The sequence below is a fragment of the Hevea brasiliensis genome, chromosome 7 (assembly GCF_030052815.1).
Source record: "Hevea brasiliensis isolate MT/VB/25A 57/8 chromosome 7, ASM3005281v1, whole genome shotgun sequence".
NCBI lineage: Eukaryota > Viridiplantae > Streptophyta > Magnoliopsida > Malpighiales > Euphorbiaceae > Hevea > Hevea brasiliensis.
Genome location: NC_079499.1, coordinates 98,942,389 through 99,014,477, shown reverse-complemented (window position 1 = coordinate 99,014,477; position 72,089 = coordinate 98,942,389). Strand labels below are relative to the sequence as shown.

At 29.8% G+C, this 72,089-nt stretch overlaps 4 protein-coding genes across 8 annotated transcripts; all 4 read right to left on the bottom strand.

The window, feature by feature from the left end:
- Positions 1-27,695: 27,695 nt before the first annotated feature.
- LOC110664408 (probable mannitol dehydrogenase) lies at positions 27,696-29,380 on the bottom strand. The gene is made up of 5 exons (XM_021824081.2): positions 29,182-29,380; positions 28,950-29,063; positions 28,347-28,860; positions 28,104-28,257; positions 27,696-28,011 (listed from the first exon to the last, which is right to left on the bottom strand). Exons 1-5 carry the CDS (start codon positions 29,280-29,282, stop codon positions 27,815-27,817), a joined length of 1,080 nt encoding a protein of 359 aa, XP_021679773.2. The 5' UTR covers positions 29,283-29,380; the 3' UTR covers positions 27,696-27,814.
- A 3,926-nt stretch (positions 29,381-33,306) lies between these two features.
- Positions 33,307-36,948, bottom strand: LOC110664407 (probable mannitol dehydrogenase). The gene is made up of 5 exons (XM_021824079.2): positions 36,667-36,948; positions 36,417-36,530; positions 34,245-34,758; positions 33,902-34,055; positions 33,307-33,692 (listed from the first exon to the last, which is right to left on the bottom strand). Exons 1-5 carry the CDS (start codon positions 36,765-36,767, stop codon positions 33,484-33,486), a joined length of 1,092 nt encoding a protein of 363 aa, XP_021679771.2. The 5' UTR covers positions 36,768-36,948; the 3' UTR covers positions 33,307-33,483.
- A 6,860-nt stretch (positions 36,949-43,808) lies between these two features.
- On the bottom strand, positions 43,809-46,442 carry LOC110658829 (probable mannitol dehydrogenase). The gene is made up of 5 exons (XM_021816584.2): positions 46,031-46,442; positions 45,778-45,891; positions 44,457-44,970; positions 44,224-44,377; positions 43,809-44,138 (listed from the first exon to the last, which is right to left on the bottom strand). The coding sequence occupies exons 1-5, from the start codon at positions 46,129-46,131 to the stop codon at positions 43,933-43,935; spliced, it is 1,089 nt and encodes a 362-aa protein (XP_021672276.2). The 5' UTR covers positions 46,132-46,442; the 3' UTR covers positions 43,809-43,932.
- Positions 46,443-53,122: 6,680 nt separating this feature from the next.
- LOC110658828 (rhamnogalacturonate lyase B) lies at positions 53,123-59,187 on the bottom strand. Of its 5 annotated transcripts, XM_021816582.2 has the most exons (16): positions 58,596-59,187; positions 58,354-58,462; positions 57,304-57,362; positions 56,470-56,658; positions 56,252-56,302; positions 56,053-56,166; positions 55,822-55,941; positions 55,580-55,715; positions 55,130-55,300; positions 54,816-54,971; positions 54,534-54,731; positions 54,292-54,433; positions 54,025-54,184; positions 53,801-53,917; positions 53,584-53,710; positions 53,123-53,448 (listed from the first exon to the last, which is right to left on the bottom strand). In XM_021816582.2, the coding sequence occupies exons 2-16, from the start codon at positions 58,444-58,446 to the stop codon at positions 53,209-53,211; spliced, it is 2,073 nt and encodes a 690-aa protein (XP_021672274.2). In that variant the 5' UTR covers positions 58,447-58,462; positions 58,596-59,187; the 3' UTR covers positions 53,123-53,208. The 5 variants fall into 5 exon arrangements, with proteins under 5 accessions (XP_021672274.2, XP_058006244.1, XP_058006245.1 ...); XM_058150261.1 differs by lacking the exon at positions 57,304-57,362 and having other exon boundaries at positions 58,349-58,462; XM_058150262.1 differs by lacking the exon at positions 58,596-59,187 and having other exon boundaries at positions 57,315-57,362; positions 58,349-58,462.
- Between the last annotated feature and the right edge of the window lie 12,902 nt (positions 59,188-72,089).

Here is a 72,089-nt window from a genome sequence, read left to right as displayed (position 1 = left end):
ATAATCAAATCACACAATTAAATCATATAATCAACAATCTAAATGGCAAATATAGTGGCTCTGATACCAATTGAAGGAGCGGAAGCATGAAAAACACAAGTTTATACCATTGAATTCAAAAATTTTCACCTAGGGTCACATGCATCATGCAAGATTTATTTTTATCTATTTGATTTCAATGATAAACAACATATTAAAACTCTTTTAATATGTTTTTAGATCTATATTTGCCATTTAAGATTTTAAAATTAATCAAATTAATTTTAAAACCCTAGATTAAATCAAGAACAAACACACTAACCTCTTGATGCACTCCAATGTATTTGCGCCTTTGAGATTCATCTTCAGGACACCAGATATTGTCCTTCTAGCTTGTTCACACTAAGAACACCTATGGCAGCCCTTGAACAGCTTCTAAAGCTTTTTCTATTAATTAGAAATTCAAGTTCTGCCTTTTAAGAGATTAGAGATGTAAACAAGATACTATAAATAATTTCTAGTATTTTTAATTCAAGAGATTGATGGCTAATCTCTTTGAATTGATGAGAGATAAAGAGGAAGAGAGGGAGAGCTTCAAAATGGCGTGACAAAGGAGTGTGGCTGCTGGTTGTCTTATTTTTAATTCATAACAACACTTATATAGCTAGGTTAACACATTAAACCCTTGTCACATGTCACCCTTTGATTAGCTCTAGGTTTAAGTGACCCAATCATATTGTGCCAAGTGTCAAACCTATATTTAATCTTAATTTTAATCATCTTATATGATTAAAAGACATTTGGAAAGCTTATGTGTAATGCCATGTGTCAACATCTCATGGTACCACGTGTCACACTATGAAATGACAAAAATGCCCCTGTGTCTTAATTTTGAGTTCTTAACCCAAAATAATTATTTCTCTTCTTCTAATTAATTTATATTAAATATAAATTAATTAATTAATCTCTATTAATTAATTTCTCATTAATTAAATTCATATTTAAACACTTTAAATATAAATTTAACTTATACTATACATCCAATAATCTAGATTTGGTTTCAAGTCATGCTAGGGACTTTGCAATCTAATTGCAAACCAAACCTATTTAATTAATCAATTAAACTCTTTAATTAATTAATTAAATCATATTTAATCAGGTGACTACTTGTGTATGTGTGTGACTTACTAGGTTCATCACTAATTGGCAATGAGACATGATATCAACTCTTAATATCATCAGAACTCTTTCTTACCATAAATGATTTCTCTAAATCATTTTATGCACCTCATAGACCATGATTAACACCTAGCATAGCATGCTATAGACACCCAATTAGTAATAAGGTTTACCTTAAATGAACCTATAATCATATGTTATCATGCACTAGAATCTCTCTGTTACAAAATCCTAACTCAAGCTGGAGTCATGGTTTATGTCAAACTCCATTTGCTATGAATATTATGTTCTCTTTTAATTCCAGTTCTTAATTAAAAAGATTTTCTCATCAGAAACTCTTTTCTGATTAAATCTATCTGTCCTGGCCAGGAACTTGAAATATCAAGAACAATTAAATGAACATAAGATTTTATCTCTATTTACTTAGAGGAACAGATTCCATCTTGATCAACACCTACCTCCATATATAACTAGTAGGAGCCAACATATGCCCATATACCCATACACAGTACAAGTATGAAAGCAGTATCAAACTCAAACTATCTATATACAAGATAACTGTGCTATCTCAGGTCTAAAGATCATATGCACTGATATGATTTATGACAAAACATTGACAAGAGTAAACTCCATGTGCTTGTCATAAGTGTCACTGGTTCGGCCTACTTATCATTTATAAGTACCTATCATGTTTGTCATATGGCATGAGACTCACCATTCCATCTTATTTATATCTCATATAAATAACTTGGGAACAAACATGAATACAATCTTTCTGGATAAGTCATGTCCTTATTATGAAGTATCCTCGATTGTGAACCTATTTATGATACTTTGTGCTAGAAATAATGTCACTCATATTCTTAACAACTTAAGAATAATATTTCTAACAAAATATCAATGGACCTTTTCTATTACACATAAATATATTATGTAAACAGAAAAGTGGAAAAGCCTTTTATTAATAAAATTATGTACAAGATACATACTAAATGATATGCTCTAGGGCATACTACTAACTGTAAGAGGGAATATGTCTACTTTATGCAGAGATATACAAAGATTGGCTAGCTTAAAGGTGAATAACTTCATAATCTGGGATAATTTATGCTATTCAATTGGTAATGGGGAAGCAACTCTATTTTGGCATGATATTTGGGTATTTAATAGGTCGCTAAAAGACAAATTTCCAATATTGTTTGTATTATCATCCAAGTGTGATGCTTGCATAGCAGATGTGGGATTCTAGGTTGATGTTAAATGGGAATGGAATTTAGAGTGGATAAGAGATTTATTTCAGTGGAAAAAGGAATCATTGGACCGATTATTTACACCATTACTTCCCATTAAGCTTTGCAGAGAAAGGGCAGATGATTAGTTTGGAAGCTAGCTACTAATGGAATTTTTTCAATTTCTTCATTATACAAGTCAATGTCTTCTGTAATGGTTCATGATGGTTCAAATGTGCCCCCTATATGGATGGGTTATGCTCCATCGAAAGTTGACTTACTCCTTTGGCTTGAATGTGGAAACAGGTTGTGTTGCAAAGACTGGTTGTGTAATTTGGGTGTTATTTCTCAGTCACAAAACTTGTGTCCATTTTGTTTATTGTTTGAAAAAATAATACCACACTTGTTTCTTCGATGTTCCTTTTCTTGGAGAGTTTGGTGCTAGTTTCTTCGATGGTGAGAATTTTATTTATGCATGTTTGCTGGTTTACAACCCTGCAAGTGTATGGATCGCGAACAAGTAATACAATAATGAGTAAAGTATCATTCCCACGAGAAATTTATAGGTGTAAGTACTAAGCTAAACAGTAATTTTAACTGTTTAAACTACCAAAGTTATAGAGAGATTAAATCAAAACCACTGCTGAGAGTATTGAGAAACAAAAAAGAATAAAGCTGAGATTTTAATTTAAAAGAATCTATGAGGGAAGCAATTCCAAAATTAAGATTTTACACTTTAATCCTATTATGATTTTAACCTTGTTTATTTAATGGATTGAGGATTGTTACTTTGATGAAAATTAATCCTAAGGTATCCTAGGTTATCTATCAAGGCACCTAAGGTGTATTTTAATTAATCTAAACCCTACTTTCATGATGATCAATCTTAATTAAAACCTTTTAAGATCTTTTATTAATTGTGAAATTTCACAAAGAATGTTAGTCTATCTCTAAGTCAGATTTTCTAAGTTCAAAATCCTGATTTCCAATACTAATCTCCACCTTTCAGTTTTTCAATTAGTATCTTATATCATGACTAAATGGGTACCAACACATAGTGTAACATCCTCCCTGTAGCAATTCCGCACATTCTATTGTTCCGGTGACCGGTGTCGGTCCGAACAGCTAGAACGTCTGGAAAAATATTTAAACTAAAGTGAGGAACCATAATTAACTCAAATATTAATAAGAAAAATTTAAGAAAAATTTTAGAAATAAAATATAACCAAGTTAAATGAGTCGGTGTCCTAGCGATGGGTAACCCAGTAGGAAGTTGCGGTCTTCACAACTAAAGGTCCTAAACCCGGGAGAAAATTCATAAAATAATTTTTGGGACTCCAGAGAAGAGTTATTGAGGGTTCTATGGCATTAGAATGCCAAGAAAAGGTTTAGAAAAAAATTTTAATCGATACAGACAATTTTAGTCTGTTAAGCCAAACGGAGGGCATTTTGGTCATTTCGTCTTCAGAGATGATTTTTGACCGACTTGTCTAGTTAAGTAAATAATTATTATGACATAAAATATGAATAAATAGTGCTAAAAATTGAATTGAAAATGAGTAAAAAAGAAAAGAAAAGAAAATGAAATAAAACTCAAATTATGACATCACATGATATCATTAGTTAACTCTCCACCAATTACAATTAAGCAAACTCATTAAAAAGGGATAAAATGAGTTAAAATTGAAAACACAATCTGCTATCCATCACCTTCTTCCCGTTAAAACACACCTCCCTCTCTCTTCCTCCATTAAAGCATCACCTAAGCTCCATTTCTCACTTAACTACACCATAAAACCTCATAACCTCTTCATGAAAAATTGATCTTACACCTTGGGCAAGTTAGAGGCAGCAATTGGAAGAGGAAAAAGTGAAGGAAAAATTGAAGTTAGCTAAGAAAAAATTCTGCTCAAAGAGGTTAGTGCCATATTCTTTGCTTTTACATCTTTCTAAACATGAATTTGAGCTAAGTTAAGTTGAAAATTTGATAAAAATTGAATTAATGAGGCATGATTATGTTCCATGAAATTTTGGTAACCTTGACATGAGTTAGGGTTAGGAGAATTCTTTGATTTAAAGTGACATATTAGCTGCCCCTAGTATAAATTATATGATTAGTATAGCAAATTAGGAGTAAGATGCATGAATTAGAGGCTTGGTCAATTAGGGTTAGGGTTTTGAAATTTAATTTTGGTGGTAGATGAAAATGGACATAAACTAAAGTTTTAATGGTCAATTAGTGACCATTTGGCTATGTTTGATTAGGAAATGAAGTGATTTGTGCCATGGGAATTGAGGTTATGTATGCTGTCCAGTGTGCACTGCAGGTCTAGATGTGAGTCCAGCATGCTTGGGCAACCATAAATGGAGTTGTATAGGTTCAATTAGTGCAAGGCCAATTGGACATGAAACTAGACACATAATGGCATAACTTCGGTGAAGAAACCATACCCAAAAAACCAAACCAAGTTGACCTAAAAATTGCCCTAATCCGAGTGACTTGCATTCTGCCTGGGCAAAATGACCAAATAAACTGTATTTATTCATTTGGTCATAACTCAGTGTAGAAAGGTCCAATTGACCTGAAATTTTACCAGACGAAATCTGAGCTACAACTTTCATGAAGAATACAAATCCAAATTCTGACCATAACTTAGTCAAATTGCCAACCAAACTTAGGTCACCAAATCTAGTAGAACCAAATTGCCCAGAAAATCTGGGTACAGGTCAATCCGGCCAGTTATGGTAAAATGACCATAACTTAAGCTACAAAACTCCAAATGGAGTGATTCAAGAAGAAAATTAAATAAGACACATAAAGAAACAACTTTGATGAAGAAAAGTTTGCCAAAATTCCACTGTAACAATGACCCATAGAACAGTAAACTTAAGGTATAAAATCTGAAAATTTTGAATAACATGAAATAAGCTTTGAAATGGTATTGGCAACCAATATCAACAACTTTAGAATGCAAAATGTGGTATCTTGGTGAACTTAGGTTCAATAATTTATTATGTATTAAAAAGTCAATAATTTGAGTGAATAGTAATGTGAATAGTAATACAAAGACACAAAGTGTAAGAACTATATTGTTAAAGGGAAATTAAGGCCATAAATTTGAAATCTATGAAATGTTCATGGATTTTTGAAACATGAAAAGCAAACCACCTAATTGATGTGAATAGGTAGTTAGGGCTTATATGCCCATCACAAATAGAATTCATAAAATAAATAAATAAGAAAGGAAAAAATATTTTGAATACAAAGGTACATGTGAACCATTGTTTTAAATTGTGATTAATATGAATGACATAATGAATAAATAAATGAATCATATTAATGTATGAATGAGACATTAGTTCTCATTATTGTAGAAAGAAAAAGTACTTTGAGTACAATGGTATAAAAGGATAATTGATGTAAATTGTGATCATATAAATGATCAAATGAATGTATGAATTATAATTGAAATTTATTATGAAATAATGAAGTCATAAAACACAATATATTAATATTTAATGATATTATGTGCCCTTGTATTGCCTAGACATGTGTGTCAGATTGGATAGTTTAGCATGCCAATAGGGTATTATTTTAGCAGTACTGCGAAAGGCTTTATGCCTGTATTCATGGCTTTATGCTTGTATTCATGGTTTTATACCCACATTCATGGCTTTATGCCCAAACTCATGGCTTAATGCCTGATTATGTGTTATCATGGCTTTTTAGCCATACTAACTGTATACGTGGTTGATGTTATGCGTCCCATGGTATGACAGCCCGAGGCACCGTGGTGTCCAGTGCCAACGACCCGTTATTCAGTTTAGTCAGTCTGTCATAGGTTACTTGGACAGTCTAATTTATTAAAATAAGTTACGAATATTAACAATTAAAAATGCTAGAAAGCAAATAAATGAGTAAGAAGTTCTGAAATAAATTAGTTTAGCTCAAAAAAATTTGTTTCTTAGAATGGTCTAAAGTAAGTGAAATTAGTATTAAAAATTTTAAATATTACGAAATGATTGTAAACAACTTAGGAAGTATTAAGGAAGTGATAAAAAAACTAGTAGAAGAATTATAACTTAAATAACATTACAAATGTGACTTTCATAAGAATATAAGTATAAGTATAAATTTTAGATTTAATCGTACATTATATAAATGATTATTGTAAACTTATGACAAAAGAAATTCTAGAGAGCAATATAAATGATGAAAGATATAATGTATGGCAAATTTCATATGAACCCAATAAAATTCTTGAGTATAGAAAATATACTCCAATTATTTTTATTTTTATACATTATTTCTTGTTATATTATTGCACCACTAAGCAGCAATGCTTAGCGGGATGAATTTGTTTCGTCGCGCAGGTACTGAAGTTAAAGCCCAGCGAATACTACACAGAGATTTTGGAGTTCTGATCTGCAGAGTGTTCAAGGTTGTCACCTCCTCAGCAATGCATGTAGATAGGGCCCATATAGATCATATTATGTATTTTGTACATTATAATTAGTTATTATTTGTAATGTAAACTATGAATTGTATGTTGAAATATAGATTATGGAACTGTAATTAATTTGTAAACATGTAAATTAATGAAACTTGATAATTTATATATATAAATTGTGCATGAATGGAAATGAATATAAAATTGAGATATATGATGAGATGTGAATTACAAGAATTGAAAGTGAGATGAATATGATGAGCACGAATGATATTTTTATTGTAAAATATTATTGAAAATTTCAAGCTGGTAAATAGTGAAATACGTCAACTGATAATAAAATAGGGGAAATTCTGCTAGTTTTTCCATCTAAAAATAATCGATATTAAATATAATGAGAACAAAATTTTTAAAAAAAATAAAGTAAGATAAATTATGGTGCTCCGACACCGAATGTAGCACGCCTTGCTCGGCTACATTGTAGTCGGGTGAGGGGTGTTACACATAGTATTCATTAAGAACATAAAATATTGAATCAAAGCACAAGGCTCAATTCCATTAAATAAATTTAGTATGTATCCATAACAAAAATTAAAAGTGTTACTCTCCTAATTCTAGAATTAAAGAAACTATTCATTCATGGTGAGTGTAATAAACATATTGTATCTAAAGTAAAAAAACATAAAAGCAATCTGAAGAATTAAATCAAAAGAACCTAGAAAAAGATTCTGCAGTTTTGGACTTATGAAACTTCAGCTGAGAGATCTCCTTCTTAATTGCTGTTGCAGTTTCTCTTCAGACGGCTTAGAAGACTAGGGTTTGCTAGGCTAAAACTAAAGGGCTTCTCTCAAAGGTGTGTCTCCTCCTGTTTTCGGTCTTCTGGTATTTATATTAGGTGTCTTAGGGTTATGTTTCAGAGTCCCAATAGTATTAGAAGTCTATTAGGCATGCAAAAAGAGCAGTTAGAGTCACATGAGAATCCTGACTGTTGCATAGTACACGGCCCATGTGGCATTACACGGCCCAAGAGCGTGTAAGTTTCTAGACTACACTTGGCTTCTTTCAGATGAGAGACAACAAGTTACACGGGGGTCTTAGGGTTTATACGAGTTGAGGTACATGGGCCGTGTACTATCTTTCTTCATTTGGTTCTTTAACTTTTGGTGTCCAGTGAGTTACATGGGGCTTTAAAGGGTACACGAGGTCATTTACACTACCTATATACTGTGGCTTCTTCAAGTTCTCTCCAATTTTCTCCTGCCAGAGGGTTAAACGGGTCTGGCTTACTTTGTACATGACCTGTGTACTTTGGTGCAGTAGTTTGCCCTACTTTTCCTTCTCCCAAAGTCTATCTATTTGACTCCTATGCCTTGGTCCGCTCTTAGAACACCTGAAAAGATACAAAAAAAAAATATGAAATTTAGTGGAGATTAGCTACTTTAACAAAAACTGATAAAACTAACTAAAATGTATGCAATTAACTATCTATATGCTATGAAATACAATACAATTATGCCTTAAAATACCTATATGATACAATTGTATCAATGCATTCTAAGCTCAATATCAGATTTTTTTGTATAGTGGAAAGAATTATGTATGAGTAAGTTCCAAAAGGTGTTCTAGGTAAATCTTTTTTATGCCATTGTTTGGTATTTATGGCTGGCTAGAAATGATAAAGTTTTTAATAGTAAAGAATTCTCTATTTTGGGCCTCTGCTTTTTGATATTGCATCGTGTGTCTGTTTAGTTGAAAGCAACTATTGAGGATTTGCCTTTCTCAGGTTTGGATTTGCTATTAATCTCTAAATGTGTTAGAAGCTAGTCGAATATGGTTAAACATCAGGGGTGGTGTGGTCTCCTTCTCATCCATTTTTGTTGAAATGGAATGTTGATAGCTCTTCAAATGGAAAATCAGGTGCTAGTAATGAGGGTAGTGTGTTAAGAAATTCTAAAGGGTTGTTTCTTTATTTGTTTTCCCATAACATAGGGATAGTTGGCTCCAATATAGCTGAAATTTTAGCTATTGCCAAAGGTTTAGAGCTGAGTGTTAATGTGCTAGATCATGTTAATGGTTTTAAGGAAATTATAATTGAACTGGATTCTATGTACACTATTACTTGGGTGTCTAATCCGGATGAAGCTCCTTGGAGGTTGTCTTCCATGTTTAATTCCATTGTTAATTGTGTCAATCAGTTAGGTAAAGTGGTTTTTGTTCACACTGCTCGAAGCAAATAATGTAGCTGATACTCTTGCAAGCCAAGGAGTGGATCGTGTTTCTGATTTTTTTGCTTTTCTGTGATTGTTGTTTCTTTTGCATAGCTATTATTGCAAGTTTATTTTGTGGGAGCTTTTGTAGCTTGGTGAGGTTTGGTATTGATTCTTGTTAAGCTGCCCATTTTGTTACGGATGATGGCCAAGTATTATTGTTCCTTCTTCTGGTGTGCTTCTTAATGTACTGTTGTTACTGTTTCTTCTTTCATTGTGCTTCTTGATGTATTTTATTGTAGTATGCTTCTTGCTGTACTCTCTCAAAAATGTAATTTATATCATGTTTTCAATGCTGTTGTTATTGTGGAATCATTAGCGAAGCAGATTGCCCAATGTTGTTATCCTCCTCGTTTCGTTCTCTATGGTGTTCTCCAGTTGGTCTTCTACTTTGTTGCTTTTGTTATTGTCTGTGGTCTCCTTGCTTTTGTTTTTTAGGTTGTTTATAGTCATTTATTGTGTTGTCAATTTTTGTGTTGTGACTATGTGGATTTGTGTCCAGTCTAACTTCTATTGGCATTGGCTTATCCTCTTTTGGGTTGTTCCTTAGTTTGTTTTGTTTTATCGATTTGTACCTTGGTGGTTGGTGCTTTGTTTTCTGTGTTTTGAACCATTTTGTATCCTTCTTTCAGAGTTTTTCACATAGCTTGTATCGTTCTAGGTTAGATGTATCAGGGAGTCTGATGACTGAGTTAGTTGGATGATACAATTTTTTTATGGATTTCATATTGAATAAAAGGTTTTGCTTACAAAAAAAAAAAAAAGCATAATTATGTGAGTTTTTTTTTTTTTAGTAAGAAGATAAACACACATGTAACCCAGGAAATTGGCACATCCTTGATAAAATCATGACAATTTTATCAAGGCGTGCTAACCCTTATAAGCCAACACGGTATACATCCATAATCAATGTGTGATCTCGAAGGATCAACTCATTTCTCGACAATATATTTTAGCGGACACACACATTGGCAAGTGACAACGATGTAAAAAATTTAATTGAATTTTTATTTATTTGAAACTTAGCATAAGCAACAACTTTATTGGGAATTTTAAAAAGTGAGAGAGGGGAATAATTGCTAGTGTATATATATAATACTAATCAAAACTACTTCCCGCGGCACAAATCAACTTCAATTAGTGTTTTTGGCTACCAAGCTAATGAAATGGAAGACTACATAAGCAGAAGTGATTATTAATTATTACCAGGGAATAGAAAATTTATCAAGTTATACGATACTGTTTATTGAATAAAATTGAAAGCATGCAACCAATATAACTGTCTTCTCTGGATGATCTTATTGTACGAAAACTGAAGATCTTCAAAATTTTGTTAACAAAACAAGTAGCCAAATGTGTTCTTTACAGCTAGTGAGATTTCTAATTAATGGGATGCAACCGTGATTAGTTAATTGAAATTAAGCGTGGATGTGAGCTAGTGATTAGATAGAATATAGGCTATAATTGAAATCAGAGCAGCAAAGGGTCGGCAGAGAGTATTAGGGTGGTGAACACTATGCATTAAGCAGCAACAGCAGCAGTGGGGCTCTTCTGCTACAACTCACGCCTGCAGCCTTGTCTATTGCTTCCCATGTAATGTCCCTTTTAACCCCTCACTTTACAGTCTCAGTCTACATATACGTACAAACCTCTCGCGTTTGAAATTCCCCTATTAATCTCTTAGCCTTTACTAGCTTCTCTACCCTTTATTAATTGAAGTGAATGCTCATTGCATTGCCCCAACAAAAATAATACAATTATTATATAAATATTGCCCCTTTTTCTTTGAAATATCCATTGTTAAAGTACGTACTTTGGGATGCAATTATGGGTCTAGATGATGAAAACTCCTTGAAGAAGGAAAATAATTGCTTTACTTAATATTTTCTTTGGATATTCCTAGCTTATTAAAAATTATGATATATTTGAAATATTTTCTTTTTAAGAATAAAACTAGGGCTTGCCCAAAAAACAAAGAAAGAAAATAAAGTAGGGCTTGGACGTGATGATATGATATATAAGTCGGCATAGAAGCAATGAAAGTACATAATTGAAGAGGCTTAATGCTGCAAAGATACCAATGGCTAGTGGGCAGTTCTCATCACCAGTGCTATATGTTGTGGCAATGGGTGTAGAATAGGCTTTGAGGCGTGATGAATCACTATCTTTAAGGTATTAATTGCCCCCACTAGATTGCTGCAAGGTTATGGCAATATACCTCCAGGATACAACAAAGCCTGAAATCTGCAGACAGCAACTCCTGAAGATTTCCCTTAAGAACTCTTTATATGAACTGAATTTAGAGAGACTAGAAGAAAAGAAGAAGAAGTAGAAGTAGTATTTATCTGGATTGAAAAAACTCATCCATATTTATAATGAATGAAAAGTCATGGCACCTTTACTAGATAGACACATCTGTCTATCTCCAATAGATACAACTGTTTATGTAATAGACATGTCTGTTTATTAAAAGATACCTATACAAATAGTTGTGACTATTTGTATAGACATATCTGTTTATTAACAGACACCTATATAAATAGTTATGACTTTTTGTATAGAATAGACATGTCTGTTTATTAACAGACACCTATACAAACGACTGCTTGTACAGCACTGACATGTCTGTCATTAATGACACATCTACTTGTTAATAAACACATCTGTTTGTAATTTATTTACGAAAATTACAATATGATAATTATTTTATTTCACACATATACTTTTCAAGTGCCATAATAGAATAATATATTGAATTATATATATATAATTCTATACATATTTCACTTTGCCATTCATTCACTTTCTTATATTTTAACAATATAAGAATTCTTTCTCTCTATATTATCTAACATACAAGCTATTTATAACAATCCCCCACTTAGCTTGTATTGTTAGATCCCATTGTTTCATGCATAATGAAAAGTATCTTTCGATTTAAACTTTTCCTTAGTGTAAGTATTTCAAAGTTCTAAAGAAATCATGGTGGCCTTAGCTTAAACCTAGATTCCTATTAAATAGAACCGGAAATACTACACACACGAATCAATTAGTTCAACTTAAAAAGTTCACCAAAATTTTAGCACGAATATGGCCTTGTGCTACCTCCTGTTTTCATGAACATTTACAAAAGTTATTCTCACTTTTGTTGAAGCGGCACCACTTCCTATGTTCATATAGGTGAAGTTTCCTTTGTAATAATTTTAAACTTCATTAAGAGTATAAACACTCATCCTCATTCCATTAACTTAGTACATTAAGTACTTTAATTACACTATTTACTAATGACTTGTTGTTACCCTTTAAACTTTATTTAGTAATAATACTATAAAGTAGGGTTCCCATCATTAGTAAATTTAATGGAATATTCTAAATCCTAATCAGCACATGTACTTATGATCATAACTCTCGAGAGCCCTTTTATTAAAGAATTTGCTAGATTATTATAGGATTTAACATAAACATGGTAATAACACCATTAAAGACTAATTGTCTTACATTTTCATGTCTTAAGCTTATATATATATACTTTCAATTGTATATTTTACTATAAGCTTTAACCATCGTGATTTGACTATCACAATATAAAGAAATAGATAGCACAAGTTGTGGCCACAACTTAATATCCGATAACAAGTTTCTCAGCCATTCTACTTCTTTACCAACATTCGCCAAAGTTATAAATTCGGATTCTACCGTAGAATAAGTTATACAAGTTTGTTTCTTTGATGCCCAAGAAACAAAACCTCCACATAAAGTGAACACCCAACCAAAGGTTGACTTATTATCCTTAGTACTACATATTCAATTGGCATTTATAACACTTTAGGATCTCCACCATATTTGTTTCACTAGTTAACCATATAATCACATGTTTATAACATGAACTGCATAAATAATTCACAGTCTAGATTTGTACCTTATTTGCAGAAATAAATTGCTCCATAACTTGTTTAAAATGAGAGTATCCAACAATAAAGAACCAAGCTAAACTTGCACACACACACAAATGCATACTCATTTGTTCTTTTGTCACTTCTTACAAATGACTTGTAAGGCTCTTATTTTTACTACTCAAAATGTACCAACCTTTGGCCAATTAGTTCATCTCTTCATGCTCAGAACTATTTAGAAGAATTGCATCTTTTCATTTAGTTACATCTTTTGGCCAAGGGACATAACTCTTTGCATAGATACAATTCTTTATATGGTTTTTATACAATTGAAAACTTATCACAGAATAATCTATAGTTTATAATTCATTTTTTAAATATCCAAAAACCCTTGAAATTTCTTTTCAATATTCCACACTAGGATTATTAGTATATCTTGACAATTTATACATTGCAAAAGCAATATCAGGAGTAGTGCAATGCATAACATACATTAAGCTACCAATAACACTAGCACACTCAATTTGAATAATTATTCTACCAAAATTTCCAATCAATTTGTAATAAATATCATATGGAGTATTTACTTCCCTCAATATAATGAAATTGAAAAAGAGTAAAACCCCCACTATGTTATAGCTGGGTAGTTTTAGGCAGATCCCTCAAGGATAATAACCAAAATATAAATCTAGACAACAATTTTAAAATTCTCCCAAGAATAAATTAAAGAATAATAATGTTGATTATCGGTAAAAATGAAGAGAAGAGACAAAAAAGAAAAGTTAATAGATTTTTGTTCCAAACTACTATTTATAAAGCATTTGCATCTCTTCAAACATATACAATAGTTCACTTTGTATCTATTAGAATAATTGCATCTGTTCACTTACACCTTTTAGAATAAATACAATCGTTTGCTTTGTATCTCTTAGAACAATTACATCTGTTCACTTATACCTTTTACAACAGATACAACCGTTTACTTTGTATCTCTTAGAATAATTACATCTGTTCACTTATGCCTTGTAGAACATATACAACTGTTCATTTATACCTCTTAGAACAGATACAACCATTCATTTATACCTCTTAGAACAGATACAACCATTCACTTTGTATCTCTTAGCATAATTATATTTATTCACTTATACCTCTTAGAACATATACAACTGTTCACTTATACCTCTTAGAACAGATACAACTGTTCACTTATACATCTTAGAATAGATACAACTATTCACTTATACCTCTTAGAACAGATACAACCATTCATTTATACCTCTTAGAACAGATACAACCATTCACTTTGTATCTCTTAGCATAATTATATTTATTCACTTATACCTCTTAGAACAGATACACCTATTCACTTTGTATCTTTTAGAACAATTATATTTGTTCATTTACACCTTTTAAAACAAATATAGCTATCGATAATGAATAGTTCATTTTGATGCCTTTTAATGAACATACATAACTCTTTTAAAATGAGACAAATTTTATTATCACTAATATTTTTAACAATATCCCCACCTAGTTAGTGATAGACACAATTAATATGAATTAGGATTTATGCATATAAAAGTGTTTTTCGACTTATGCACATAAATCTTATTACCTTCTTTATCACATTCACCATGAGCTTTAGCATCATAATATAACCTTATATTTCTTCAGACATATTATCAAGTATTTAGAATTCAAAATATTTCATAATTAGAAATTTATCCATACCTTTTTTTTTCTGTATTATATTCGAATTCTAACGAATTCCAAATTTCTTTTGGAGACTTGACAGAGGTAAACAAATCTTATAACCTATCTGATGAGTTGTTGAGAATATGACCTCTGCATGGCAATTTATCTTCTTTTCCTGATCTGCTTTTACCTTCTCAGTGAACATAATTTGTTCCTTAAAATGTTAATGTTTAATTAACTCTTGATTCATCACGGAAACAGCCTTAGACTCTATTGCGATTAATACCTTAAAATTGTTGTGGCAATGGGTGTAGAATAGGCTTTGAGGCGTGATGAATCACTATCTTTAAGGTATTAATTGCCCCCACTAGATTGCTGCAAGGTTATGGCAATATACCTCCAGGATACAACAAAGCTCAAATCACAGACAAGAACTCCTCAAGATTTCTTAAGAACTCTTTATATGAACCGAATTTAGAGAGACTAGAAGAAAAGAAGAAGAAGTAGAAGTAGTATTTATCTGGATTGAAAAACTCATCCATATTTATAATGAATGAAAAGTCATGGCACCTTTACTAGATAGACACATCCGCTCATCTCAAATAAATACAACTGTTTATGTAATAGACATGTCTGTTTATTAAAAGATATCTATACAAATAGTTGTGACTATTTGTATAGATATATCTGCTTATTAACAGACACCTATACAAACAGTTATGACTTTTTGTACAGAATAGACATGTCTGTTTATTAACAGACACCTATACAAACCAGACTGCTTGTATGCACTGACATGTCTGTCATTAATGACACATCTACTTGTTAATAAACACATCTGTTTGTAATTTATTTACGAAAATTACAATATGATAATTATTTTATTTCACACATATACTTTTCAAGTGCCATAATAGAATAATATATTGAATTATATATATATAATTCTATACATATTTCACTTTGCCATTCATTCACTTTCTTATATTTTAATAATATAAGAATTCTTTCTCTCTATATTATCTAACATACAAGCTATTTATAACACTATAAAAGCGTTCAGTGTTTCAAGGGTCGGGGTGGTGATGACAACGGCCACTCACAAAATTTAAGGGATTGGAACCTGTTTATTATTATTATTATTATTATTATTATTATTATTATTATTATTATTATTATTATCTATAAAATATATATTTTTTATTATAATAATTTATATTTTATAATTTTATAATTCTGTAATAATATTTAAATTTTATTTTTAATATATAATATTTTAAAATTTATAAATAAAATTATAAAATATATATTTTATATTTAGTTAATAACTCTTGTATATGAATGCAGATGAGTCGATCGAATTGAACATAAATACTAATTATTTATTCTAAATTTAATAATATATAATCTAAATTCATCATATTGGCTTACTTTAAAATATATAATGTGTAAGGTAAGAATTGAACTAAATTTCTACACAATTATATAATTTTAATCTGATTTATATTTCTTTTAAAATGAATTCATTTTTATATTTAATTTTAAAAAAAATTAAAAAGATTGAATTTTTTTTTCATTCATTATATTTTAAAATATAAAAATTAATAAAAAAAATTAATTGAATTAAATTCTTACACATTTTTAACTTTTAAACAGGTTAATTAAAATCAAATTAAGACGAATATCTAAAAAAACATGATATGTTATCATCCCTAGGTGAGATGATCATCTACTTCGCTGAGTTTTCTTGTTATAGCTTTTTGCATTGTGGGCTCTTTTTCTCTGGGAATCCGGAGATCTAGTTTACTCTTAGACAGATACAGACAGAGAGATAGACAGATTGATTATATATATATATATATATATATATATATATATATATATATATATATTATAGCTCATCTGTCAGCAAGCATGGCTAGGGTTAGGGTATGGATCAGTATAAATATTATAATATCCTAAAATGATAGAGTTGTGATATATTCGAGAAACATATTAAAATTAGAGTTTGAGAATTCTGATTGATTATATCTTACTCTTTTCGTCATAGTAAAACTTTTTTCTCTTATCTTGCCTGTTGATATAAACTTTACTGTTGAATCATATTAAATCTTGTGTTATTATTTTTCTCTTTTCAATACTGTATAATTATATGATTTATGTGTGTCTTAGATTTATGTGCTTTAATATAACAAAAATAATTTAAAAAAATTATTTCTCTTGCCATTAAAGGCAAAAAATAATGAAAATAAGAAAAGGGGACAAAGTATTGAATTTAGTGATGATAGAATTGAAGATTTTCTTGCACAAAACAAGAGTAATTACGAGAGTCAAAACGCTAGTTTTGATGGTTCAGAGCATTTAATGGAGATGTGCTTTACAAATAAATTACTTGTAATTGAAGGGAATAACTGATGGGCATCATTTACTGGTAGATAGAATTTAATTAAATGTCAAAACTAGAATTAGGATAATTAAAAGAGAGATTAAGTATTTACCTCATCCAATTGAATCGATGAAATTCGAGCCAATTTGATTTTTCAGTTAATGATAATAGATTTTTAATTTTTGATTCGATTACTTTTAATTTATAATCAAAATAATTTAATTTTTATTAATTAATATATTAATGATAATTTTATTAATAGTATATTATTTATAATTATTATTTTTATGATTTTATAATAATATTTAATGTATAATTATTCTCTTATTAATATTAAATTATATTTATTATCCTTTTATAAATAAAAAAAGATTATAAATATATTTTTATTAATAATTAATTAATAATATAAAATATATATTTTTTTTTAATTTGGTTATATAACCAATAATTGAATGAATATTTTCGGTTTTGATTAATTTTGATTTTCTCTCATTTTCGATTCAATTCGATTGATAATTTTAGAGTTAGTTGATAAATCGATTAGTTGAAAGTTCAGTTTAGCTCGGTTAATCGAATGCTCACCTCTACTCATGAGATTATATCCTAATTACTAATAGATCCCTAATACTTCTTCCGCTTAATATCATTTTTTAAAAGTTATTTTATCCATGGTTATCTGTTGTTTTGAGAAAGTCAAAGAGTATTAAATTTTCTTTAATTTTACCCTTATCTCTATTAAAAATAATAATTATTTATATAATTTTCTAAAACTCATTTTAATAAATCCCCTTTCTCTTTTAATTAGGTGAGACAAAAAATAATTTAATTAAATTAAGGAGTATTTGTTATAATTTAAATTATTTAATTACTTCCTTAATTATTGTATAAAAATCTTAAATGACAGATAAAAGTAAGCGGAAATAGTATTTAAAAATTGAATTAATTAATTATAATATTTGAATTAATTAATCATTTAATTCATTCATTGATTTTTTTTATTAATCTAACAGTTAAAAATCGAAAGTACCTTAAATTAACTTTTTTTTATTTTTTTTAAATTATTTTCTTTAAAAAATAAAAAAATAAAAAGTTAGAGAAAATATTATTTAAGAAATGTTAATTAAAATAATTTTTTGTTGAAAAAAATATTTGTTAGGATGATGTCACGACCCAACCTATAGGCCGGACCAGCACTAGGACATGGGCCAGTCTAAAGCCCCCGAGGCCCGTAATAAGCCTAACTATTCCTTATTTCAACTCTAAGGCCCATTTGGGCCCAATTTCAAGAATTCAACCGGACAGAGTCCGGCCATAAAATGAGCCTTTCAACGGGGAGTTTTTGACTCATCCGATCTGTAAACACAATAAATAATCAATTTGGGAGCTCAGCTCACCCTCCACATACTCAAATCAATATAAAAATAAATGGGAGCTCAGCTCCCTCATCCAGTCCATCAACATGCATAAAATAATAAGTTTACAGATCCAAAATAACAATTTACATTACAAACCCAATTTAAATAAATGTTTCTAACATATGCTGAAATTCTAGAAGTTTATAGAATTATACAACCATGAATAGACGACCTGCGAGGGAGAAAAGCATGTTAACCTCAAAAATATCCTCCTGTGGCCTGAAAAAATATTGAACAGGAGTGAGCGTTCGACTCAGAGAGTAAAATATCAATTTTAACCATAATTTCTATAACTATCTAAAACTAATGCACTCTGTAGAGTGAAATACAACATCAACAATATTATCACATCATAACAACAAAAAGGTAATTTGGAGCACTCACACACCCAGTAATATCAATCATACTATATGGGAGCTGATCCCCTATACAGCTCTCTTAAATCCAACCTGTGCCAGCGAAGAACTCAAGCCAGACTTTCGCTTAATAAACCAAATCGGGGTCCCAGCGAAGAACTCAAGCCTTGTCTACCCGTCCTGTCCATAGCCAACACCACATCACACGCACGCCAACGCACGCACACTGCTCCAAATTACTACAACAACATCCATGGCACTTTAACAGTTGTGAATGCAACATAAAAGGTGCCTAAAGTTTAACCACATAGATATATACATATAAGTGATGCATGGGCATGCTTGAACATATAATAATAGTGAAATTACAATTAAAATTAATATTTTACTCACAGATTTGACAGCAGTCAGTGTGGCGGCTGGGCGGAGGAAGAAGGCTGTCCCGGCTCACCTGACAATTACATATAATTATTTAATACAAATGGCTCAATACAAATCAAGAAAAAACCAAATACGTCCTAAGTCCTGCCGAAAATCCGGCAGAGTCTTCTCTATACCTAGGACCTACCCAACCTGCAAAAGGGCTCACAACGCACTTCTATATTCACCAACCATATACCCACAACTCAATCATATCACACAGCCCCTCCTGGGCCCATCCAAACAGTCATAAATCACAATATGTAAATTTACAATTTAATCCTTATAATTGATCATTTTTGCAAATACTGCCCAAATAAGCTCTAAAAATTCTAAAACTTTGCCCCACGGTCCTTAGCAATATTACTAGACTATTGCAAAAAGAATCATAATTTTCTGAGCTACCACGAATATTTTATGGATTTTTAATCCCATTTAAGCACTAGAAAATTATGAAAAAGTAAAGTTCGGGTTTACCTATGCCGATTCCGACTTCTGGGATGCGCTCGGGACGTCTGACAATAGTGGGGTAGCCAAAACCTCGATTCAATTCGGAGACTTTTTTCGGTAGCCGGTCTGTGTGGCCGGAAATTTACAGACCCGGACAACTGTCGAATTTTTGCGAATTGAAGATACCTACACGAAGCCCACAATACGAGGATTAGTACATAAATTTTACGGAATTTTCTAAGCTCATTTAATGCTCGGAAAAACACTACGAAATTCTGTGGAACTCATCGAAAAACGGTGTTGGAAAATTTCGAAATTTATATTGCCGCGAAGCTCTCGACGAGTAGAGCTCTCTTGTACTTTCGGTTTTCTCGTGGGGTTCACAGTTTGCGAGAATTCTAGCTCAAAAGTCAAAATGGGCTAAAACTTCCCGGGCAAAAATTGGACAAACCACTCAATGGATTTCGGTGTTCTTGGTGTCTATGGAAAGCTCTCGATGAGTATATGGATTTAGATATAAGAGCCGATCCGATTGGTGGCCGGATCGGCCGGATTTCGGCCGGTAAAGCGAAAGGTCGCGCGCATGTTGTGTCACTTAGTGCGACGCTTGCCGGCGCTACAGGCGGCGGCCGGCGAGCTGGGGCGGCTAGGGGGTTGCGCTAGTGGGCTGGGGTGGCGGGGGAGGTGGCTGGCCGGCGGGCTGGGGCGGGAGGAGAGAGAAAATGGGAGAGAGAGAGAAGAAGGAGAACGCGCGCGGGAGAGGAAGAAAAAGGAAGAAGAAAGGCCGGTCCGATCCGATCCGATCGGTCCGATCCTGTTCGATTCGGTCGGTTCGATTCAGGATACAAAATTTTTAATTTTTACTCTGCCTTGTGACCAAAAACGAGGCCCAAAAATTTCAAAAAAATTCTAGAAAACTCAAAAAAATTTGTAGACTCCAAATATATTTTTAGTTTTTCCACATGGTCTTTAAATAAATTTTTAAAAATCATCAAAGTTTTATATTTTTAGGAAATCAAATCCGATTTCGAAAATCCGAAAAATTTCAAATAATTTCCTAAAATTTAAATAAAATTAAAACATCCATATTTGTCCAAAAATAATAAATTTAAAAGTTAGGAGTGTTACAGATGAGATTTTTTTTGAAATTTTACATTAATTTTAGACCTTTAACTATTTTTTTTTAATGGTTATCTAATGGAAAAGTGGATGTAGGAATTAAATACTCAAAATCAAATGTCAGATATCTATTAATTTAATTTTCAAACCATAAAAATTTACTAGTAATTATGATTTAATTTTAAGAGAACTAATTATTTGCTCTTATTGAAAAAATATTGTCAAGGACTAAATTAGTATAAGATCTATTTTATTTTAATAAAAAAATAAAAATATATTCTTTTATAATTTAACTTGTGTAATAATAAAAAATATATAATTTATCTAATAAATATTAAATTTGAGTATTTACTTCTCGACCTTTTATGGACAAACCACTTTCTTCTTGGACTTGAAGTACCACAACAATAAATGATGGTGCCAAAGAAACAAACTACAAACGTATAATAAATCCTACCATTATTTACATTTTCTGCCATTAAGAATTGTACTTCTGTTGACTGTGTTGCGCCATCAATGTGGCTTGGTTTTAAGCCTACAAGCCATTCTCTTCTTACAGTCTGTTTCACATTAATATTGAATTTATTATTGAAAATAATTTTTTAAAATATGTTAATTAAAAATATTTGAAATTAATTTAAAATTAAAATTTACATTTTTTTATTATAAAAATAATAAAAAAATAAAATTTCAAATAATTTTTTAATAATAATTACTTAAAATATAAGTGTGCATAGTATATCTTTTATGTATTGTATGTATATATTTTCTTAAAATTAATTTTAAAAAAATATATTTTTTTAATATAATTGATGCTGGTTAATTTTTAAAATAAATAAATTAAGAATTATTTTGAATTAAATAGTCAAAATAAATTCATAAATGAGAATAAATTTTGCCATCTCCAATTCCAATTGATTTATGTGAGAGAGGTAAGAAAGACATTTCAAATTTCAAGGAAAAGAAAACTTCAAATTAAATTCCCAGGAATGATTTTCTTCTTCTATTTTTTTTATTTATTATTAAGATAATTTTGTGATAAAAATCTTATAATTAAATAAATTAAAATAAAAAGAAAGACTAATTACAAACGAGTTGAGTCTAATTAAACTTTAAAATAGATATAAGTCCAGTTGAAATTTGAATTGAAATTGATTAAAATCAAATTTAATCACAATTATTTTTTATTATGATTATTTTTAAATATTTTATTTTTAATTTTTTTATTTATGAATAATTTTATTTATAAATATAATTTAAATTAATTTATTTAGTATTATAAATTATTAATTATAATATAATATAATTTGTTAAAATTACAATACTATTATTCTTTTTATTAATTATAATGAATTTTTTTCATTCAAATTATAGATAATCTTTTAGTTTTTTTTTACATTTTAAAGGTAATTCATTATTTAGTGAACTATATTTATAAGAAAAAGGATTAAAATTAAGTTTCATTCACTAATTTTATGTTTTAAAGCGTTTTTTAATTAAAGTATTTTAAACGGGAATGGATAATTTTATATAATTGCATATATATATATATATATATATATATATATATATATAAAATAAAATTAACATATTAGTGATATAAATAAGATAATTCATGAATTTATAAATGAGTAAACTTTCGAATTAAAATGAGCAAAAACTTATAGATGAATCAATTTATAAACTTAAATGAACATATTAATTTAGCTAAAAATCAAATTCGAAGCGGACTCATTAACTAACCAAATTAAATAAAATTAATCAAATTTTTATCATTTTAAATATTAAATAACTTTTGTTGCAACATATTAATTTGTGATAAAATATTTATATTAAATACAAGACTTGAATAAATTTTTTTTCCTTTAAATTAACTGTCACGACCCAACCTATGGACCGGACCGGCACTAGGACCTGGGCCAGCCTAAAGCCCCCGAGGCTAGTAGTAAGCCTAACTATTCACTTAACCCAACTCTAAGGCCCATTTGGGCCCAATTTCAAGAAATCAACCGGACAGAGTCCGGCCATAAAATGGACCTACCTACGGGGAGTTTTTGACTCACCCGACCTGTAAACACAGTAAATACTCAATTGGGGAGCTCAGCTCACCCTCCACATACTCATCAGCATAAAAATAAATGGGAGCTCAGCTCCCTCATCCAATCCATCAAACATGCATAGAATATTAAGTTTACAGGTCCAAAATAATAATTTAGTTTACAGACCCATATCAAATAAACATTCCTAACACTTGCGAAATTCTAGAAACTTATAGAATTACACAAACATAAATAAATAACCTGTGAGGGAGAAAGCAGGTTAACCTCAAAAATATCCTCCTGTGGCCTGGAAAAATATTGAACAGGAGTGAGCGTTTGACTCAGAGACTAAAATATCAATTTTAACCATAATCTCTGTAACTATCTAAAACTAATGCACCCTGTGGAGTAAAATGCAGCATCAGCAATAAATTCACATCATAACAACAATAAGGTAATTTGAAATACTCACACACCCAATAATATCAATCATAATATATGGGAGTTGATCCCCTATACAGCTCTCTTAAATCCAACCTGGTGCCAACGAAGAACTCAAGCCGGACTTTCGCTTAATTAACCAAATCGGGGTCCCAGCGAAGAACTCAAGTCGTGACTACCCCCGAAGGATCGGGTCCCAGCGAAGAACTCAAGCCGTGACTACCCGTCCTATCCATAGTCCACACCACATCACACGCACGCCAACGCATGCACACTGCTCCAAATTACCACAACAATATACATGGCACTTTCACAGTTATGAATGCAACATAAATTGTGCCTAGGATTTATCTACATAGATATATGCATATAAGTGATGCATGGGCATGCTTAAACATATAATAATATCGAAATTACAATTAAAATTAATATTTTACTCACAGACTTGACAACGGTCACTGTGGCGGCTGAGTGGAGGAAGAAGGCTGTCCCGGCTCACCTGACAATTACATTACAATTATTTAATACAAATGACTCAATACAAATCAAGAAAAGACCAAATACGTCCTAAGTCGTGTCGAAAATCCGGCAGAGTCTCCCCTATACCTAGGACCTACCTAACCTGCAAAAGGGCTCAAAACACACTTCTATATTCATAACCCATATATCCATAACTCAATCTCATCACACAGCCCCTCCTGGGCCCATCAAATCAATCATCCATCACAATATGTAAAATTTCAATTTAGTCCTTATAATTGATCATTTTTGCAAAAACTACCCAAATAAGCTCTAAAAATTCTAAAACTTTACCCCGCGGTCCTTAGCAATATTACTAGGCTATTGCAAAAAGAATCATAATTTTCTGGGCTACCACGAATATTTTATGGATTTTTAATCCTATTTAAGCACTAGAAAATTACGAAAAAGCAAGGTTCGGGTTTACCTTTGCCGATTCCGACTCCGGGGACGCGCTCGGGATGTCTGACAATGGGGGGTAGCTAAAACCTCGGTCCAATTCGGAGACTTTTCCGGTAACGGGTCTGTTTGGCTGGAAATTCATAGACCTGGACAACTGTCGAATTTCCCGAATTGAAGATACCTACACGAAGCCCACAACACGGGGGTTAGTACATAAATTTTTCAGAATTTTCTAAGCTCATTTAATGCTCGAAAAAATACTGCGAAGTTCCGTGGGACCCATCGAAAAATGGTGTCGGAAAAATTCGAAATTTATGTCGCCGCGAAGCTCTCGACGAATGGAGCGCTCTAGTACTCTCGGTTTTCTCGTGGGGTTCACGGTTTGCGAGAAATCTAGCCCGAAAGTCAAAATGGGCTAAAATTTCCCTGGCAAAAATTGGACAAACCGCTCGATGGATTTCGGTGTTCTTAGTGTCTATGTAAAGCTCTCAACGAGTAGATGAGTTTAGACACAAGACCCGGTCCGATTGGTGGCCGGATCGGCCGAATTTTGGCCGGGAAGTCGAAAAGTCGCGCGCGCAAGGGAGGAGCGTTCGTGCGCGTTTTCCGGCCGTTTGGGGCGGCGGCTGGCCGGGGGAAAGAGGTGGGGCGGCACGCCTGTGAGCTGGGGTGGCGGGGGAGATGGCTGGCCGGCGGGCTGGGGCGGGAGGAGAGAGAAAACGGGAGAAAGAGAGAAGGAGGAGGGGACGCGCGCGGGAGAAAAAGAAGAAGGGGAGGGAGCCGTTCCGATTCGACCGGTCCGATCCGGTCCGATTCGATTCGATCGGTTCGATTAAGGATACAAAATTTTAAATTTTTACTCTGCCTCGGGACAAAAAACGAGGTCCAAAAATTTCGAAAAAATTTCAGAAAACTCAGAAAAATTCGTAGACTCCAAATATGTTTTTAGTTTTGCCACGTGGTCTTTAAATAAATTTTTAAAAATCATCAAAATTTATATTTTCGGAAAATCGAACCCAATTTTTAAAATCCGAAAAAAATCTCAAATAATTTCTTAAAATTTAAATAAAATTAAAATACCAATATTACTCATCAAATAATAAATTTAAAATTTTTGGGGTGTTACATTAACTTTCGAGATAGAGTAAGACGAATTTATTTTGATTGCACAGCACATAAATAACTGGAGTCATTTGCACCCATAAATGGGGGTATTTAGATGGTGAGATGATGAGGAAGGAACAAAAACATGCATGGGAACAGAGGAGCAGTACCGCCCAAAGTGGTTAAGGAAGAGTAGTTGTAAACAGTTGAATAAACGTGGAGAGCAGCCAGCAAAAATTACTTGTTCTGAGCAAACCAGATGGACATCAGATTATACAAACTCGTGAGAGAGGTGGCTGGATTCCCGTGAGACTAAACCTCTCTCTAAATTTCGTCTAATTTGTTTTTCTTACCATCTCCTCAGCTCACGGGCCTCCCCCTCCCTCTAACCACTTCTCCATCATCATCATCATCATCATCTACCCTCCGATATATATATTTTCTAATTTCATTTTTTTATAATTACTTTTTTCTTTTAATTCTATTTTGTGTCCAAGACTATGATACTATAAGGGCCTTTTAAGTTGAGTTCTGGGGCCTCTTCGCTCTAGTAGTAATAGCCCAAAGCAAGAGCCATGCCCTTCATGGGCCTGCAGCCTACAACTTGGTGGCCTGTTGTGGATTTCAACCATCTGATTCCCTATCTTGATCCATAATGGCAAACCCGTTTGTGAGTCAATGATCATCGTCCAATATATTGATGAGGTCTTAAATTATAAATCTCTCTTCTTGCCTTCTGATCCTTACCAACGAGCCCTTGTCAGGTTCTAGGCTGATAATGTCGACAAGAAAATTTACCCAATTGGAAGGATGCTATGGTCCTCTATAGGTGAAGTCGAAGAAGCATGCAAGGAGGACTTGATCGAGTGCTTCAAAATTTTGGAAAGATAGAGCTTGGAGAGAAGCCATATTTTGGAGGTGAGGGATTCGGTTTCATGGATATGGCACTGATTTCTTTCTATAGCTTGTTTTACACATTTGAGACCTGGGAAACTTCAGCATGGCTGCGGAGTGCCCTAAGCTTTTGGAATGGACAATAAGAGATGCTTACTTTGAGAAAGAAAGTGTGTCAGGAAAGAAAATAATAGGAGGAAAATAAAAGAAGACAATTATTATAAAGGAAAATAATTTTATCATTTTTATGTTTGAATATAGGAGGAAAAATATTAAAAGAAAAATTACATTTTAAATAATAAAATTATAATTTTATCCTCACATATAGAGATATTTTTGTAATTTTAAATATTTTCTTTTTATTTTTTTTTAATTTAGAGAGAATATAAAAGTGAAATCTAATATTTATTTTCCCTTTAATATTTTCTTTTCTCTCTATTTACTTCTTAATCAAACATAAATTAAATAAAAAATAAAATTATTTTCTTTTATCTTTTATTTTTCTTCAATCTAAACACAATTCAGTAAACATTGAAGTTAAGAAATGGCTATGTTCATGAAAACAAAATTAGGATTTTGAGTAAATTCAAGTTGAAATTACAATAAGATGACAAATTACTTCTAATTTTAATAAAAGGATAAATTTATTAATAAAATTTAAATTTAAAAATTCAATCATTACTCAAAGATTATCAGTTCGTAAATTTTATTATATCTTTAAACTTTAATTGAAAATTATGTTCTAAAATAATAAATAATTTTTAAATTAAATATTTATAATAAATTTCGTACAATGTTAATAAATGTAAAATTAAAATAATAAATTTATATTTTTTAAATAAGTTTTATAATAAATATTTAATTTAAATAAATAATAATAATAATATTTTTTATATATAAAATTGAGATCATAATGACTGCACTGGCTCAATCTCGTAAGATTGATCATCAAACGTTACATCGCTATCAAGTCTTAAACATCAGATCAGATTCTGTAATAAATACTAAAAATTTTTGTGAAATTAATTTTTCTTCCTCACAGATACAGTGCTGGCCACTGCCGAGCTCTTCATAACATCACCTTCAAGTGTACGATCGAGCGTCTAAACTGGAGTTGGTAAGAGGGGTGCTTTGGTCATTTCAAGTGCTAACCAGTTAAATTTCGTTAAGTCGCTCTCACCAACACGACTTTCAAAAGTTTGACATGACCTTTGCCCCATTTTACCCCCCTGGCCTTTTTTTTTTTTTTAATTTATAATTTAATTTTTAAAATATAATAAATTATTACTTAAAACAATTCATAGAAATTGTTGGAGCGAGATACTTTGCCTAGTCCATTGCTATATATATATATATATATCTTCTTTCTGTTTCTGAAGCCCGTGGTCTGCAGGCCCATTTCTTGCAAGTCAAATTGCAATTAGCTAAAAATATTTTAAAAAAAATGTCACTCACTGGAATTCAATTTATTACACATCGCTCCTCACGATGAGGGCATATATGGAGTACAAAATCCTCAACATAAGTTCAACAAGTGGCTAAGAAAATTCAATTAACTTATTCAATGGCTTCATTTGATTGTGTTGCCAATATCAATCACAAATCGGTACCTAACATCAGCTTTCAGCATGCGTTCAATAGCAGTGTTCACATAGTCAATTGGGATAACTTCAATGTCCGATGTTATGCCGTGTTTGGCTGCGAAATCAACCATTTCTTGTGTCTCTTTCATTCCCCCAATGCAACTACCACCCACCATCTTCCTCCCTGCAGTACTCAATAATCGAAAATTTTAATTATTATTAGTTTTTATTAGAATGTGAGTAATAGAGAAGAAAGAAATAAAGACAATTGGTTACCCATTAGCAAAGGAAAGGCTGGTAGCTCAAGTGGCTTCTCTGGGGCACCAACCAAAATCAACTTTCCATGCGACTTCAATAAACCAAGCAAAGGCAAAAGAGGGTGCATTGCAGACACTGTGTCAATTATACCATCCATTGTGCCCATTGCAACCTATATATATTATATGCAATCAGCAATTTTTTTATAAGAATGATGCTAAAATCGTTTTCAAAAGTGTAAACAATATAAATTAATTATACCTGCATTTGATCTTGGTCACGACTGACCAAAAATGAATCTGCACCAAGACGCTCAATAGCCTCCTGCTGCTTGTTAGGTGAGGTGCTGATCACAGTCACCTTAGCTCCCATAGCCTTGGCAAATTTCACCGCCATGTGACCAAGCCCACCGAGGCCAACTACGCCTACATGCAAGCCAGGTTTGTCGAGTCCATAATATTTCAAGGGGCTGTACACAGTGATCCCAGCACAAAGGAGAGGAGCAGTAGCATCAAGAGGCAGGTTATCTGGTATACGAACAATGAAGTGCTCATCGGCAACCATGTTGTCGGAATAGCCGCCATAAGTGGTGGTTCCATCGTAGTACTTGGCACCATAAGTAAGTATCATTTGTGGGCAGTAATTTTCAAGATTGTTTGTGCAGTTATCACAGGAGTGGCATGATCCAACCATGCAGCCTACACCCACTTTATCTCCCACCTTGAATTTTTCTACCTTGCTCCCCACCTCTGTCACCACTCCCACAATCTCATGCCTACATTTCAATTCCATGCCAATTCAGCACATAAATTACACAAATTAAACACAAAATAACAAAATTGCTAAGATGATCAACGTATGTACCCAGGGACGAGAGGGTAAGTAGAAGAGCCCCATTCATTCTTGACCATGTGAATGTCCGAGTGACACATCCCACAATACAGGACTTTAAAAGAAACGTCTTTCTCTCCCGTTGCCCTGCAAAGAATTATGATATCTTATATCAGGAAAAAGAACTGGGTTACAGTTTTTATTCTCAGAGCTTCAAGAAATACCACATTTTTTGAATACAGGAAGAAAAAATAATTGAATTAACCTCCTGGAGAATTTGAAGGGAGAGAGAACGCCAGATTGGTCTCTTGCTGCCCATCCGAATGACTGTTTGGGATGCTCTTTCTCTGGCAATTTGGCTACCATTTTTCTCTTTTCACCTAGTTAGATTTGCAGAGAGTTTTAACTTCAAAGATGTAATTGAAGCTTTAATCTTTTTGGCGATGGGTGAGAGGGATATGCGCCAATGTCTATATATATAGAAGTACTGGGAACTTGGAAGATTCTAGGTTAAGCAACAATGGTGACGTATTAAGTGAGCTTTGCATCGGTCCTGACGTATTGGCTGACCAAGTGATTGAGGAAAAAGAAAAGTAGCGGTGGAAAAAATCAATGTATTCAGATATTTTGGCTGTTCATTCAAATGCAACTTTCTATCTTGTCAGTTTAAAAGTCAGTTGGCATTGGCCAAGGGCTAGTTTTCGGTCAGGTTCTAAATTGGAGCCCAGGGTTCCATGGCCATTGAAAACTTAATTAATATATAATTTTTTCATGATATTTATTATTTACAAATTTATTTAGTATTTAATATTTATTTATAGTTATTTTTATTTATTATTTTATTTATTTTATATATTTCCACACTTAAGTATCGGAGTATACTTTTGAAATCATTAAATTTCAATTGAATTAAAAATTTTAAATATGTTAATTAAGTTTAAAAATTCATAAAAATTATTGTTACTTATTTAAGAATAGTCTAAAAATTAAATATACTCACAATTATTTATATAATTTATGAAAAATATTAAAGAAATAATAAAATTTTAAAAATTTGAAATTGAATCTAAAATTTTAAAATATGCTAATTAATACCTTATTTAAGAATAGTTAAAGAACTAAAAGAGCTCACAATCAGTGACAGAATCAGCATTTTAACTTAGAGGGACTCAATTAAAATATATAATTTATTAATAAATTATTTACTTAGGTATTAATTAAAGAAATTGATTAATTAATGATGATAGTCATTTCGTAATTATAAAATAAAAATACTTAACAAAAATATAGTAATAAAAATAAACATTTTTATTTTTTTTTTGAAAAATTTATTTGCTAAAAATTAAATAAAATTATTATTAGTTCAAAAATGTAATGAATAATTAATATTGTGAATTGCTAAAACTAAAATATATTGATGGCCTAATATTAAAAAATTTATCCAATTTATCTCAAATCTATATTTTTTTTAAATTATAAAAAATAAATTCAATTAAAATCATAGATTAAATAAAATAAATAACATGGTTTAACTTATAATATTATGAAAGAAACTTCTTTTTTTTTAACTTGATTATGAAGATATTTTAGCAAGAAAAAAATTTAAAATAGTAATGAGATTATACAAAAAAGCTATTAATATTTTAAATTGATGAAAAAATATGATAAAATTATATTAAATTTTTTTTAATAATATTATAAAATAATTTAAATTTTAAATAATAAAAATTAGTAATTATGAATTTATTAGATAAGAAAATAATAAAATAAAATTAATGAAAAGTATAAGACCAAGTGACAATAATGATTTGAATTTTTTTTAGTATGAAGATTTGTATTTTATTATATAATTCTTTTAATAAAAAATATAAATTTTTTATATAAAATTATTACTAAATTCACTTAAAACTTTCAAAATTCTCAAGTTTCCATACTCATCAAAATCTAATATAAGAATAAAAAAAATTTTTTTTCAAAAAATTACCATTAAATCTTTTGAAATTTTTAAAATTTCAGGAGGGTCCAATGCCTCCCTTAGCTCCCAGCTGCTCCACCCAAGCTCACAATTATCTACATAATCTAGAAAAAAAATATTAAAAAATTGAAATTTTAAAAAATTTCAAATCCAAACTAAAAATTAAAATATAATAATCTAATTTAAAATTTTGTAGAAATTATTTTGTATCTTATTTGAAAATGGTTTGAGAAATAAAGATGCTCAACAACGTCTACTTAATCTAGAAAAAATGTTAAAAATAAAATTTTAAAAAATTCAAATCAATCCAATTTTGATTCGGAGCAATCAGTTTGAATGAATGGATTCTGATTTTAATTTACGGAGAGAGGAATCGTAACGACTCTCTCTAAGACCAGTTTCAACTTAGTTCAAGAATCGAAACCATTGACTTGATTCTTCTCATGATTATATTTTTATATACTTTAATTTTTTTTTATAAGGAGTAAATTGAGATATCTCTTAATATATTAGATTGTATATTTATAGTTAAAATAATTAATTTTTTAATTTCAGTAATTATGACTTAGAAAAATTTTTATTTTTGAAATAAGGAATTTTTGGATGTATATGAAATTTAAATTTCTTAATTTTATATTTTATTATAAAATATCCTTTTTTCTATTGAAAAATAAAGGTGGGTGGAATTTGAGGGTAATATTTTTTTAATTGATTGTAGGAATTTCAAGAGAAAAAAAAAATTATCGATAGTTTTAGACTAGTCTGCAAAGTGGTCAAGCATGTGAATATAATTATGGTGATGTATGAGAGATTATTAAATATAATTAATATATAAAAATCAATATATTTAGATTATTTAATGATTTTTGACCGTACCAATGGAAACAAAAGTTCTCCTATTGTTGACTTTTTCCTTTTTTCCTTCTAAATCTTATGTGGCTCAAAAATATCGTTACGTGGATCTCCTGGCCGGTGGATTTGCGTTCTTCGAGGAACTATCGTCCACAAGCCGAAATTAAGCTAATTTATGTTGAGCGTCCAATTAATGGATTCAAATTTGAATTAAATTGTAAAAAAAAAATTATTAAAATTATGTAAAATAAAAATTAAATTGAAGAATGAATTGAATCCAATCAAATTTAATTTAGCTCAGAATCATTGATTTTATATGAAAGTCTATATTCTGACATTTTTCACTGCAATGATGTCGTTTTCCTTCTTTCTTCAATTGTCTTAGTGTTACGTAGTGCGTGGTTCGTAAACGTAGAGATGACGAGAGTAGAATATCTGTAAAAATTATTATAATTAAAATTTAAATTTAATTAATATTATTAAAATAAATAATAAATTGTGTATTTATATTATTTATTTAAAATAAAATATATAAATATTATTATAAAAAATATATATTTTATATTTAATTAAGTATTTATATTAATAGATTTAGGTAACGAATATCCAATATGTAAAATCCGAACTCGTTACAGATATTTTTTTTCAAACCCGAACTCATCCAAAACTCAATTATATAATAACTAAACTAATCCTATTAGAATTCTATCGAATTGAATACCCATAAAAACTCAACCTGTTACCATCCTTATCCTCATCCTCGATCGCTAAACTAGTTACACATTCATCATGCAATATACAACACATCAACAATTCAACAAATAAATTTCAATTCATAACATTAAATAAATAAATAAGTAAATACTACCGTGTGAATTAAATGTTGTAGAAAATTGATTTAATTATCATTCTTATTGTACTCATTTAACATGGATTAAATTAAAAGAGCACAGATTAAAACAATATATAGTAACAATTGGTGAACAGTGATGAAATGGGAATCCAAAATCACAAAGACAAAATACAATCTCAGTACATTAAAAATAAATAAGCATCATATAATATAAGTTTATTTTGATTTCTTTTAATTTTTGTACCAAATACAAGATCAAATTTCCTAATTTTTCATAGTGGATTTTGTGTCTTCTTTTTTGAATTTCAATCTTTAATCTTTCAGTACTAAGAAAATTTGGTAATTATATATATATACACACTTTTTAAAGAAATTAAATAAAAATATTTAATTGAAATGGGATTTTTTAAAATAAATTAAAAAAGCCTCTAAACATATAAATTGTAGGCAAAAAGTATGTTAAAATTAAACTTAAAAATCATTTAAACCCTTTAAATAAAATTGAAAGAAAATAAATTTTTATATTTTTTAAAATAGTCTTTATTAACTCAAATCTAATGGAAATTTAATAATGCAGATAAACTTTTGATATGTAACAACAATTTATTAAATCTAAATTTATTAATTAAATGTTGGAAGAAAGCGATTGTTGCTTATCATGTGCTTAATTTTATGTCGTTTAGATCTGAATTAAAATAATTTTAAATTAATAAAGTTAAAAATAGACCTTTATTGAAAAATAATAAAATATTGCCTCATGACGGCATCGTTTCCATGACGTTCCGCAACGAGGCAGTGCACACAGGATACAATGGCTTCAAGTCCCAGTTAATATATGAACATAATTCATACGCAATTCATCAAATATAATAAAGGTATAAAATAATTCAAATGCCTGCAGAGTTGATAGTATTTCCAATATCAATGACAAATCGATATCTAACATCGCCTTTAAGCAAACGTTCCATTGCTGTGTTCACATACTCAATTGGGATGACTTCTATATCTGCTTTTATATTGTGTTTTGCTGCAAAATCAATCATATCTTGTGTCTCCTTCATTCCTCCTACCATGCTACCGCCTACAATCTTCCTCCCTGTTCATCCATAATCACAGTTAATTAACAGTCTTATAATATTATTTGAGCTCACTTATGCCAATTAAAGAAATAAATTAACGACTCTATTTATTTCGTGCAAAATAATTTATTTGCGGACAAAACATTACGTAAAATAGAAAATTTCCATCAATCTACTAAGACACCAATTAGATGGGCAAGCAATTTATTTATTGGCGTAAGCGTACCCGTGAGCAAGGGAAAGGCTGGTAGCTCCAGGGGCTTCTCTGGGGCACCAACCAAAACCAATTTTCCATGAGACTTTAATAGATCAATCAAAGGCAGCAGAGGGTGCATTGCTGACACTGTATCAATTATACCATCCATTGTCCCCGTTGCAGCCTACACCACCAACAAATGTTTTCAAATCAGAACGACAAACTACAACATTATTCAAGCAATTTTTTTTTTTTATATATATAAAGTTTTGATTGATGTAAAACTTTAGATTTTGATCACGTTTCTGTATATGATTTCAATTAATATCATAATGACTACACACAAGAAATGTACCCAATTTTAGAGGTATACCTTCATCTGATCCTGGTCACGGCTAACCAAAAATGAGTCAGCTCCAAGATGCTCCAGAGCCTCTTGCTTCTTGTTGGAAGACGTGCTGATCACTGTCACCTTCACCCCCATAGCCTTTGCAAATTTCACAGCCACATGACCTAAACCACCAAGGCCGACCACGCCCACATGCAAACCGGGTTTGTCTAGTCCATAGTATTTCAAGGGGCTATACACTGTTATCCCAGCACATAGGAGAGGAGCAGCAGCATCAAGAGAAAAGGTATCTGGAATAAGAACGACGAAGTGCTCATCAGCAACCATAAGGTCAGAGTAGCCACCGTAGGTGGTGGTTCCATCCAAGTAACTAGCACCGAAAGTGAGTATCATTTGTGGACAGTAATTCTCAAGATTGTTGCTGCAATTATCGCAAGAGCGGCAAGATCCAACAATGTAACCCACGCCCACTTTGTCTCCAACCTTGAATTTTTCTACTTTGCACCCCACCTCTGTCACCACTCCTACAATCTCATGCCTACGTACATTCCCAGATAGGTTGAAAATGGTTAATTAATTTACACAGAATTAATCCAATCCAATCACAAAGGAAATCATACGGCACCGTAATAGAAATCTCAAGTTTTTGGGCTTTTGACAAGAAAGGTGCAATAAAAAATACAAAATACCAAAAAGGGATGAGTTTGAAACTAATTACCAAAAAGGGGTGAATTTTACTGAAGTGGAGAAGGTGAGTGCGGGACGCTAATTATAATAGCGTTTTTAAGGTCCGGACGCTATTTTGAATAGCGTCCGCGTGAAAAATTTGAAAGGAGACCTGGACGCTATTCAAAATAGCGTCCAGCTCTCCTTGTGATAATAAAAAATTAATTAAAAAAATTTAAAGGTTGGACGCTAGCGTCCAACCTTTTTTTTTAATTTTTAATAATTTTATTTTATATTTTAAATAAAATATAAATATTATTTTAATAAATAAAATTATAATATGTAATATTATATATTATAATATTTTTATTATGAATATTTTTTTTAAATTAAAATTAAAAAATAAATAATTAAAAAATTTTAAGAAAAATTGGACGCGTCCAATTTTTTTTTAAATTTTTAATTATAATTATATTATTTTATATTTTAAATAAATAAAAAATATTAAAAAATTATAATAAAAATATAAAATAAAATAATTAAAAAAATTAGAATATAAGTTGTGTCTAATTTTTTTAAACCTTTTTAATTATTATTTTTTTAATTTAATTTTTTATTTTATTAAATTTTAATTTAATTTTAAATTAAAAAGATAATATTTATAACAAAAATATTATAATATATAATATTAATTATTATAATTTTATTTATTAAAATAATATTTTTAATTTATTTAAAATATAAAGTAAAATAATTAAAAATTTAAAGAAAAATTAGACGCTACTTATAGTAGTGTCTGACTTTTCTTAAATTTTTTAATTATTTATTTTTTAATTTTAATTTTTTATTTTATTAAATTTTAAATTAAAAAAATATTCATAATAAAAATATTATAATATATAATATTAAATATTATAATTTTATTTATTAAAATAATATTTATATGTTATTTAAAATATAAAATAAAATTTAATAAAATAAAAAAAAGTTGGACGCTACTTATATATAGTGGCGTCCAATTTTTCTTAAATTTTTTTAATTATTTATTTTTTAATTTTAATTTTTTATTTTATTAAATTTTAATTTAATTTTAAATTAAAAAATAATATTTATAATAAAAATATTATAATATATAATATTATATATTATAATTTTATTTATTAAAATAATATTTTTAATTTATTTAAAATATAAAATAAAATTATTAAAAATTAAAAAAAAAAGTTAGACACTGCTATAAGTAGCGTCCAATCTTTAAACTTTTTTTAATTAATTTTTTATTATTGTAAAAAGAGCTGGACGCTATTCTGGACGCTATTTTGAATAGCGTCCAGCTCTTCAGCTCTCCCCTTAAAAACGCTATTATAATTAGCGTCTCGCACTCACCTCGTCCACTTCGGCAAAATTCACCCATTTTTAGTAATTAGTTTTAAACTCACCATTTTTTAGTATTTTATATTTTTTATTACACCTTTTTTCAAAAGCCCCAAGTTTTTACTATGAAACAGTTGGTAAAATTAGGATACGTACCCAGGGACCATAGGGTAGGAAGAAGTGCCCCACTCATTTTTTATCATATGAATGTCCGTATGGCATATCCCACAATACAACACTTTGAATGTCACGTCTTTCTCTCCGGTTTCCCTGCATAAAGAAAAAAAAAAACCATAAATTAACTTTGTTGTAACCAAGCATCCATAACAAATATTCAAGTCTTTATTCAAATTAATATATACTATTAATAAAGACTATATAGTAGCATAGAGATAAGAGAGAAAACCTTCTGGAGAAATTGAAGGGGGAAAGGACACCAGAAGAGTCCCTTGCAGCCCATCCAAATGCCTGTTTTGGGTGCTCTTTCTCAGCTGATTTGCATACCATTTTTCTATCTAGAATTATATGATGAGTTGCTAGGATTTTAAGTGAAGGAAGTAAGCTTTGTAGACAGCGAGAGATCGAGTTACGAATACTTTATGTTTCGTGAGACTGATGGCTATGTGAAATGAAGTTGCTGCATGCATCTATTTATAAAAGGTTTCGGCCTCTGGGAGTTCTCTGTATTGGACTAGGTAGTTCTCTGAATTGGACTGGATATTGAGGTAGTATTCATATACATATGGCCTACTTGTCCGACGGTGTCTGACAAACCAGAGGTTATTCGTGGACCGTTTGTATTTGCTGTCCATGCATTGGATTTGACATTAATAATGGAATTCCTATTATGCAGATATTATTCTCAATGTTCTATCCTTTTATCTAGGAAAGACCACTTCAAATGGGAATCGGCGACCTTTTTCCTTCATTAAATAAGATACCGAACTATTTTGTCTTGCAAAGTATATATATAATAAAAATGACTTATTAATCAAATAATTATTTTAAAATTTAAAATTAATTAATATATCTTTATCTACATAATATATACATTTATGAAAAGAGAGGAAAAACATTGACTTTTTTCAAATTGTCTTTTATTATTTATAATATTTAAAGTTATATTTTTTATTATTTAATTTAATTTTAAAGATTATATAAATTTAAAATATTTAAGACTTAAAATTTAATTATTTATATAATTTTAAAGTTTATATAAATATAAAATTTTTATTCCTATTCATATTTAAATTCTACTTAATTAAATTTTTAATATTATATAATTTAAAATAAAATTGTATAAAAATAACATCATGGTTTATATTATTTATAAAAATAAAAAGGTATTTAATTTATATGAATCGCTTTTTTAATGAATCATAATGGATTTCAATTTCTATCTTATAATTATTTATGTAAATTTTTTACAATTATATTTAAATTTAAGTGAAAGAATAAAAAAATATATTAATTTTTATCAGGGAAATATATGAATTCTTTTATTAAATTTTTTAAATTTTCTTTTAATTTAATTTCTTATAAGTTCAATTCTAATTAAAAGTGAATTTATAAGTCTTATATAATTTTATTTTAAAATGATACATTTCTGAAAGTTTAAAAATGTTAATATGTGCGCATATAAAAAAAATAATTTTTATTTTTTAAGAATCTTAACTTGATAAATAGTAAATCTATATAAAAAAAAAATTAGGAATCATATTTTGAATATATAATTATTTTTTCAATTAAAAATGTATATTTAAATATAAACATAAAGTGATATTTTGATTTAAAAAGAGTACAATTTTTATATGAATATAAGTATTATATCATTTAATAGATTTTTTTATTTATTTGAATTTAAAAATTTTTTTATTAAAATTTAATGCTTACTTTTAGAAAAAATAGTTACAAAAAATTTAAAAACAAGTTATATGTTAGTTTGACAAAAAATTTTACTGTAAATTAAATAATTGTTGATATATTTTTACTATAATCATTCCAATTAAAAATAATAATATATTAACATAAATGTTTTTTATTTTTTATTTTTTTTACATAAAAGGAAAATTTTAGTTATTTATTTATTATTTATAAATAATTTATTAGTTAATATATTTATCAATCTTATTTTTTCAATTTTTTTTATATCATAAGAAAATATAAAATTATTTAAATTATATATCAAATAAAAATTAATAATATTGATACTTATTGATATGAAGTGCATAATTAATTTTATCAAACAAAATTAAAAAGATTGAATAAAAAATAATTAAAAATAAAAAAAAGGATCAACATTATAGGAAACTATATGAAATTAAATTTATTTTACTATTATATATATAAATTCTTAAATAATATTATTGAAAAGAGTTTAAATTTTTTATGCTAATTATATATGTTTTATAAAAATTATAAAATGCTAAAAACTAATTTATCTTAATAAATTGAATACTTTATATTGAAGATATTTAACACAAAAATATGTGAACCAATAAAATAATAAATATTTAAATTTATATATTTATAAAACACTTACAATTATAAAATTATGTTATAGCAATAAAATTTTCATAATAAATTTTATCTCTATAATTTCTTTTCTTTATTGATATACTTTCTTTTTTATTAACTTAATATAAAAATCATATATAACATACATGTCATGAAAAATAAATAATAACAATAATAATATTAATAATAATTAATATATTATAATAACATTATACATAAAAAAATAATAAAAAATTATATATGAAAAAACTAGTTTTTTTTAAAAGTGCATATGTCACTTCAAGTTTTAAAATTTCATGAAAAATTTTTTTACACGCTAGTAATTAATACTAAAAAAACAAAATTAGCAACCAACTGAATTGTTACTAATCCATTAAAATTAGTTAATAATGATTAATTTAGCAATTAATTCAGTCAATTATAAATAGTAACCGATAATTAAATTTGTTTCAAAAAGCAATTAAAAATAAAATCGGTAATTAAATTAATTAAACTTAAAAAAAAAATAAAACTTTTGATAAAAAATTATTGATTACTAGTTGCAACTAAAATATAATCAGTTGTAAAAAAATTTAGTGTCTTTAATTTTGTAATTTTATAAATCGGTTATTGTTGCAACTAATTTAGTATCAAAAAAATTAATTGCTAATTTTAAAAATATATATATAATAACAAAAATTTCAAATAAAAGATAAAAATTCAAATAAACAAATTTTAAAAAAATTACTAACCTAATAAATTATTAATGAAAATTACTGCAAAAAATTAATATAAAAATATTATAAAAAATTACTAATAATAGCTATTATAAAAAATGTTAACAAAAAATTAAATATAAAAATATATTTATAAGTTAAATTATTAAAAAAATTACCTGTATATATATATTATAATAAAAAAGTACTAAAAATTAATATTGTAAATAATTTACTAATAAAAAATATATTTGTATAAAAATTTTTATTTTATGTAAAAGAAAAATAAATTAAATAAAAAAGATAAGAAAGGAAGAAGGAAAAAGATAAGAAAGGAAAAGATGATAAAAAAAATATATGGAAAAGAAAAAGATGATAAAAAAAGATGATGAAGAATAAAATATATGAGAAAGAAAAAGTTGATAAAAAAATAAATGAGAAAGAAAAAATGATGAAGAAAATATGTTAGAAAAGAGAAAATGATAAATACAGATGATGAAAATGAAAAAGAAAGCGAAGAAAATGAGAGAAAAAATAAGTAGTGAAAAAATAAAATGAGTAATAGTTTATATAAGTGAATTAACAATCGAATATCAGTTGATAATTTCTTTAAAAATTGGGTGAACATTTTGGGGTAAAAATTTTGCAACCGATTCCCAATTAATTACAAAATCAGTAACTAATAGTAATAAATTTTAATCGGTTATAGAAATTAGTTGCTGTTAGCAATCTATTTGTAAATTAGTTGTAAATCAAAATTAAAAAAAAAGGGTAAAAAATTTTGGGGGAAAAATCAATTAGCAACCGATTTTAATCGTTTAAAAAATAAGTTTCTATTAGCAATTGATTCGCAAATCAGTTGCAAATAAAAAAATAAAAACAAAAAATTGGACGGAATTTTTTGAGAAAAAAATCGATTTTAATCGGCTGCTGTTAATAACCGATTTACAAATTGATTGCAAATCGAAAAAAAAAAAGACAAAAATTTTTGGAAAAAAAAGTTTAGCAATCAATTTGCTATTGTTTATAAAAATCAATTGCTATAAGCAAGCAATCGACAAAGAATCAATTATAAATAATAACTTATTTTAGTAACTGATTGTAAACCGATTGTTTAATTTAGAGTCAATTAAAATATTTTTTTAATTTAACTATCAATTTTTTATTAGCAATCAAATTTAAAATCGATTACTATTAGCAATAGATTTTAACAATTAATTTTTTAATTAATTACTAATAGTAACTAATTTTAGAATCAGTTACTAATTTTATATTTAATGTTTTTAAATTTTTAATATCAATTAACAATCGATTTAATAACAATTATAAATCAGTTGCTATTAGTAATCAATTTTAATAATCAATTATATTTTGAATTAATTATTAATTTTTTTAAAAAATTAATTATTTTACTAAAAAATAAAATCACAGGCTAATTACAAAATTGATTGTTAATAGCAATCGATTTCAATTAATTACAATAATTAATTACAAAATTAATTATTTTTTATAATGTAAAAGTAAGGACCATACTAAAAATTAAAGCCATTTCTGAGCAAAATTGCTAATTTACTGATTCATAGTAATAAAATTAATTTTAATAGGCCCTATAAATTTTGAACGTCTTCATCCATTGGATAATCAAAATTGATCAAATTTTCAAAAATTTGAATTCTTCTCTATAACGATTGCAAATTGATTAAAAATTAAAATTTCAAATAATCATAATGACGGGCATGCCATTTAGTAAAACTTTTTAATAATTTGTACATTTAGCTGAATATTATTTTAAAAAATACAAAATATTATACAGAAGAAAAGTAAAAATTTATAAATATTGAGAAATATTATCAAATTATCAGAATAATTAATAATTAGGCAATTCCATTCACTATATAACTTTTCAATAATTTGTACGGTTAATTGAATATTATTTTAAAAAATGTAAAATATTAAAAAAAACATGTGCAGATATTGAGAAATGATTATGATTTTCAATTATTTCTTGACTGTTACACAATATTTAAGAGAATATCTTTTTAAATTATACTTTTTTAATTGCATTTATATTGTAAATATATTGTATTGCTACATTTTCATGAAAAAAAAAAGAAACACAACTAAAAAATCATTTAAGAAATAAAAATTTAATTTGATTTAAATAGATATATAATTATTTATAATTTCTATACAAATTTAAATTGAATTTATTATATTTAACAAAATAATATAATTTTAAAAATATAAAATATAGGAAAAAAATTAATTTATATTATTAAAATAAAACAATAAATAAACTCAGGTAAAACAATTAGTTAATATATAATTTAATATTACATTTGATTAACTACTACAAAATTTTTTTTCCAATTTAAAAGAAAGAAATACAAAATATTAATTGGTTATTTAATTAAATGGTATTAAAGTACTGTTTTCAAAATTATAAAGTTTTGTGTTGAAATTTTATGTAAAATTAAATAAATTAAAAATAAACTTTAATATGAAAAAATAACAATTAAAAATATAAAAACCAAAACGATGGTAGGCTGGTAGGCGACGATGATGATGAGCACCATGGATGCCAAGTGTTTGATGGTCGGTTCCAGAGAAGGTTGGCATAATGCAATGTTCATCTCTCCTAGCCGAGCCATGGGCCATGGCGATGATTAAGTAGACCCTACCACTTGCTGCTACGTGCAGTTTTCACAAACGTGATACGCGTCATTTAAACAGTGGCGGAAGACCATGATTGGCTATTATCACTCTCATGTTATCAACACTCAAAATTGTTAATAAATTAATTTATTAATAATATTTATAAAAAAATTAAATTATATTATTATTAAATTTCATCTTAATGCAAAAATTATAATTATAAATTTAATTTAATAATTTTTATGACGTGGAAAAGAAGGGCTTGCCTCAATTGGAAAGTTCCTTCCAACTTAATTCATCTCTCCGAATGCTGGAGTTGTCAATTTCATGCATATGAACGCGTCCAAAATTGTCAAAGTCGTCAATTTCATCCATGCGCATTCATATCCTAAGTACTTGTTGCTTTTAAACACGTCATCTATGATTAGAGTTGTCAATTTATAAAATTTTAATTTTAATATTTTAAATTAATATTTTACATTTAAATTCTATTGAGGGGAAATTTATTTTTAATATATAATCATTATTTTAATATTTTTAATGTACTAAAATAATTATAAAATGTCTCGATTACTATAATTTATTTTTTTAATATTAATTTTTTATTTATAATAAATGAATTTATTTAAATTATAATTGCCATTAAGAATTTAATAATATATGTTATTTTACAAAAGTTTGTTATTATTCTTATTATCATTACTATTGTTTTTTTTTTTCCTTCTGTTTCTTCTAATTATGCTTTTAAAATTGTTTTTATAGATATAATATTATAAAATTTAAACACAAAATTCATCGTTCATCTTTCTAATAAAATTTGAAATTATTTACAATAATGTTATTAGGTGATGATGACACTACTTGTCATATCGGCAATATGAGCTATTCTGTAAGATGAATCGTAAGATTATATCGAGAATTTTTTTTTTTAACTATTTACAATAAACATTTAAAATTATAGTAATAATTTATTATTTTATAATTTTTTTATTTTATTATTATTGTATGAAAATTTAAATGCGTTATTTTTTTTTCTTTTTAGTAGATAATTTATTATTATACATAATATTTTTCTCTTAAATTAACTAAAAGAATTTTTTTTTTATTTAATTATGGCATCTAAAGAGAATGGGTGAATATTACTCCATCATCCCTTGAAGATGTTATTCAGTTTGATATGATTCGTGAATAAAATTTAGTACTTTTACCGTTAAAAATAATAAAAAAAGCTGAGGCCTTTATCAACCTACCCCAAATCAATTAAATCAAATTAAAACTAAAATTGATTGGGTCAGCTCTTGATTTCGTCAATAATTTAGCTCTTTCTTCTATTTTTTTTAAGAGAGAACATATTTTATTGATGGGTTTAAAAGTCGAACACAGTACATTATATTCAAGGCCCATACCCAAAACAGAAATAGGCTGATTGAAACATAGAAGGGACTGAAGGGCCAATTAACAGGAGCTCAAAAGGCAGGCTTAAGGCTTATACACCAGTGAACCCCAGAACCGCCTAAACATGAAGGAAAGATGCCACCGCCCGAACTGCCTCAACGTCGTGATGTTGATAGTACTGGCGAGGCTGGGGTCACTTTAATGTGGTGTCGCGAGCTTGGATGCAAACCCCATGAATGGAATTACTAAAGGATAGGAGATGTAAAATGGATACAGAAAATGGATGGACAAAATAAAAAGTGGACTTTATTTCAATATATTTTCTCAAAATGAAAACAGTGTTTTTAAGTTTGATCCATCAATTCATGCTCAGAGATTAGGAAAAAAAAAAAATTTAATTCTAATAAAGATCATACACCAGCAGCTAAGGTGTTTGCAATATCAATGACAAATCGATATTTAACATCGGCACGGGCAAGTCGCTCCATTGCTTTGTTCACATAGTCAATTGGGATAACTTCTACATCTGCAGTTATGTTGTGCTTTGCAGCTAAATTAATCATCTCTTGCGTCTCCTTTATTCCTCCTATAACACTACCAGCCACCGTCTTCCTCCCTGTATTTGAGCGCCAGTTAATATTATAAGTATTAAGCTTTCTCTGTTTCTACAAATTTCAGATAATTAATGTCATCTTGCTTACCTAGGAGCAAAGGGAAAACTGGCAGCTCGAGAGGCTTGTCAGGCAAGCCCAAAAGAACAAGTTTCCCATGGGATTTCAATAAACCAATTATAGGCAACACAGCATGAAATACTGAGACTGTGTCAATAACACCATCCAATGTGCCCATTGCAGCCTAATTAACGACATCCATATACGCAGATTATGGTTAAATTAATATAAATATATATAAAAAAAAAATCAATTTTCCTTACCTTCATTTCATTCTTATCATTGCTAAGCAAAAACGAGTCAGCACCAAGATGTTGAGTAGCCTCCTTCTTTTTATTTGGTGATGTACTAATCACAGTCACTTTGAGCCCCATAGCTTTAGCAAATTTGACTGCCATATGGCCAAGGCCACCAAGTCCAACCACGCCTAACTTCATACCAGGTTTATCAAGGCCGTAGTATTTTAAGGGGCTATAAACTGTAATACCAGCACACAGAAGGGGTGCACCAGCATCAAGAGGCAAGCTTTCAGGGTATCTGATGACAAAGTGTTGGTCGACGATGATAAATTCTGAGTATCCTCCGTAAGTAATGGCTCCATCGTCGTCTATACCATTGTAAGTTGGTATGATTTTTGGGCAGTAATTCTCAAGATTGTTTGTGCAGTCATCGCAAGAGCCGCAAGATCCAACCATGCACCCCACCCCTACTTTATCTCCTACTTTGAATTTCTCGACATTGGATCCCACCTCTGTTGCTATGCCCACAATCTCATGACTGTACATGCAGGAAGCATTTGTAAGCAAATTAAATTTTTTCAAAGGCAAGAATCATAGGGTGGTATATAATATAATATAATGAATATATATATAAGTTACTTGAATCTTTCTTTCTAATTCGCACACTTAATGGATTCAATATCTGCTAATAAGTTTAGGCTAATATATATATAAATATTTTACGATTCACTTATTAAATATATAAATTTATCATATTTATATCTTAGATTTATAATATATTGAATTTAAACAAAAATTTCTCGAAATAATTATGATTAGGTAGATTTCACTATATGTATTGTTTATATTTGTTATACCATGCAAATAGATCCCTTATCAATGTAGTTTTGTGACAGCTACACTTATTCATTGCCTCAAGGCAAAGGGTGACGACACCACCACCAATGAAGATGTCTCCGTTTGCTCCTCATATAGTATATGCTTTCTTGACGACGGAATAAGAACCACACAAGTTGGCCATTCTTCATTCCTTTCAAGTTAAAGAAACCAATCACTATATTTTTGTCCACAAATGTCATTTTAACTAGTTAATCCCAATTCCCAACTTAATACGTACAATTATTAATGGTTTTTGTGGAAACAAATTTCATTTTCATTAGGTTTAAGTGGTGATTTTATCTATAATTAAGCATGAATTAATAATTTATTAGTTAACTGATTTTATCAGTTCTTGTCTTTAATAACAAATAAGAAGTCGATTTGAAATGTTGGAAGCTAATATACTGTAGTGTGATATAACCTTTCAACAATTAGAAAATGCAGAAGTCATATGCAAAGATCTTACCCAGGCAAGAGAGGGTAGATGGATATTCCCCAATCGTTCTTGATACTATGCAGGTCACTATGGCAGATGCCGCAGTACAGAACTTTAATCTTTACATCTTTGTCTCCTGTTGCCCTTTAAACCAAAATATTCAACCAAAATATTCAAAAGAAAAAAAAAAAAAAAGAAATTTAAGATTTGTATTATTTGTTTCATAATTATGAGCGTCTTGACATGAAAGAAAGAAGAAATGAAATGGAAAGCAAAAGAAAACCTTCTTGAGAATTTGAAAGGAGAGAGAACTCCAGATGAGTCTCTAGCTGCCCATCCAAAGGACTCCTGAGGCTGAAGATGTTGTTTATCTGAAGACCCCATTTCCCAGAATATCGATTTAAGCTTTCCTTGGAATAGTTAAAAGTGGGAGAAGAGGTTGATCAAGTTTGCAGTCTCCTCCTTAGAGGCTTACATTCATTTATAAATCATAAACCAACATCGCAAGGTTAAATCCTGGAAAAAGATACTGTTGGAGAAGAAATCACAAATTCTGAATAAATAATCTTATATATTAATTGTTTTTGTGTAAAAACTTTCAAAATAGTAAAATTAAAAAAAAAAGGAAATTAATTAAAAATAAAATAAAAAAATTCGACCCAACTTCTAAAAATCAATGGAAAATTAAGTGAGAGAGTCTAGAGTTTACAGACAAAAAGGGATGAAGGTTAAAAAAAAAAAGAGTTTTAGGGGTAGTTAAGTAATTTTAATATAAATAGAATGAATTAAAATCATTGTTTTACAAAATCTTATGAATTTTGATTAAATTATTTTTAGGCTTAAAATCTATTCCCACGAGAATTTGATAGAATTAAATTTTTATATTATTATTCGTTTCAGACACAAAGATAAAAAAAAAATTATTTCATATGAATTGCTGCAAAATCATTCATTCCAAACACTTTTATCTTGCAAAAACCAATTTTCAAACTTTAAAGCTTTTATTGTTAATTAAATAAATTCTCAAAATATTCAATTAAAAATAAAATTATAAGTTGAATAAAATATAATTGAAAATAAAGATTCGATAAATAAAAATTTAAAATTTGGAAAAAATATCCTTTTACCTGGTGTAGCTTGCGTAATGATGAGCTAATAGCCGTGTCCTCTAAAACATTATTATTGTTAAGATTAATGGTGAAAAAGTGTTTTTCTTTAAATAAATGAATTAGAGAATATATATTAAAATTGATTCAAAATTAAATATAATATATTTCAATTATAAAAGTATTAAAATAAAAAATAATATTTTTAAATTATTTTTTAATAATATTTAAATATATATATTTTTTAGATTGAACAAGAATATATATATATATATATATATATATATATATATATATATATATATATATATATATTATTTTTATAAAATTATTGTTAATTATAATAACTTATATTTTTTTATTAATTTACCATTCTCATTACATAATTTTGAAAGAAAGCTCACTTTTACAGTAATTTTTTTTATTTTTCTTCGAATAATTCTTTTTAAAATTTTTATCCTAATTAACTCACAATTTATTATTTAAATTCACATAGACTCAATTTTATCAAAAGAATTAAAATAATAAATTTTCTAATTAATGTTTTTATTTTTATATTACTTTTTAAAAAAAAATATTAATATTTTATTATTAAAAATTGAAATGAAAACTTAAAAATAAATTTATTTAAACGTCAACAAAATGTCTTCAATTTAATTTCTCATAAATTTTGGTGGGGAGGACGGTACCATGTGGAATTTTTTTAAAATTATAATAATTTTGAGATATGATTTATTTTCGTCATTGATCTAAATATGTGTGTTTATTTCTATTCCATAAAAAAATATTTAAAAAAATTATCTTCAATTAAACTAATATTTTTAAAATTTAAAATCATCTAAAATATAATTAAAATTTATTATCAACTATCTAAATTCGTTTTAAATTTGATTATTAATACCTAAATTTGTTTGAGTTTATATATTTTAATTAATAATATATATAATTTATTTTTTTATTAATATTTTATATTTTAAAATTTTAATAATTTTATAAAATATTTAAATTTTATTTTATTTTAAAAAATATAAAATTTATAAATATTATTATCAAAAATATATTTTATATTTAATTAAATATTTAGACAAATAGATTTGGGTAATAGAATCAAAATATATAAAATTCAAATCCGACTCAAATCATATATTATTTTTTAAATCCGAATCTATCCCAAATCTAATTATATGCTACCCAAATTCGTTCAATTAGAGTTTAGTCGGATCAGGCACGACCTTTTGTCATTCTTTGTTGTGAGTTCTTAAGAAAATAGAATATTTCTAGCCAAAGAAAAAATAAAATTATTTAAAAAAATAATTTAATTTTTTTAAAATAAAATTTTTCATATTATAAGTTTTGATAATTCTATTAACATATGAAAATATTTATATATATATATACGATATAGATATATTTTATTAATTTAATATTATAATTAATAATAAAAAATATTTTTTTAAAAAATATTTTTCATATGTAAATTATTTTTTATAAAATAAATTGAGTCTAAGATTATTATTAATTTTAAAACCATAAAATTGCGAGGCCATACTCCAGTTGATACCAATTAACGAAAATACTTTACTGCGGGAATCCGATGACCATAAAGCGGCAAGGAAACTACGCAAGATACTTGTCCAAATTACTGGTCAGAGGAGCTCCCACTGCCCACTAAAATTCCTTCGGAATCATTTCATCGAGAATGTTTTCGTAACTATATTATTTTTTTTTTAAAGAAAGGGGTTGGGCAAGTAATTCTAACCTGACACATGCCAAGTGAAATAATACTTTATTTTCAATGTCAAACTAACATTAAAATTTAAATAATTTAAGTTGATTAAAATTCATACTAAAAGAGTTTATTTTAACTTAAAAATTGACCTAACCAATTTATAAACTCTAAAATTAAGTTTATCTATTTGTTTGTAATTATTTTTAAATTTATAAATTTAGCTTATATAAAAAAAAATTCTTTTTTATTTTGATATTTATAAGTACAGTGCAATAAGATATTAAAAACATGTAAAAAAAATTATCAATGGAATTCTCGATGGACTTTCCCTCTATAATTTCATATAAGCTTTTAAAGTATTTCGGGTTTAAATAAGCTCTTTAAATTAAAAAAATTAAATAAGTCATTTAAATTAAAAAAAAAACAAATAAACCATTTTACTTAAAAATAGATAAATAAGCCATTTTACTATTTAAGGAATAAATTAGCTTTTAACTTTTAAAAATATATCAGGAAAGATTGAATTATAATTTGACTTTATATAAATTCAGTCAAGTTTGTGCATGGAAATTTTTTAGTGCATGTGATCCTCATCAATAATAATATATATTTGATTTGTAATATCTTGATAAGTATCTACTGAAAACAGTTTTATAAATTCTTTTTTTTATCAAATGATTCAAGAAGTTTCTTTATGAATTTATCATCATCAGTATAATTTATGTAGAAAAGTTTTTTAAACTATTTGTAAAAAAAAAAATTATCAATTTCCTATTAAATGTAGGATATATTCACTGAAATATTATAAATTAGATATGTAACACCCCAAAAATTTTTAAATTTTATTATTTTATGAGTATTATTGATATTTTCATTTTATTTAAATTTTAAGAAATTATTTGAGATTTTTCGGATTTTAAAAAAATCGGGTTCGATTTTTCGAAAATATAAATATAGATGATTTTTAAAAATTAATTTAAAGACCACGTGGCAAAACTAAAAATATATTTGGAGTGTACGAATTTTTCTGAGTTTTCTGGAATTTTTTCGAAATTTTTGGACCTCGTTTTCGGTCCCGAGGCGGAGTAAAAATTCAAAATTTTGTATCTTGAATCGAACCGACACAATCGAACCGGACCGGATTGGAGCGGTCGAATCGGACCGGTCTTCTTCTTTTTCTTCCTCCTCCCCGCGCGCGTCCGACCCCTCTCCCCTTTTCTCTCTTTTTCTCTCTCCTCCCTCCTCCCCTTGCCGCGCCGCCACCTCCCCTGCCACCCCAGCTCGCCACGGCCGCCTCGACCCTCCCAAGGCCGCTGGGCCGAACGAACGAACGGCTCCAGAGCGGCAGCACTGCGCGACCTTTCGTCTTCCCGGCCAAAATCCGGCCGATCCGGCCACAAATCGGTCCGGGTCTTGTGTCTAAACTCATCTACTCGTTGAGAGCTTTCCATAGACACCAAGAACACCGAAAGCGGTTTGTCCAATTTTTGTCCGGGAAGTTTTAGCCCATTTTGACTTTCGGGCTAGATTTCTCGCAAACCGTGAACCCCACGAGAAAACCAAGAGTACCAGAGCGCTCCACTGGTCGAGAGCTTCGCGGGGATATAAATTTCAAAATTTTCCGACACCGTTTTTCGGTGGGTCCCACGGAACTTCGCAGTATTTTTCCGAGCATTAAATGAGCTTAGAAAATTCTGAAAAATTTATGTACTAACCCCCGTGTTATGGGCTTCGTGTAGGTATCCTCAATTCGCGGAAATTCGGCTTGACCGATGCGTGAATTTCCGGCGCATGCACTGCTGGAAAAGTCTCCGAATTGGACCGAGGTTTTGGCTACCCCCCATTGTCATACATCCTGAGCGCGTCCCCGAAGTCGGAATAGGCAAAGGTAAACCCGAACCTTGCTTTTTCGTAATTTTCTAGTGCTTAAATAGGATTAAAAATCTATAAAATATTCCTAGTAGCTCAGAAAATTATGATTCTTTTTGAAATAGCCTAGTAATATTGCTAAAGACCACGGGGCAAAGTTTTAGAATTTTTAGAGCTTGTTTGGGTAGTTTTTGCAAAAATGATCAATTATAAGGACTAAATTGAAATTTTACATATTGTGATGGATGACTAATTTGATGGGCCCAGGAGGGGCTGTGTGATGTGATTGAATTGTGGATATATGAGTTGCGAATATAGAAGTGTGTTTTGAGCCATTTTGCAGGTTGGGTAGGTCTTAGGTATAGGGGAGACTCTGCCGGATTTTCGGCACGACTTAGGACGTATTTAGTCTTTTCTTGTTTTGTATTGAGTCATTTGTATTAAATAATTGTAATGTAATTGTCAGGTGAGCCGGGACAGCCTTCTTCCTCCGCCCAGCCGCCACAGTGACCGTTGTCAAGTCTGTGAGTAAAATATTAATTTTAATTGTAATTTCACTGTTATTATATGTTCAAGCATGCCCATGCATCACTTATATGCATATATCTATGTAGATAAATTTTAGGCACGATTTATGTTGCATTCATAATTGTGAAAGTGCCATGTATGTTGTTGTGGTAATTTGGAGCAGTGTGCGTGCGTTGGCGTGCGTGTGATGTGGTGTGGACTATAGATAGGACGGGTAGACACGGCTTGAGATCTTTGCTAGGACCCGGTCCTTCAGGGTAGACACGGCTTGAGTTCTTCGCTGGCACAGTTAGAATTAAGAGAGCTGTATAGGGGATCAGCTTCCATATATATTATGATTGATATTATTGGGTGTGTGAGTGCTCCAAATTACCTTTTTGATGTTATGATGTGAAATTATTGCGGGTGTTGCATTTCACTATACAGGGTGCATTAGTTTTAGATAGTTATAGAGATTATGGTTAAAATTGATATTTTACTCTCTGAGTCGAACGCTCACTCCTGTTCAATATTTTTCCAAGCCACAGGAGGATATTTTTGAGGTTAACCTGCTTTCTTCCTCGCAGGTCGGTTATTAATGTTTGTATAAACTTGTTAAATCTTAGAATTTCCGCATGTGTTAGAAATGTCTATTTGATATGGGTCTGTAAATTAAATTATTATTTTGGACCTGTAAACTTAATATTCTATGCATGTTTGATGGATTGGATAAGGGAGCTGAGCTCCCATTTATTTTTATGCTGATGAGTATGTGGAGGGTGAGCTGAGCTCCCCAATTGAGTATTTATTGTGTTTACAGGTCGGGTGAGTCAAAAACTCCCCGTTGAAAGGTCCATTTTATGGCCGGACTCTGTCCGGTTGATTTTTTGAAATTAGGCCCAAATGGGCTTTAGAGTTGGGTTAAGTGAATAGTTAGGCTTACTACGGGCCTCGGGGGTTTTAGGCTGGCCCAGGTCCTAGTGCCGGTCCGACCCATAGGTTGGGTCGTGACAAGATACACATAATTGCTAATGAAAATCTCGTACAGTAGATGATTTTCATGCATGAAGATTTTCTACTACACAGGACCCTCATCAACAATACTACATATCTGATTTGTAATATCTCGATAAATATCTACTGAAACAATTTTATAATCTTAGCTGGAATTATATTAGAAGTAAATTACAGTTTTTTTTTTTTATCTATTTTTAAAGTTAAAGGGTTTTTTAGTTTTTAAGGGTTAACTTAATAATTTTTTAAAAATTTAAAAAATTTATTTAATCTTTTTGAAAAGTTGAAAGATTTAATTAGATCTCAAAATATTTAAAAATTTATATAACTATTTAACATAACTTAACTTAAGTAGCTTAAATAGACTTTTTACCTTTAAAATATGTTAGTAGAAACTCAGTAAAAAAAGAGGCTCAAAGAAAATGTGTCAAGGAGCTATCTCAAAGAGCTTAAATAGAACTTTTGCCTTTAAAATATATAGATAGAAACTCAATGAAAGAAGAGACTTAAAGAAAATGCATAAAAGAGCTACGTACGAAATTGTGAAGCTTACAAAACTGTTACACAAGTTTTCTCTACGGAATTTTCCTTAGTGACTTAAATAAGTTATCTTAGATATGTCCATAATTAATGACATTTTATGGGTATATATATATATATATATATATATATATATATATATATGAAATAAAAGTAAAAACATAATTGAAAAATGAACTAGTAATCTAATAGTACTCTAAATAACATTAATTGATTTTCAAAATGATTAAGCAAATGAGCCCATATATAAACCAAAAGGTTTCAAGATTTAGATCTGGGGGCACCTAACATTATGTTTAGATAGATAGAAAATAAGAGGAAAGAAAATTTGACAATAAAATAATTTTATTTTTCATCATTTTGTGTTTGAATTGATAAAAAATAAAGGGGATGAAAAATTTAAAAGAAAAATAAATTTTTTTTCATTCACTTCTACTTTCTCTCCAAAATAGAGAGAAAGTGAGAGGAAAATATAAAAAATTATAAATATATTCGTATATTATATAAGTTTTTATTTCTTAACTTGAGGGTAAAATTATGATTTTACTATTTATAAAATAACTTTCCGTCTTATATTTTCCTATCTCCAATCCAAACATAATGTAAGAGATGAGAAACTGTCAGTTCATTATCTATCTATGCTTGGAAAATATAGACAATATAAACATCTCCAAATAAATAGTTTCCAACCCGTCATCAAGTTTCTCTCGGTGCCTCTAAACGAATGTAATCATACATAATGCCCTGAAAGGGGCTATTACTTCTCGACTGAGTTAGATAAATTATATTATTTCCTTGGAGAAGTTGCGAAGATGGTACTTGAATACTATACAACCAATATAACCCATGAATTCCATGTCTTGCAATGGCGTTATCCTTGCCAATTAGTCCTGTTGTGAAAAGATGTGGATCGCCTCTTGCAGTGTTCACCCGCACCTTTTGCATATAAGATAAAAAAAGGTTTCAGTCCAGGATTTATGAGATCATTAGTCCTTCCAAAATAAAAGGTTGCGCTAAATCGTTAACCAAGCAGTGTGTGAAAGTGGTGGCCAGTGTGAAAGATATATATACCTGGAGTTCAGACATATGAGCTGATGCCAAGGCTACTTGGATTGTATAATTTCCACTTTGGCTTACACTTTCTAGTTCAAATATGATCTGCCATGTGGTTGCCTCGTATGTCTTATTTCCCATCTCTCTGCAGTGCAAATAACATTAGAACCGGAACTTAGAGAATTAACTTCAAGTGAAGGACACGTCGAGAGGTATAAATAGGTGTAACAGGTACCTCGTAACATGGGCAAAGAACCAATCTTGAACATAAGTATTAACACCAACATTATATATGAGATCGTTCTTAGGATACATATCAGCATATCTTTCCCATAATCCGTATTGCCTAAATCTGTACAGGAAAGGTACTAATTAATCAGGAATGAAGCATAGTGATAATTAAAGATTAAAATGGTATAACAGGAAGCTAGGCTTGTGACAATGCGGATGAGAGCTGACTTGTCTGTTGGGTGATTGGTGTACAATTTGTTCATGAGTGTTGGGTATGTGTCTGGTACATAGAACTCAGAAGCAGTACGATCAGGAATGCCTATTTCCCAAAGAGTTGGACCATTTCTTGGAGGATCATATACAAGGACACCCAATTTGATCTTAGACCCTGTAGTTCAACATGCAAATTACCTCATCCACTAGAGTAAAAAGGAATTGAGGCAAAAAAAAAAAATCAAATATTAACATAAGAAGGCTGTTATAGGTTATTCATACTTGGTTCAATGATGATATTAACATTATATTTGTAATCTCCAATGATACCAGGAACCCATGCATACAAACTATAATTCCCAGCTCTCACATTATTTATTGAGAAGATTCCTTTCCTGTCAGCTTGAGTCCAAAATTGATAACCCTGTACGTAAATTAAAAAAAAAAATATATATAGAAATCCCAGCTAAGAGATTCCTCATCTTACTAAATGATTCAGAAATAAATTTCAATTTTGTTTCAACCTTTGCTTCCATTTGCCATGAGCCCACATCTCCTGGTGCTGCCAATCCCACATAAGCAAAACTTGCATGCATTAACCTTTCATTGATGTATCTGTCACGAACTATTAATTGACCTAAAACATTTCCCCGTTGATGAGAAGAGGGGAAATCTTCAGATTGAGGAAAATTGTATGGCCAGCTTCTAACTTCAGTTGACATCTAATAACAAACATCAAGCATGAGTACTCAGAATGTTATCCAAATTCTCATGAAAGAAGAATGACTAAGCTAGTAGATATATACCTGTTCTTTAGCATCTTCCCAAAGAGCTTCCGGATCTTCAGAGGGCGAAATGGAATTAAGATAGACATAGGCAGGGCCAAGAACTTTCTTCCATGGCTCTCCATTTCGATACTCTGTATTTAAGTCCTCCCCAGCATAATGAGTACTAGTAAACATCTAGATGAAAATGACTGAATTAGGCTGAATACATTATATACGACGAAAAAAAAAAAAGGAGAGAAATGGCAATCCTAATGCAACAATGTAAAGGCCTTCTAACCAAATTTATAAACTGTTAACAAGTTGTGAAAATTTTCCATATATCATAGACTTACATTGAGGACAGTAGGCCCCACATGAGAGGTCAGATCTTGCTTGGTGGGCCCACCAACGCGAAATTCATTACTGGGTGTGATCATCCAAAATCCTACTGGTGGGTCGTCTGATATCCAACCATGCACCCTGTTGTCTCTGACCTCACAAGAGTATTGATATTTATCATCTACCTGCATGCATCCCCCCACAATATCAAGAAACAGAATAAAAATATACACATGACCTCAAGTGTAATTCAGTGAATCTATTTTGTAAATTCCTAAGAAATTAATTAATTTGATATCAACTACAATTGTTTCTTTGGGACATTTTATCAGATACCTTACCTACATCTACAATCAATTACGATTTTCAATTCCTAACACCATCTTTTTCATTTTTACATGCAACCAAAGCACTTATCTCCAAATAATAAAATGAGAAACTGAGATGAAGTTAGAGTTAATTACCTCTCCTCTAAGTTCTGGGTTGATTGGATTGGTTAAGAGAACAGCTTCAGGATAGGCCAGAGGGAGGCCAGTAAGGCGATCTTCAGGCATTGGCATTACCCTTTGCCTATCATCAGACAATGCCATGAAGTGAAACCTGACCATTGATGTCATACATAACTTAAATGTTCTCGCTGCCCTTAATTAATTAATATAAAAAAAAATAATCAAAGATAAATTTAGTTTGTTAATTCTTCTATTACTTTTCTTTGTGAAGCTTGAAAACCACTCTAATTTGATCCATATCAACATCAGGCCATCCTTCCAAGCGTTCCAATATGGTATACAGATAAAATCCAGAGCTTCCACGTCGAATTATATACCTACAAAGTTGAATTTAGATCCTTAAAATACAAGAAATCCGGGTTTAGACTCTGTAAACTCCATTTATTTCTTAAAATTTGGTAAGTGTAATGCAAGGAATTAAAGTTCACCTTTTGTCAACATTCAAGGGAACTGCGTCCATGGAAGGGCTCCATCTTTTGGAGAATGAAACCTCTACTTGGTCTTCATTTTCCATTATGACACTAAAATCTGTCGCTTGCAGCCTGAAAAAGCAGTAATTAACCATAATTTCAACTAGAAAACAACAAAATTTTAACTAGAGCTCATGCATTAGATGGGTTTACTTACTTGTCATAGATGATGGGCTCTCCAGGTCGGTTCCATACCACATCCCAATATCTGAACTCGAAGAATTTCAAACCCCAATTAGAATTTCAACACAAGTATCAATTATACCTTAATTTCAAATTAATTAAAATTATTTATATGATTTTATTTTTTTGGCGCTATCAAACATAAAGCCTGGATTAATATTAGGCAGGAATAATTAAAGAGTAAATGCATACCCTCGATTATCTTCTTCATTAACGATTTCAAGTATGTTATCGATTCCTTTGTATTTAATTTCGATGACATCACCACCTGGACTAGAGAAAGTAACTCGAACAAGTCCATTGTCAATCACCACCTGATTACTGGTTATTTGTAGCTGAACCCCAAGAGCTGAGCTGTTATTAGTCGTCCTTAGAATTTTTCTGCACATGGAAATCAGTCTAATTAACTCATTTTTAATAAGTTTAACATTCTAATTATTTTATAGAAGATAGTGTAGAAGTTCAATTTCTAACATTTTCTGGCAATCGGAAGATGGCCTAACTGATCTTCTTACACTAAGTTTGGATTATCCTAACATGGTTTCATCGTATTTAAGAAAATTATTAAATTATTTTGCATCATATAATACATATATTCTCGATCTAAATAAGGATTAAAGTGAAAAAAGTAGAGAAAGATGGCTCCCTGTAGCTCACCAGATGCTGTTCAAATTATGTCTCCATTAAAATTAAAAGTTCTAACATTTTCTCTCCCCTATATATATATATATTATTTTATAAAAGAAAAACATATAGAAGAAGGTTAAGAATTATTGATGATTGAGCCTTTGGTCAAATGTGAGAATTGGAAAACAACACATGTAATTGTGTGGCCTTGTAGACTTATTATTAACTTCGTGACTGTGATTGCCAGAACAAAAGAAAAAGGCCCAAGCAGGTTTTTCTCAGTCCGTGATATGAATTTCCCATCTTTACAATCATCGCAAAAAGGAGAATTTTGTGGGACCAACAATACCCATTTTTTAGCTGATAAGAAAAAAAAAAAAAAAAAGGTAAAAGGCCTACCCAAGTAGTACCTTGGTATGGTGCAAAATTAATTGCTTAAATAAGATGTCCTTATGCTGCTGAGATGAGAAGAGGAAATAATTAGAGTTTGGCACTAAAAGTTAAAGAAGAAGGATAATGCGAGAAGAGAAAGGGCAAGAAAGAATGCAGAGGGGCCACCGCACGCCAAACAAAATGTGAGTCTTTAAGGATAAAAAATTTAAAGCAAAGGTTCTTCTAGGAAGGTATGCCTTGTATTTTACTGTTTCAACAATATACAAGTCATGTGAATGAATATTAGAACTATACATGGTTTTTTAGCCTCTCGAACCAAATCCACAAGAATCATACCAATCGAATTTATTTTAATTTTTTGATTTGATTTTAATTTTTTATTAAGTATTAAATTAAGATCAGAATTGAAAATTATATATATATATATATATATATATATATATATATATATATATATATATATGTATTATGTACTAAATACAACTCAATATTATATTTTAAATATCTATATTTTCTTTATAATTTTAGTTATAAATATATTAAATTATTTTATAATTTTTAATTATAAGTGTATTATTTTATATATATATATATATGTGCTTAATTCATAATTATATTTATATATTATAGTTAAAAAATTTTATAATTTAAAAATAAATAAAAGATATATTAAATAATATATTATGAATCAATAACTTATTTTAAAATGTAAATGTTAATTTAAGTATGAATTTTATAGAAATAATTGTATAAAATTTTTTTAAAAATTAAAAATTGAATTAAAATCGTACCAAATCAAGTAGAAAAATTGAAAATTATATTAAATTAAAATCAAAACAACAAATCAAATTAGAATCGTATCAAAATTTTAATTTGATTTTGATTTCTAAATAGACTCCAAACCAGAATCAAAACCGAAAACCTTTGCGAAATTTCAATAATTCTTTCTCCGCCAATATTCGACTATTATGTCTGATTACATCATACACACAAAAACTCAATAATAATGAAAATGACAGTGAAGAAAACAAAGAGGAAGATGAGGAAGAACCTAACTGGGGTCTTCGCGGAACAGGCAATAAGGAAGAAGAAGAAGCAAAGAACGGTTGCCAGCCAGCCAGACTCGCCAAGCAAATGGCTCTTGCCCATTTTGTACGAAGAATTTCTACAAATCATTGATACAAATCACAAAGCAAGAAAAGGAAAGAAAGAAAGTTGCACAAGAAAAAGAAAACCCCAGAAAGATATAATTTGATTAAAAGAAAAGTCGATGACTAAACAGAAGAGATAAGACATACCTTGCTTAATGCCAATGTAAGCCAGACGAAAGCTGATTTTCAAAGCAAAAGAAAGTATTGAAAAAAGAGAAGACCAAGGTATCTGATAGAAGAGTAATTTTTCTTGTGTGTGTGTGTCTGTTTTCTGGTCGTTATACTAAATTTGCCAATCAACCCAAGTGAATGGCCTTTTAATAACTCGGAAATGGTTGTTGAGCCTCTTATATATGTTGCAGTTATGGCTGCTTTGAATATTGTTTTCTATGCTGGAAAAGTTTTAAGGAGCCAAAGCCCTCTGCTTTTTGTTGGGTTTCAAGCTTTCATTTGAAAGAAAGAAAGCCATTTTATGGGAAAATTTGCTCGTTTTCCAACTGGGTCATTCCTGAGTATCACGTTCAAAGTTGCTTGTGCACGATTTTGACAATCTTGACGCATTTTAGCATATAGAATAAATTCTAAGTCTTATTACAATCAATGTTGTTTGACTATCCAGTCATTTTAAATATTTGTCTATATCTAATTGATTTGCTATTCCATATAAATTGCTTATATGAAATTATAACTTCACCATATGATTACTCCGTATGGGTGGCTGCTGAAGCCAACCTATGACAAATTTCAATTTTATATATATATATATATATATATATATATATATATATATATATATATATATATATATTCCCAAATTTCATATATAGGAAAAAAGTCAATTATTATGCTAAACACATGAAAGCATATTTAATTGGTGAATTTTAAAGAAAATACATTTATTCAAATACTTATTTTAAAACCCTATTATGTGGAATTAATAAAATTAAGTATTCTCATAAGCATCACATTTCACATTAGAACTTCAACTCGACTGTTGCTTAATGGTGGATGTTTCTAAATTCTAGTAGACTTTTTTTTATTAAAACCTTCCACCTCTGATTTGGGTCATAATAGGAATAAGTCCATAATTTATATTTATAGGCTGAACATATATATTTATTTACAGTATTTTTAATTTAAATTTATATATTTTATTGTTAATTAATTATAATTTGGATTTTATTCTAATAGTTAATTGAAGTCCTAAGCCATTGTGATTATATAAAAATCATGAAGTTGCAAACCCACTTATAAGCCCACAGCTTAGAATCCAAGGATCAGCTCCATATATATATCCATGTGAATTTCCACTAACTCACTCAAGCCAAAAATCGTAGCATGGAAGCCACAATAGGACTAGGTGGTCTCCTATATGGGTTTTCTTTATGGAATATTATTACTATTATTATTAGTTTAAGTGGCAACCCAAGGAAAAGGACCACAAAGGAATATGGCAGGCAGTAGCTCTTTCTTGAAGGTTCAATAGTTTAATGGGATCAAACCTTAGTGGACTAGAGAATTGGGTTACTTTAATATGATGTGCAAGAATGTGCCCTTCTCTCTTCTTCTTCTTCTTCTTCTTCTTCTTCTTCTTCTCTTTTTTATTTTTTTCATCAATAATTTAATTACTTGTCTTAAGTTTTTAAATTCATTAATTTTATTATAAATGTCTTACGATTGAATATATAAAAATGTTGAAACATTCAAACATTACCTTTAATATATATATATATATATATATAAAAGTTGACTCATGAAATCGCTACTTTAATAAAGAAGTTGTTAATTAATTTTTGGAGTTGATTTTTTACAAGAATTTGAGAGACTCCAAATTGCAATAGTGCGTAACTTCTTGACTATTGACAAAGTATGCATAGGGACCAGGCTTTGAGTTACAAAATAAGCGGGCAGGTTAACTTTTTCTTGTGGGTCTTTTGACTTTTTATTATTTAGAGTGGAATTTTTCAAAGTATTAGGGATGTTAGGTATTATATATAACTCATCTTTTCTATATGGAAGCTCTCTTTTAAGTTTGTGGTTTCCATCTTCAAATTGAAGGTGGTATTCATGTAAAGCTCTCACAACAATAACGATTTTAGAAATCGAATCTCTAATCTTATGGTTAAAGCTTGCATGAGTATAGTTTCATCCATAAAGCTCTCTTGTTTTGGTTGAGCAACACAAGATTCCCCTAATAAATTTGTTAGCTAACCCCACTTCAATTTATTATTTCCTTCCTTTTCCTTTGGGCCATTTATCAGTTAGTTAACGATCCTAATAGATTATGACTCAGTTTTCTAAACTTATGAGCTTCTTCATAAATTGTGGTTATTATTCTAACTAATCAATGTTATCCTGCTCATTCCATATCAATTTCTTTATACCTATCCGTTGATAAAGTCATTGTACTAACTTATTAACTGTATAAACTATATAAATTTAGGCTAGCTTAATTGAATTTGTTATAATTTAGGTCAATTCAACTGATTGATTTTTCTTTTTTTTTTTTTTTAAATTTCTTTGAAGAAATCATAGCGCATTAAAATAGTCAAATCTAATTCTAATTCAATTCAATTAAGTCAAAATTGAACTAAGCTCATAAAATTTTGATTTAATTTTAATTTTAAATTAGATTGGACTAAGCCACCCTACATAGTTTGGGTTGGATTTATTTTTTGTATTTAGACTTTGAGTCTCACATTGAAAATTAAGTATTAATGAAATCTATTTTTGACAAAAAAAATTATTTTACACAATGCATTTTTTTTTCTTTTTTTGGTATCCTTTAATTATTTATTGATTTTTCCAACAATGGACTAAAGAATGAAAAAACAAAAAATTCAAGTTCATTTGTTTCGTGGAAAATATTTTCTTGAAAAATATTTTTTGTATTTTCTGACGTTTGGGCACTTAGAAAAATTAATCAACAGAAAATATTTTCTTAGTCAAAGAGAAAACTAAGTCATTTTTAAGAAAAATAACTCCTATTTTTTTTAAATAAAAGTTATTTTCTCTTTTTAAAATTTTGATAATCTTATTAAAATGTGAATACACTTATATATGTATGAAATAAATATATATTATTAATTTAACATTACGACTAAACAGTAAAAAATATTTTCATAAAAGTTAAATTTTTAAAAATATTTTTTATATTTTTCATATATAAACAAACGCAGCCTCAAATTTAAATTCTTTGAATAAGTTGAGTGAGATGATATATATATATATATATAATTTTTTTTTTCAACCATTGTAATGCAGCTTAGTGTGGGGGAAAGAAATGGGCTAAGACAAAACAATCACAGACATGAAAAAAGGCCTAGCCCAAATATAAATATATTTACCTTAACCCTAGCCCATATTATATAGCATCATTATTCATTACTAAACATATGACACCCTATCCTATGAAGCCAGATAACTTCTGGAAAATGGGGAACCTCTAGGAGTTCATTAGTCGTACGATCGATATGCATCGAAATTTCTAAAATTTTTTTATTATTTTTTATTTTATTCTTTTTTTTAACTCAAAGGAAATTTGAGGAGAATTTTAATTTATAATTCAAATTTTAAGAAGGGTTTTCAACTATTATTTTAAACATTAATAATTTTAAAGAAAGAATTATGTGAGAAATAGGAAAAAGAAAAGAAAGAAAACAACCCTTATTTTCACAATTATATTTATTAAAATTTCAATCAATTAAATTAATAAAAATATATAAAGTAATATATCTTTATTAAGCTCCCACATAACTCAATTAATTTATTTTGATAAAATTTAAAATTTATTAAAAGTATACTTCACTATTTTAAATATTTAAATACTTTCTTTATAGTAAAAAAAAGAAATAATTATTTATTATTATGTAGTCCACCAATATTCTCGATTTATTAAATATTTATTGAATAAATTATTTCTCAAATTAATTTTAATCACCAGAATCAAATTTTAGTAGTTATGGACTAAGAAAATAATCATAACCACAGCTAAAATTAAGTTATATCTACTTAAATATTAATAAATATTATTAATAAATTTTTATTCAGTGATATGAAACTCATTTTTAGTAATATTTTAAATTAAATTTCATTTAAAGTCAATTATATATAAAAAAATAAAAAAACAAATACTCTCTATCTTAAAAATTTATTTTTTCTAATTTTACTATTATCTATTATTATTTTCAATATATTTATCTCTTCTTAACACTTTTTTATATTCCAATGATATTATTTTTTTACAAATTTGCTTAAACAGTTGAATTCATATCATTATTAGGATACTTTAGATAATTATTAGTGTTTCTTTATGAAAATAATATTATTTAATTATTTTCTTAATTCTTATACAAAAACCTTGAAAAGTTATTAAAATAGGACAGAGGGAGGGAGTATTAATTTTAATTTTTCACATATTTTAAGAAAATAAAATTAATAATACTGTCAACTCATATTTTTATTATATTTTTCTTAAAATTTTCTTTACTAATTAAAAATGCCATCTTTTTCTAGATTTGGAGTTCAATGCCTTGAAAATATAAAAAAAATTACAATTAAACTTCATATGTTACTATGAAGTTAATGAAGGGTAGAATAGGTTCGCTTTTTTTTTTTTAAAAAAAAATTTGTAAAAATAGATGAAAGTTTTGAGACATGTTAAAAATAAGGCTTAATGAAAAAAAAAAAAAACAATTTTGTCTTTCGTGAAATTTATCCATAATTTTTAATTTTAATAATTTTATCCAAAATTTCAAAAAACTATTTCAATTGCATCTAATTTTTGCCCATCAAATCTTCAATTTTGTTTTTTTGACTTGTTTATGACGATCATGAGGATCCATCCTTGTTATTATTATTTATGAACACTTATCAGAAACAGAGATTTGAGAAACTGAACTGTATCTTTCTTGATTTAAAATGTTAAATACAAGTAGTTATATACAGAGCAAAGCTTATTGATGAAGGAAACAGAAGTCAACAAAATACAACTATAATGAGTTGTCTCTTATTAGATTGATAACATCTGCTAAAATTAACTATAACTTACACAACTTGGACACTACAAAATGATGAGAGACGCCAGTAAAGGCCTAGTAAAAATATCTACCAATTGTTGTGCAGGAAAGAGATTAGAAGGCATGATGAAACCACATTGCAGTTGCTCTCTTACTAAATAATAATCAATATCTAAATGCTTAGTCCCCTTATGGAATATAGGGTTATTGGCAATGTGAATGGCTGCCTGATTATCACACTTCAGAGAAATGGGAAAGAGACTTGCAAATCTCTGAGAATGTAGGTGACACATAATAATCCACAAAAAGTAGCAGCCATGCTATGATACTCAGCTTTGGCACTAGATTTAGAAACAATATTTTGTTTCTTAGTTTTCCAGCCGATGAGTTCATCTCCAAAAAAAAAAAGAAAAATACAAAAACCTGTAAGCGATTTTCAAGGGAAACAACGAGAACCACAATTTGCATCACAAAAGGCCCGTAACTGAAAATTTGAGGTACTAGGAAAATATAATCCTTTGGAAGGACAAGGGTGCATCCCAATGTGGTCTCATAGGAGCAGACATGAATCGGCTTAAATGTTGCACTGAATAACTAATATTACGTCTAGTAATGTTGATATACAGTAGCCTGCCAATCAATCTATGAAATTTATCAGGGAGTCACAATTCTCCAACATCAAGTGATAAATGAAGACCTTTGGGAAGAGGCATAGACACTGGTTTGGCATCTTGCAACCCTGCATCTTTTATAACATCCAGAATAAATTTCCTCTGGCTGATAATAGTTCCAGCATCTGATCTAGCCACTTTCAAGACCAAGAAGTATTTAAGGAAGCCAAGATCTTTGATAGTAAATTTGGAGTGCAAGCTAACTTAACTTGTTCAATCTGCTGTGAATCTGTTCTAGTCACAATCACATCATTTAAATAAATGAGGAGAGCAAGGAAAACACCATTATGAGTCCTGGTAAACAAACAATTGTCATGAAGTGATTTTATAAAACCCAAGGACTGTAAGTGTGATAACCCGAACCAAGAAAGTGGTCCAATGAGGGCGGGGAGTGGCATTAGAGAGTAAACTCCCGGCAGGCTTCTAGGATGGCGAGGCTACCTAGGATAGTGGAATGACGAGCACAGGAATGAATCGAATCATACATTGAAAATGGAGAAAACTAATCACTAGAGGTGCCTTTTGGTGGAATAGCCTGGAGAGTTGGAGGAACTCCAGGGTTAAGCGTGCTTACTTGAGAGAAATCCTAGGATGGGTGACCTCCTGGGAAGTTCTCCATTCCACCTACGGGATAAAACCGTGAGGCTCAGGATGGGGTGGGCCAAAGCGGACAATTCCTCTAGTGGTTAGAGCAGGGGCGTTACAGATGATATCAGAACCAGACCCCCTCTAGTAGATGTGTAGTTTGAGGACGAACCAGGCGGAAGCTGGTGGGCCTATGATGACCCAACCAGCGAAAGCAGTCCAATGAGGCCAGGGAGTGGCATAAGTGAGTAAACTCCAGGTAGGCTTCTAGGATAGCGAGGCTACCTAGGGTAGTGAAATACGAGACACAGGAATGAATCAAATCATACATTGAAATGGGGGAAATTAATCACTAGAGGCGCCTTTTGGTGGAATGGCTTGGAGAGTTGGAAGAACTCCGGGGTTAAGCATGCTCGCTTGAGAGAAATCCTAGGATGGGTGACCTCCTGGGAAGTTCTCCATTCCATCTATGGGACAAAACCGTGAGACTCAGGATGGAGTGGGCCAAAGCGGATAATTCCTTTAGTGGTTAGAGTAGGGGTGTTATAGTAAGAAAGTAGTGAACTCAAGATTCCATTGCCTTAAGGCTTGTCTAAGCCAATAAAGAGATCTCTTTAACAAGCAAAATTGAACTTGTAGTGCTTTCGTATAACCATCTAGAGGCTTCATAAAGACTTCTTCATCTAGATAACCATGTAAAAAAGCATTTTTGATACCAATTGAAAAATTGGCCATTGATACATAATTGCTAAAGAAATAAAGATTCTCATAGTCATAATTTTGGCTTTAGGAGAAAATCTCTCCTTGAAATCCAATCCCTTTATCTGATTATACCCTTTTGCCACCAAACGGGCCTTATACCTCTCAACTTCCCCATTTGGCTTGTATTTAACCTTGAAAACCCAGTTAGAACCAATAGCCTTCTTCCCTTTAGGTAATGAACAGAGTTCCTAGGTACCATTTTGTTTGAAGGCCTACAATTCTTTATCCATGGCCTCTACCCGATTTGGGTTTCTTACAACCTAAATGTAGTTTATAGGCTTTTGAATTTTAGACACTAAATTAAGGTAAGTAGAGTAGGTAAAAGCAAAAATATATAAGGGTATACCTGTATTAGTAGAGACTGCAGTTGAAATAGCAATATGAGAGAATGAATTACATATAAAATCTCGTAGCCATGAAGGTTTCTAGTGAACTCTAATACTCTTTCTAAGTTGAGGAACAGGTGTGGAATGATGAGAATTTGGTGTAGCAATTTGAGTGGAAGGCAAAGATGAAGAATGAAATTTAGAGGATAGGGATTGTGGTGAAATGGGACTGGAAATAGGATGGGACAAAGGACTAGGACCATTAATTAGAAGAGTGGCAAATGAGGTTAGAATATCAGAATGAGAAAGAATAGGAAGTGGACTGATTAGAATCATGATGAATAGACTTATCAAAAGGGAAAATATGCTAAAAAAACAAGACATCTCTATTAACAAAATATTTTATCAGTTTGCAAATCTAATAATTTGTACCCTTTTTAAGTGCTTGGATAACCTAAAAATAGACATTTATGAGCTCTTTCTTAAAATTTCTTTACTAGTGATACACTATAATTAGAATAGGCCTCCAGATAAAGGACACATGCCCTATTACTATGTCCAGATATACATATGACTCTGAAGACCAAAGCGTAAAAAGTACCTATTCATTCAAGAGAGAGAACTCCTTGAACCCTTGCACCAATAGCCTCGAACCTCTAATGTGCCACACAGATACAAAAGAGGTTAGCCTGGTAACTTTTAAGCTTAAACACTTAAACGATATCATAACGAAGTCGTCTTGGGGCAATTCAGTCAAAACACTAGGATTGAATGGGATACCCACTCCCTCTTACCCTACGAGAACCAGTCAAATCGCTTAATGGAACGTTGAAAGAGTCACTAGTTCAGTCACTATAGATATTAGTAATGCCATGAACCCACAAGTAAGAAAAACCTGACCCAATTAGCCACTAACACCCGGATGAATAAATGACCAAATAATGGTTAAATTAAGACTAGGAAAATAGTAATTATGGCTTAGGGAAATATAAGCATAAAGGTTTGATAAAGATCTAAGTATCTCATGCATCCATTGACTAGTTTAGGTTAGAGAGTATCCCTAAGAAGGGGTCCAAAAGTCCCTCACTCCTAAGGGGAAACTAGTCGTATGAACCACTCATAAGTCCCAACTGACCAACCCATTCTTCCTATCATAGCCAGAGATTGTCAGAGTGATCTTGATTCGACCTTGATGTAATCATTAGTGATTAAGACAGCCCATTTGTGCACCCTTTACAAGTGTCGAGTTGGCATTGGATACCCAATTCTATAAATAAAGGAACCTCCACCCTAGAGGGACCTTAGATAGAGAGAGGGATAGTCCTACTCCCACTGAGGCATACTCTCTAAGATTAAAGCCCTCAGTATAAAGGTAGTTGTATCTCCCTTGTATTCATGAAATCAGCTAACCTTACCCCTTTATACACTTGTTACAATTTCATTAGACCATCCTTTTCTTAATCATCAACTAGCACCGTCTATGGGAATGAAACAAGCTTTGCTAAAGTTCCTAAAAACAAAACCCCAACCACTACTTACCTATTGAGATCCACATGGTAGACCAAGAGAACCCTTTCCCTAACCAAATGACGGCAAAATAGAATGCCAACCCAGTAGATCCTCCCCTTCCATCCCAACATCTATTTACCATTCCAAGTTTTTAGGCTTGCTTATTTGGGACCCTCTCTATCAATAATGCTAATGTGACGTCCACCTCCAATTTGACTCTTCCCACACCTACCAACAATGGTCTTCAGATAATGTTTCTTTAGATATCTCAGATGAACATCTGGTTGAATCAAACAATGCAATAAAGAGGACTAATCCCTCCTTACGTATCAACATTTGATGTATGGGCACCACTAAAAGAAGCTGATTATGTCAATGCCTTACCTAGGCAAAGTAGGCATAGAAGATAAATGGGAGAAAGTAAGGAGCTGCTAGTAAGAATAAGAAGCCAAACTGTCCTGAATCAAATTGTTCAAGATGGAAGTCGTGAAAGGGTTACTACTTCTTTAACAGATCCCACTAGCTCATGGAAGACATCTATAATATAAGAGAAGAAGAAGAAGTGCAAGTGGATCTCACAGCTTCCACGAGTAAGAATTACAGGAGTAGCTAGAAGAGGCACAGTTGGAGATGGCAATGTTGATGAAAAGATATAGAAGCTACTCAAGCAAGTACGAGCGAAATTTAGAACCAAAGTAAGGCCCAACAACAAGCACTTGAAAACCACGTCCCCTTTCTCGATTGAGATTCTGTAAGAAGTTATCCCTAAGAAATTTATGATGCCCACCATGACTCCCTATGATGGTGCTAAAAACCCTAGAGACCATGTTATTAACTATAAAACATTCATGGAGCTACAGACCCATTTAGATGCATTGCTGTGCAAAGTGTTTCTGACCAACTTGACTTAGACCTGGCTCTATAATCATGAATAGGGAACAATTAAATCTTTTCCTGATTTAGATAATGTAACACCTCTCACCCATCTACAGTGTAGCCGAGCAAGGCGTGTCACACGGAGTGCCGGAGCACCTAATCTTATCTGATTTCATTATAGTTCTTGATTTACTTATTCAAAAACTTTATCTGAGGTTTAGGCTATTTTTACTGTTTATCAAAATCTGACTAATTTAGAAAATTCAAAAATTTTAATGATAATCCGACAGAGTACCAGTTGTAATTTGGACTAACAGTTCTTCTGAACCTGCCAAAAATAATTTCAATATATGCTCAAATTCATAACTCAGATTATCTCAAAGCATTCTCATCAGTTTCTCAAACTCAGATTCAGTCTCAAAATTTCTCAAATTCAATCTCATTCAGAATCATTATGATTAGATAATCAATTCAAATATCAGAATTCTTATATTTCATTAACTTATATAATTTGCCAATTAAGTACATAAATTTATCAAGTATAGGATATACAAATAAAATTATAGTTACTAATTCACATTACAATATAAGCAGTAATTATAATGTACATATTAGAAAACATGCTTAAAATGAGCCCTATTTACATGCATTGCTGAGGAGGTGACAATCTTGAACTCTTCTGATACTTCTTGTAACACCCCTTACCCGGTCTATAGTGTAGCCGAGCAAAGTATGCTACATTCGGTGCCCGAGCATCCTATTCTGTCTTGTCATGTACAATATTAATTCATTTATATTATATTATGTGTAGAAATTTTTTTTTTATCCCATTCTGTCACATCATTTCTCATGTTAATCGTTCATGTACCATATCATAACATTACTCATAAAATTTTCAAATAAAATAAACCTGCATTTTATTCATATAACATTACTCACAATAATATACAATTTTATATACAATCCAAAATTTAGTTGCATATCTCCATCTGATTTATTACATATAATAACCAAAATACAAAATCTAACTATACATGAGCCCTACCAAAAAGAACTGTGAGGTGACAATCTACACTGTAGAAGATCTGCTCAAGTTCTGTCTAGGCTCTACTGCTGCTGCTGGTGTGGCTCTCCTGTACCTACGCGTGGTAAGAACCAACGCGCTAAGCATAATGCTTAGTGGTGCATATATTGAAATAAAAATAAACAAATAACTAAAATAATTATTCTACGTGTATTCTTATAAGGAAATATAAAATTTTATGAATTTCTAGGTCTTTTACATGCTTATAGAACTTTGGACAAAATAAATTAATCGGAGTCTTTTTATCATGTATCTTATGTTTAATTCAATGAAGTTCACCTTAATAATATTCTCATGTATTTATTTCAATTAAGGATTTCTACTTATTTCTATGTCCAAGTAATCTATGACAGACTATAAAGACTGGATACACGGGTGTATACAAATTAGACAGCCGTATGTCTATCAAGTATACAACGGTCATATCAGGCACAAGGCCAGCGAACAGGCATAAGCCATTAATAATAAAAATTGGCACTATGGCCATCGGGCAGGCATAAAGCCAGTAGAATAATCATCTTAGACATATGTTGTTTGTCAATGATTATCCCTATGGGTAGTACTGCAATATGTAGTCCCTAATTGGTATACCAATCAATCCAAGCTATATAAATGAGTTTAGGTGTACTTTGGGCAGAATAATATTATTAAGTAATTATAATTTCATTAATTCATGTTATTTTTATGCTTAACAATTTATTCTAATTCATTTCATGTCCTATGCCTAATTGTTTTATGGACTTTTCTTTACGTCCAGATTTGGTGCACTGTTTTTACATAGCAGATTGACTAGGATGTGGCCACTGTTTGGCCACACTTTCTTCATAGTATTTGTTTCTCTATATCTTATAGTCACTCAGAAATTTTTATTACAATTTTTCAAGTTCTGTAGAATTAATTATGGCCAAATCACTAGCCTGGACTCATGTACCCTGTTCTACCAGGACTCATGTTTAGATCAAAAACTTTGACTCCCATTTTATGGTTCTTATGTTCATAATTTGGGGACCAAGTCTAAAAAAAAGTTGGAGCCCTGTTTCTTAGGGTTCCAGATCTGTATGGCCCAACCTAATTGGAGTTTTCTAGTAGGAGATATAGCTAAATGTGTGTTCTGAGGTCAAATGGTTCTTTTGAAAATTTCCAGAATTTATATGTTAACTTAACCTAGTCAATTGACCTAGTTCCTTAGGTTTCTGGGTTTTGGTTAAAAGATCAATATTCTATATCTATGTCTTATAAAACTTTTGCCATTGCTTTCATTGCATTTGGATTTTTATAGACCAAGTTATGGCCATTTTGCCAAAACTGGTCGGGTGAGCTTTTGTCCAGAAAATTCTGGGCAGAATAGTGCAGGTCAGTTTGGTGTCCCGATTTGAGTCAACAATTTCATTTGGTTAGAGGCATTTCTGGGCTTGGTGTTCTCAATGAAAGTTGTAGTCCTAGGTCTAATCTTTCTACTGGTTAAAATTCAGATCATTTAGACTTGTCTAGAAGAAGTTATGGTCAAATGAACATGTACTGTTCATTTGGTCAATTTTCTGGGTTCAAGGTCTGGACATCCGAATTGGGACAGTAAATTGGTCAACTTATGGATAGAATTTTGGCATGGTTTCCTCATGAAAAATGGGGCATTTTGTCCTAGGTTTCATCTCCAATTGGCCTCACACCAATTGGAGCAACACAACTCCAGTTATAACTCAAACAATGCACTGGACTCAAAGGTCCGATTTTCCTGCATAAAAATCAACACTCCCAAACTCAATTCTCCCAACTCCACAAACTTCATTTAACATATATAGCACTTCTAATGGTCATTAAATCATCTCAACATCATCCATTTCAAGACACACATCAATTTCCTCAAAGTTAGGTCAAAAACCCTAACTCACAATTCTTCAATTCATGTAAACACATGCCAATCAATTTGTTCATCACAATTACTCATCAATATCACTAATAAACACAAATAATTTCCTCAAAACCATCAAACCACAACTCATATAATGGTTGCTGAAATTTAGAAATTTTCTATCCCTACAAATTTCTTTTAATTTTATATCAATCTAACTTAATTTAGCAAGCTTGTCATACTTAGAAAAGAAATAGAAATAAATTAGTGCACTAACCTCTTTGAGATCAATTTAAGCTCTCCAAAACTTCAATATTTCTTCTCTTTGTAAATACCAATAGCTTTCCCAAGACTAGAAATGAATTTTTTGTGAAGGTTGTATGAAGATTTATGGAAGAAATTAAGAGAAATAAAGCTTGAAAAAAAGAAGAAGCTATGGAGCTTTCTTTAGGGAATGGTTCGACCAACTCTAGAAAATGGAAGAAGATGAGTGATTTTTGGGGTTTTTTTTTTTTTTATCTCATTTTAACCTTTTTTATGAATGCTTGTTGAATAGTGATTGGCTAACAAATTTTTATTACATCATGCTTACATGTGCATGATGTCATAATCCTAATTAAATTTCATTTTCTTTTCTTTTCTTTTCTACTTAATTTCAATTTAATTTGTAGCAATATTTATTCATATTTTAGATTATAATAATTATTTATTTAACTGGACAAGTTGGCCAAAAATCATCTTCCGAAGATGAAATGACCAAAATGCCCTCCGTTTGGCTTAACAGACTAAAATTGTCTGTACCGATTGAAAAATTTTTTTAAACATTTTCTTGGCATTCTAATGCCATAGAAACCTCAATGACTCTTCTCTGGAGTCCCAAAAATTATTTCATGAATTTTCTCACGGGTCTGGGGTCGGTACCTATCTTTACCGATACTTCCCTGTATGGTCACCCATCGCT

Bases quoted from the DNA above. Each gene is read 5' to 3' on its own strand.
- LOC110664408 (XM_021824081.2), bottom strand. From the start codon at position 29,282: ATGGTAGCCAAATTGCCAGAGAAAGAGCATCCCAAACAGTCATTCGGA. The intron at 28,861-28,949 runs GTACATACGTTG...ATTGAAATGTAG, and splicing joins ACTTACCCTCTCGTCCCTGG to GCATGAGATTGTGGGAGTGG. The intron at 28,258-28,346 runs GTATAATTAATT...TAATATATATAG, and splicing joins GTGACCAAGATCAAATGCAG to GTTGCAATGGGCACAATGGA.
- LOC110664407 (XM_021824079.2), bottom strand. From the start codon at position 36,767: ATGGTATGCAAATCAGCTGAGAAAGAGCACCCAAAACAGGCATTTGGA. The intron at 34,759-36,416 runs GTACGTATCCTA...GAATGTACGTAG, and splicing joins TCCTACCCTATGGTCCCTGG to GCATGAGATTGTAGGAGTGG. The intron at 34,056-34,244 runs GTATACCTCTAA...TTGGTGGTGTAG, and splicing joins GTGACCAGGATCAGATGAAG to GCTGCAACGGGGACAATGGA.
- LOC110658829 (XM_021816584.2), bottom strand. From the start codon at position 46,131: ATGGGGTCTTCAGATAAACAACATCTTCAGCCTCAGGAGTCCTTTGGA. The intron at 44,971-45,777 runs GTAAGATCTTTG...CTGCATGTACAG, and splicing joins ATCTACCCTCTCTTGCCTGG to TCATGAGATTGTGGGCATAG. The intron at 44,378-44,456 runs GTAAGGAAAATT...GTCGTTAATTAG, and splicing joins ATGATAAGAATGAAATGAAG to GCTGCAATGGGCACATTGGA.
- LOC110658828 (XM_021816582.2), bottom strand. From the start codon at position 58,446: ATGGGCAAGAGCCATTTGCTTGGCGAGTCTGGCTGGCTGGCAACCGTT. The intron at 57,363-58,353 runs GTTAGGTTCTTC...TTCTCATCTCAG, and splicing joins CCTGTTCCGCGAAGACCCCA to CAGCATAAGGACATCTTATT. The intron at 56,303-56,469 runs GTATGCATTTAC...CTTCGAGTTCAG, and splicing joins AATGAAGAAGATAATCGAGG to ATATTGGGATGTGGTATGGA.